Below are 72,089 nucleotides of genomic sequence, written 5' to 3'. Positions count from 1 at the left end.
CTACCTTCACGATAAATTGGTGCCATTTTTTGACTGTAGAGTGGACTAGAGCTAGACTCTGCTACCTTCAGCATGAATTGTTGCCGTTCTTCGCTTGTAGAGTTGACTAGAACTTCCTCTGCTTCTTTCACGATGAAGTTTTGCAATACTTCGCCAGAATCTAGTTGACTATAACTTAACTCTGCTTTTTTCACGATGAATTGTGACCTTTCTTTGGCTGTAAAGTGGACTAGAACTGAACTCTGGTACTTTTCCAACGAATTGGTGCCCTTTTTGCCCGTAGAGTGGAATAGAACCGAAGCCTGCTACCTTCACGATGAATTGTTGCCCTTTTTTGACTATAGAGTGGACTAGAACTAAGCTCTGCTTCTTTCACAATTAAATGTTGCAATTCTTGGCCAGCATCCAGGTGACTAGAAATAATTACGCTTTTTCCACGATGAATTGTGGCTCTTCTTTGGCTGTAAAGTTGACTCTAACTGAACTCTGGTACTTTCCCGACGAATTGTTGCTCTTTTTGCGTGTATAATGGACTAGAACGGAAGTCTGCTACCTTGACGATGCATTGTTGCCCTTTTTTGACTGTAGAGTGGACTAGAACTAAACTCTGCTCCCTTGAGCGTGAATTGTTGCCGTTCTTCGCTTGTAGAGATGACTAGAACTTCCTCTGCTTCTTTCACGATATAGTTTTGCAATTCTTCGCCAAAATCTAGTTGACTAGAACGACCTTCGCTTTTTTCACGGTGAATTGTGGCCCTTCTTTGGCCGTAAATTAGACTAGAACTGAACTCTGTTACTTTCACGATGAATTGTTGCCCTTTTTTGACTGTAGAGTGGACTAGAACTTAACTCTGTTTCTTTCACAATGAAATATTGCTATTCTTGGCCAGCATCCAGTTGACTAGAACTAGCTGCGCTTTTTTTACGGTGAATTGTGGCCCTTGTTTGGCTGTAAAGTGGACTAGAACTGAACTCTGCGGTGATTTGTGGCTCTTCTTTGGCTGTAATGTGGACTAGAACTGAACTCTGGTACTTTCACGATGAATTGTTGCCCTTTTTTGACAGTAGAGTGGACTAGAACTCAAGTCTGCTACCTTCACGTTGAATTGTTGCCCTTTTTGACTGTAGAGTAAACTAGAACTAAACTCTGCTTCCTTCACCATGAATTGTTGCGCTTCTTTCTCCGTAGAGTTGACAAGAACTTCCTCTGCTTCTCTCCCAATGAAATGTTGCAATTCTTGGCCAACATCCAGTTCACTAGAACTAGCTGCTTTATTTAACGATGAATTGTGGCCCTTCTTTTGCTGTAAAGTGGAGTAGAACTGAGCTCTGATAATTTCATGATGAATTGTTGCCCTTACTTGCCTGTAGTGTGGACGAGAACTGAAGTCTGCTTACTTGACGATGCATTGTTGCCATTTTTTGACTGTAGAATGGACTAGAACTAAATTCTGCTCCCTTGACCTTGAAATGTTGCCGTTCTTCGCTTGTACAGATGACTACAACTTCCTCTGCTTCTTTCACGATGAAGTTTTGCAATTCTTTGCCAGCATCTAATTGACAAGAACTACCTGCGCTTTTTTCACGGTGAATTGTGGCCCTTCTTTGGCTGTAAAGTAGACTAGAGCTGAACTCTGTTACTTTCACGATGGATTGTTGCCCTTTTTTGACTGTAGAGTGGACTAGAACTTAACTCTGTTTCTTTCACAATGAAATATTGCTATTCTTGGCCAGCATCCAGTTGACTAGAACAAGCTGCGCTTTTTTCACGGTGAATTGTGGCCCTTGTTTGGCTGTTTAGTGGACTAGAACTGAACTCTGGTACTTTCACGATGAATTGTTGCCCTTTTTTTACTGTAGAGTGGACTAGAACTCAAGTCTGCTACCTTCACGTTGAATTGTTGCCCTTCTTTCTCTGTAGAGTTGACAAGAACTTCCTCTGCTTGTTTCCCAATGAAATGTTGCAATTCTTGGCCAGGTTCTAGTTCACTAAAACTAGCTGCGTTTTTAACGATGAATTGTGGCCCTTTTTTTGCTGTAAAGTGGAGTAGAACTGAACTCTGGTACTTTCACGATGAATTGTTGCCCTTATGTGCCTGTAGTGTGGACGAGAACTGAAGTCTGCTACTTTCACGATAAATTGTTGCCCTTTTTTGACTGTAGAGCGGACTAGAACTAGACTCTGCTACCTTCACCATGAATTGTTGCCGTTCTTCGCTTGTAGAGTTGACTAGAACTTCCTCGGCTTCTTTCACGATGAGGTTTTGCAATTATTCGCCAGAATCTAGATGACTATAACTAAATTCTGCTTTTTTCACGATGAATTGTGGCCCTTCTTTGGCTGTAAAGTGGACTAGAACTGAACTCTTGTACTTTCCCGACGAATTGTTGCTCTTTTTGCCTGTATAATGGACTAGAACGGAAGTCTCCTACCTTCACGTTGAATTGTTGCCCTTTTTTGACTGTAGAGTGGACTAGAACTCAACTGTGCTTCTTTCACGATTAAGTTGTGCGATCCTTCGCCAGCATCTAGTTGACTAGAACTACCTGCACTTTTTTCACGGTGAATTGTGGCTCTTCTTTGGCTGTAATGTAGGCTAGAACTGAACTCTGGTACTTTCACGATGAATTGTTGCCCTTTCTTGACTGTAGAGTGGACTAGAACACAAGTCTGCTACCTTCAGGTTGAATTGTTGCCCTTCTTTCTCTGTAGAGTTGACATGAACTTCCTCTGCTGGTTTCCCAATGAAATGTTGCAATTCTTGGCCAGGTTCTAGTTCACTAAAACTAGCTGCGTTTTTAACGATGAATTGTGGCCCTTCTTTTGCTGTAAAGTGGAGTAGAACTGAGCTCTGGTACTTTCATGATGAATTGTTGGACTTATGTGCCTGTAGTGTGGACGAGAACTGAAGTCTGCTACTTTCACGTTGAATTGTTGCTCTTTTGGCTGTAGAGTAAACTAGAACTAAACTCTGTTTCCTTCACCATGAATTGTTGCGCTTCTTTCTCCGTAGAGTTGACAAGAACTTCCTCTGCTTCTCTCCCAATGAAATGTTGCAATTCTTGGCCAACATCCATCCAGTTCACTAGAACTAGCTGCTTTATTTAACGATGAATTGTGGCCCTCTTTTGCTGTAAAGTGGAGTAGAACTGAGCTCTGATACTTTCATGATGAATTGTTGCCCTTATTTGCCTGTAGTGTGGACGAGAACTGAAGTCTGCTTACTTGACGATGCATTGTTGCCATTTTTTGACTGTAGAATTGACTAGAACTAAATTCTGCTCCCTCGACCGTGAATTGTTGCCGTTCTTCGCTTGTAGAGATGAATTAGAACTTCCTCTGTTTCTTTCACAATGAAATATTGCTATTCTTGGCCACCATCTAGTTGACTAGAACTAGCTGCGCTTTTTTACGGTGAATTGTGGCCCTTGTATGGCTGTAAAGTGGACTAGAACTGAACTCTGTTACTTTCACGATAATTGTTGCTCTTTTTTGCCTGTTGAGTGGACGAGAACTCAAGTCTGCTACCTTCACGATAAATTGTTGCCCTTTTTTGACTGTAGAGTGGACTAGAACTAGATTCTGCTACCTTCAGCATGTATTGTTGCCGTTCTTCGCTTGTAGAGTTGTCTAGAACTTCCTCTGCTTCTTTCACGATGAAGTTTTGCAATTCTTCGCCAGCATCTAGTTGACTAGAACTACATGCTCTTTTTTCACGGCGAATTGTGGCCCTTCTTTGGCTGTAAAGTAGACTAGAACTGAACTCTGATACTTTCACGATGAATTGTTGCCCTTTTTTGACTGTAGAGTGGACTAGAACTTTACTCTGTTTATTTCACAATGAAATATTGCTATTCTTGGCCAGCATCTAGTTGACCTAAACTAGCTGCGCTTTTTTTACGGTTAATTGGGGCCCTTGTTTGGCTGTTAAGTGGACTAGAACTGAACTCTATTACTTTCACGATGAATTGTTGCTCTTTTTTGCCTTTTGAGTGGAATAGAACTCAAGTCTGCTACCTTCACGATAAATTGTTGCCCTTTTTTGAATATAGAGTGGACTAGAACTAAGCTCTGCTTCTTTCCCAATTAAATGTTGCAATTTTTGGCCAGCATCCAGATGACTAGAAATAACTGCGCTTTTTCCACGATGAATTGTGGCTCTTCTTTGGCTGTAAAGTGGACTATAACTGAACTCTGTTACTTTCACGATGAATTGTTGCCCATTTGTGACTAAAGAGTGGACTAGAACTTAACTCTGTTTCTTTCACAATGAAATATTGCTATTCTTGGCCAGCATCCAGTTGACTAGAACAAGCTGCGCTTTTTTCACGGTGAATTGTGGCCCTTGTTTGGCTGTTTAGTGGACTAGAACTTAACTCTGTTACTTTCACGATAATTGTTGCTCGTTTTTGCCTGTTGCGTGAACTAGAACTCAAGTCTGCTACTTTCACGATAAATTGTTGCCCTTTTTTGACTGTAGCGTGGCCTAGAACTACACTCTGCTACCTTCAGCATGAATCGTTGCCGTTCTTCGCTTGTACAGTTGACAACAACTTCCTCTGCTTCGTTCACGATGAAGTTTTGCAATTCTTCGCCAACATCTAGTTGACTAGAACTGCCTGCACTTCTTTCACGGTGAATTGTGGCTCTTCTTTGGCTGTAATGTAGGCTAGAACTGAACTCTGGTACTTTCACGATGAATTGTTGCCCTTTCTTGACTGTAGAGTGGACTAGAACACAAGTCTGCTACCTTCAGGTTGAATTGTTGCCCTTCTTTCTCTGTAGAGTTGACATGAACTTCCTCTGCTGGTTTCCCAATGAAATGTTGCAATTCTTGGCCAGGTTCTAGTTCACTAAAACTAGCTGCGTTTTTAACGATGAATTGTGGCCCTTCTTTTGCTGTAAAGTGGAGTAGAACTGAGCTCTGGTACTTTCATGATGAATTGTTGGACTTATGTGCCTGTAGTGTGGACGAGAACTGAAGTCTGCTACTTTCACGTTGAATTGTTGCTCTTTTGGCTGTAGAGTAAACTAGAACTAAACTCTGTTTCCTTCACCATGAATTGTTGCGCTTCTTTCTCCGTAGAGTTGACAAGAACTTCCTCTGCTTCTCTCCCAATGAAATGTTGCAATTCTTGGCCAACATCCATCCAGTTCACTAGAACTAGCTGCTTTATTTAACGATGAATTGTGGCCCTCTTTTGCTGTAAAGTGGAGTAGAACTGAGCTCTGATACTTTCATGATGAATTGTTGCCCTTATTTGCCTGTAGTGTGGACGAGAACTGAAGTCTGCTTACTTGACGATGCATTGTTGCCATTTTTTGACTGTAGAATTGACTAGAACTAAATTCTGCTCCCTCGACCGTGAATTGTTGCCGTTCTTCGCTTGTAGAGATGAATTAGAACTTCCTCTGTTTCTTTCACAATGAAATATTGCTATTCTTGGCCACCATCTAGTTGACTAGAACTAGCTGCGCTTTTTTACGGTGAATTGTGGCCCTTGTATGGCTGTAAAGTGGACTAGAACTGAACTCTGTTACTTTCACGATAATTGTTGCTCTTTTTTGCCTGTTGAGTGGACGAGAACTCAAGTCTGCTACCTTCACGATAAATTGTTGCCCTTTTTTGACTGTAGAGTGGACTAGAACTAGATTCTGCTACCTTCAGCATGTATTGTTGCCGTTCTTCGCTTGTAGAGTTGTCTAGAACTTCCTCTGCTTCTTTCACGATGAAGTTTTGCAATTCTTCGCCAGCATCTAGTTGACTAGAACTACATGCTCTTTTTTCACGGCGAATTGTGGCCCTTCTTTGGCTGTAAAGTAGACTAGAACTGAACTCTGATACTTTCACGATGAATTGTTGCCCTTTTTTGACTGTAGAGTGGACTAGAACTTTACTCTGTTTATTTCACAATGAAATATTGCTATTCTTGGCCAGCATCTAGTTGACCTAAACTAGCTGCGCTTTTTTTACGGTTAATTGGGGCCCTTGTTTGGCTGTTAAGTGGACTAGAACTGAACTCTATTACTTTCACGATGAATTGTTGCTCTTTTTTGCCTTTTGAGTGGAATAGAACTCAAGTCTGCTACCTTCACGATAAATTGTTGCCCTTTTTTGAATATAGAGTGGACTAGAACTAAGCTCTGCTTCTTTCCCAATTAAATGTTGCAATTTTTGGCCAGCATCCAGATGACTAGAAATAACTGCGCTTTTTCCACGATGAATTGTGGCTCTTCTTTGGCTGTAAAGTGGACTATAACTGAACTCTGATACTTTCACGATGAATTGTTGCCCTTTTTTGACTGTAGAGTGGACTAGAACTTTACTCTGTTTATTTCACAATGAAATATTGCTATTCTTGGCCAGCATCTAGTTGACCTAAACTAGCTGCGCTTTTTTTACGGTTAATTGTGGCCCTTGTTTGGCTGTTTAGTGGACTAGAACTTAACTCTGTTACTTTCACGATAATTGTTGCTCGTTTTTGCCTGTTGCGTGAACTAGAACTCAAGTCTGCTACTTTCACGATAAATTGTTGCCCTTTTTTGACTGTAGCGTGGCCTAGAACTACACTCTGCTACCTTCAGCATGAATCGTTGCCGTTCTTCGCTTGTACAGTTGACAACAACTTCCTCTGCTTCGTTCACGATGAAGTTTTGCAATTCTTCGCCAACATCTAGTTGACTAGAACTGCCTGCACTTCTTTCACGGTGAATTGTGGCTCTTCTTTGGCTGTAAAGTGGACTATAACGGAACTCTGGTAATTTCCCGACGAATTGTTGCTCTTTTTGCCTGTCTAATGGAGTAGAACTGAAGTCTCCTACCTTCACGATGAATTGTTGCCCTTTTGTGACTGTAGAATGGACTAGAACTAAATTCTGCACCCTTGACCGTGAATTGTTGCCGTTCTTCGCTTGTACAGATGACTACAACTTCCTCTGCTTCTTTCACGATGAAGTTTTGCAATTCTTCGTAAGAATCTAGCTGACTAGAACTACCTGCGCTTTTTTCACGTTGAATTGTGGCGCTTCTTTGGCTGTAAAGTGGACTATAACTGAAGTCTGGTACTTTCCCGACGAATTGTTGCTCTTTTTGCCTGTATAATGGACTAGAACTGAAGTCTCCTACCTTCAGGATGAATTATTGCCCTTTTTTAACTGTAGAATGGACTAGAACTACATTCTGCTCCCTTGACCGTGAATTGTTGCCGTTCTTCGCTTGTACAGATGACTACAACTTCCTCTGCTTCTTTCACGATGAAGTTTTGCAATTCTTCGCCAGAATCTAGTTGACTAGAACTACCTGCGCTTTTTTCACGGTGAATTGTGGCCCTTCTTTTGCTGTAAAGTAGACTAGAACTGAACTCTGTTACTTTCACGATGGATTGTTGCCCTTTTTTGACTGTAGAGTGGACTAGAACTTAACTCTGTTTCTTTCACAATGAAATATTGCTATTCTTGGCCAGCATCCAGTTGACTAGAACAAGCTGCGCTTTTTTCACGGTGAATTGTGGCCCTTGTTTGGCTGTTTAGTGGACTAGAACTGAACTCTGTTACTTTCACGATAATTGTTGCTCGTTTTTGCCTGTTGCGTGAACTAGAACTCAAGTCTGCTACTTTCACGATAAATTGTTGCCCTTTTTTGACTGTAGCGTGGCCTAGAACTACACTCTGCTACCTTCAGCATGAATCGTTGCCGTTCTTCGCTTGTACAGTTGACAACAACTTCCTCTGCTTCTTTCACGATGAAGTTTTGCAATTCTTCGCCAACATCTAGTTGACTAGAACTGCCTGCACTTCTTTCACGGTGAATTGTGGCTCTTCTTTGGCTGTAAAGTGGACTATAACGGAACTCTGGTAATTTCCCGACGAATTGTTGCTCTTTTTGCCTGTCTAATGGAGTAGAACTGAAGTCTCCTACCTTCACGATGAATTGTTGCCCTTTTGTGACTGTAGAATGGACTAGAACTAAATTCTGCTCCCTTGACCGTGAATTGTTGCCGTTCTTCGCTTGTACAGATGACTACAACTTCCTCTGCTTCTTTCACGATGAAGTTTTGCAATTCTTCGTAAGAATCTAGTTGACTAGAACTACCTGCGCTTTTTTCACGTTGAATTGTGGCGCTTCTTTGGCTATAAAGTGGACTATAACTGAAGTCTGGTACTTTCCCGACGAATTGTTGCTCTTTTTGCCTGTATAATGGACTAGAACTGAAGTCTCCTACCTTCAGGATGAATTGTTGCCCTTTTTTAACTGTAGAATGGACTAGAACTAAATTCTGCTCCCTTGACCGTGAATTGTTGCCGTTCTTCGCTTGTACAGATGACTACAACTTCCTCTGCTTCTTTCACGATGAAGTTTTGCAATTCTTCGCCAGAATCTAGTTGACTAGAACTACCTGCGCTTTTTTCACGGTGAATTGTGGCCCTTCTTTTGCTGTAAAGTAGACTAGAACTGAACTCTGTTACTTTCACGATGAATTGTTGCCCTTTTTTGACTGTAGAGTGGACAAGAACTTAACTCTGTTTCTTTCACAATGAAATATTGCTATTCTTGGCCAGCATCCAGTTGACATGAACAAGCTGCATTTTTTACGGTGAATTGTGGCCCTTCTTTGGCTGTAAAGTGGACTAGAACTATGGCAATTTTTTGACGAATTGGTGCCCTTTTTTGCCTATAGAGTGGTAGAATTAAGGTCTGCTTCTTTCACGATTAAATGTTGCAATTCTTGGCCAGTATCCAGGTGACTAGAAATATCGCTTTTTCCACGATGAATTGTGGCTCTTCTTTGGCTGTAAAGTGGACTATAACTGAACTCTTGTACTGTCCCGACGAATTGTTGCTCTTTTTGCCTGTATAATGGACTAAAACTGAAGTCCGCTACCTTCACGATGAATTGTTTCCCTTTTTTGACTGTGGAATGGACTAGAACTAGACTCTCCTACCTTCAGCTTGAATTGTTGCCGTTCTTCGCTTGTAGAGTTGACTAGAACTACCTACGTTTTTTTAACGATGAATTGTGGCGCTTCTTTTGCTGTAAAGTGGAGTAGAAGTGAACTGTGGTACTTTCACGATGAATTGGTGCCCTTTTTTGACTGTAGAGTGGACTAGAACTTAACTCTGCTTTTTTCACGATAAAATGTTGCAATTCTTGTCCAACATCCAGTTGACTAGCAATGGCTGCGCTATTTTCACGATGAATTGTTGCCCTTCTTTGGCTGCAAAGTGGACTAGAACTCAAGTGTGCTACCTTCACGTTGAATTGTGGCCCTTTTTTTACTGTACAGTGGACTAGAACTTAACTCTGCTTCTTTCACGTTGAAGTTGTGCAATTCTTCGCCAGCATCTCGTTGACTAGAACTACCTGCACTTTTTTCACGGTTAATTGTGGCTCTTCTTTGGCTGTAATGTAGACTAGAACTGAACTCTGGTACTTTCACGATGAATTGTTGCCCTTTTTTTACTGTAGAGTGGACTAGAACTCAAGTCTGCTACCTTCACGTTGAATTGTTGCCCTTCTTTCTCTGTAGAGTTGACATGAACTTCCTCTGCTTGTTTCCCAATGAAATGTTGCAATTCTTGGCCAGGTTCTAGTTCACTAAAACTAGCTGCGTTTTTTAACGATGAATTGTGGCCCTTCTTTTGCTGTAAAGTGGAGTAGAACTGAACTCTGGTACTTTCATGATGAATTGTTGGACTTATGTGCCTGTAGTGTGGACTAGAACTCAAGTCTGCTACCTTCACGATAAATTGTAGCCCTTTTTGACTGTAGAGTGGACTAGAACTAGATTCTGCTACCTTCAGCATGTATTGTTGCCGTTCTTCGCTTGTAGAGTTGTCTAGTACTTCCAGTTCTTCTTTCACGATGAAGTTTTGCAATTCTTCGCCAGCATCTAGTTGACTAGAACTACATGCACTTTTTTCACGGCGAATTGTGGGCCTTCTTGGGCTGTAAAGTTGACTAGAACTGAACTCTGATACTTTCACGATGAATTGTTGCCCTTTTTTGACTGTAGAGTTGACTAGAACTTATCTCTGCTACCTTCACGTTGAATTGTTGCCCTTTTTTGACTGTAGAGTGGACTAGAACTTTACTCTGTTTAATTCACAATGAAATATTGCTATTCTTGGCCACCATCTAGTTGACCTAAACTAGCTGCGTTTTTTTTACGGTGAATTGGGGCCCTTGTTTGGCTGTTAAGTGGACTAGAACTGAACTCTAATACTTTCACGATGAATTGTTGCTCTTTTTTGCCTGTTGAGTCGACTAGAACCCAAGTCTGCTACTTTCACGATAAATTGTTGCCCTTTTTTGAATATAGAGTGGACTAGAACTGAGCTCTGCTTCTTTCCCAATTAAATGTTGCAATTCTTGGCCAGCATCCAGATGACTAGAAATAACTGCGCTTTTTCCACGATGAATTGTGGCTCTTCTTTGGCTGTAAAGTGGACTATAACTGAACTCTGTTACTTTCACGATGAATTGTTGCCCATTTGTGACTAAAGAGTGGACTAGAACTTAACTCTGTTTCTTTCACAATGAAATATTGCTATTCTTGGCCAGCATTCAGTTGACTAGAACTAGCTGCGCCTTTTTTACGGTGAATTGTGGCCCTTGTTTGGCTGTAATGTGGACTATAACTGAATCTCAGTTACTCTCACCGTAATTCCCCGCAGGGGCGTCTGCGCAAGCAGGCGTTTGGTGAGTTGCGCCACCACGTACCCGAGCACACGAGGGTTGGACCCTCCCGCGTCTAACCGTGCGCGGCTTAGCCGTGTCCGGGGAAAAGGGGATCCTGGGGGTTGAGCCAACGCTGAGTGTTTGGACCTTTAAGGCCCCTCAGCAGAGGCAACACACCTCTTTGGCCTCCGCTTCACGTAGACGGCACCCCCGGACTGACCCACCCGGAGGAAATCGGTAGTTGCCTTTTCCTGTCTCTCTCTCCAATCTTCGTCTTTCTCTCTCGCCTTTTTATCTTTCCTGTCGTCTACTCTCTTCTATATTACTTCCGACCTTCTTGGCAGCGAGGGTTAACCCTGTGTGAGGAGCCAACCTAGGTTACTTCATATTCGGTTATAGTGGTGACGTACAGTTGGCGTCCGCAGGACTTGTTTTCTATAAGACCTGTGGCGTCCCCTTGTTGGGCTCCATGGTGGGCGGCTGGCGTTACTGCCGAAAACTGCAAATTTGGATGGATAGATCCTTTCCCAAACTCCCTGATCGCCCTCAGAAACGAGGGCGCACCGATGAAGTATTTAAATTTTTTGGCCGTAACACCGAGAACTTCCCCCGCTATCAAGTAATTCACTGTGAGAAACCAGGAAAGACAACGAGAATGATCTCGCCTTTCCTCGTTTCCAAATGTCTAACTCAGACAATTGGCCCAGGCTATCAGGCATCCAGACTAGCAAGTGGGGACCTTCTTTTGAACTTCACGACAAAAAGCAACATGAAAAACTATCTAACCTAGTGTCTCTTGGGGACATACCCGTTTCAGTGACCCCACACCGCACCATGAACACCATCCGCGGTGTAGTTTCCGATGTTGATCTCATGGAGCTTACCGAGATTGAACTTCTGGAAGAATGGAAAGAACAGAATGTAATCAACGTAAAACGGATCAGAATGAGGCGTGATGGTAAAGAAATTGACACTAAGCATCTAATACTCACATTCGGTTCCAGTGTGCTGCCAGAAACCATCGAGGCAGGTTACATTAAAATCAGAGTAAGGCCGTACATCCCCAACCCTCTCCGTTGCTTCAAATGCCAAAGATTTGGCCACAGTTCACAGAACTGCCGAGGCCGTCAGACTTGTGCGAAATGCAGTGCGAACGAACACCTCTCTGAATCATGTGAAAACTCTCTCCACTGTGTAAACTGTGATGGGGAGCACGCCGCATACTCGCGGTCGTGCCCTACCTGGAAAAGAGAAAAAGAAATTGTATCAATCAAAGTAAAGGAGAACATATCATTCAAGGAGGCACGTAGGCGGGTATCATACCTGCCCAAAAACACCTTTGCCGATGTGACGCGTCAGGGGGCAGCGACACAACGGTTTCCGGCGGCTGTCCGGCTCACACGCAGTGAGCCGCCAGCGACGCCATCCGCCCCCTCGGCGGCTGCAGCTCAGGCTGCTCCGCCATCTCAGAACACGGGGCATCGACCTCAGGGCTGGTGGCCTCCAAGGTCTCGTCCCTCGAGACGAGGCCTTCACGTCAAACTAACCGCTCGCAAGAGCGCGTGTCCAGCGCCTCGCAAGATGCGATGGACACAACAACCGGCCAGACGGCGCCACCAGCGCCTAAGGAGCGGCGAGAATCTCTCGACCGCTCCAGAAAAGAAAAATCTCGTATCACGGCGCCTGCAAAGGGCCCCGTGAGCTAATCCTCACCTCTTAAACACACAGCACAAACACATCTGTCATTATCGAGACACAAATACTTCAGTGGAATGTCAGAGGACTTCTTCACAACCTCGACGACATTACAGAACTCCTACACAAACATAATCCTAAGTTGCTGTGTGTTCAAGAGACACATCTGAAACCTACAAACACAAACTTCCTTCGTCAATACACCATCTTCCGAAAAGACCGTAACGAGGCTAACGCCTCCGGCGGTGTAGCAATAGTTGCCGACAAGTCCGTAGCTTGTCGACACGTCGCCCTTCGGACGCCCCTTGAGGCAGTGTCTGTTCGGGCTATCCTATTTAACAAATTGGTCACGGTATGTTCTATTTACATACCCCCAAATCATCACCTCGAGAAAACAGACTTTTATAATCTTATCGATCAACTTCCCGAGCCCTACATACTCGTGGGAGATTTTAACGCCCACAATACATTGTGGGGAGACTCACGATGCGACGCGAGAGGCCGTTTCGTAGAAAACTTTTTAGTAAACTCCGGTGCATGCCTCTTTAATAAGAAGGAGCCAACATATTATAATCCTCACCACAATTCCTATTCATCGATAGACTTGGCGATTGGATCTGCTTCCCTATTTCCTGACTTAGAATGGAATGTAATCAAAAACCCATTCGGAAGTGACCACTTTCCATTAACTCTAAGCCTAGTAACGCAAGGTGACTCCCCTCCACATGTACCTAGATGGAAACTAGCCTCTGCTGATTGGAAACGTTTTAAGGAATCGACTTTTATATCCCGTGATTTTATCAGCGAATTTAGTATAGATGACGCGACAGCGTATTTTACCGATTTTATCATCGAGGCAGCAAAGAAGTTCATTCCACAATCAAGCGGTCGCTCATCCCGAAGACGAGTTCCATGGTGGAATGATGAGTGCAAGGAGGCGCGTAAAAAACAAAATAAAGCGTGGGGCATACTTCGCCGATTCCCAACTGCAGAAAATTTGATGGAATTTAAAAACATAAAATCACAAGGAAGGCGAACGCGACGGCAAGCTAAAAGGGCAAGCTGGGAGAAGTTCCTGTCCGGCATCAATTCACACACACAGGAGGCAAAAGTATGGAGCGGACTAAGGAGGCTTAAGGGACAACAAGTTCATCCGTTGCCCGTGGTGGATAAAGAAGGAAACACGTTGGAAGACCAGGCCAACGCACTTGGTCAACACTTCGAGCATGTGTCTAGCTCCACCCACTACTCAGCGAGCTTCCTGAAGTGCAAAACAATAGAAGAATGTAAACCACTAAACCGAAAATGCAGCCCAAATAACCCTTATAATCGTCCTTTTGGCGTTGCCGAACTTAAAGCTGCCTTGTCAGCATGTCAGAGCTCTGCACCGGGTCCGGATCTAATCATGTACGATATGATTAAGCACTTGCACCCCGACACGCAAATCACACTACTCACACTTTTTAATACTATCTGGGCCGCTGGGTATCTGCCAGCTAAATGGAAAGAAGCTATTGTCATCCCAATTTTAAAGCACGGTAATGATACATCATTGGTGACCAGCTACCGGCCTATAGCACTTACGAGCTGCCTTTGCAAACTTTTTGAGAAAATGATCAATCGCCGTCTTGTACATTTCTTAGAGTCTAACAAAATGCTTGACCCATTTCAATGTGGCTTTAGGGAAGGCCGATCTACAACCGACCACCTCGTTCGCATCGAAGCAAACATCCGTGATGCTTTTGTACACAATCAGTATTTCTTGTCTATATTTCTCGATATGGCAAAGGCGTACGATACGACATGGCGGTACGGTATCTTACGAGACCTGTCGCATATGGGCATTCGAGGTAATATGCTTAGCACTATAGAAAGCTACCTGTCTAACCGTACTTTTCGAGTCAGAATTGGCAACGTATTGTCCCGCCCATTTACACAAGAAACTGGTGTACCTCAAGGAGGGGTGCTCAGTTGCACGCTGTTCATTGTTAAGATGACCTCGCTCCGTGCATCACTACCTCCAGCAATCATCTATTCTGTCTATGTAGACGATGTGCAATTAGGCTTTAAATCCTGTAACCTCGCAGTTTGTGAACGACAGATACAGCAAGGCCTAAACAAAGTGTCTAAATGGGCAGACGAAAACGGATTTAACCTTAACCCCCAGAAAAGTTCCTGTGTCCTTTTCACAAGAAAGCGAGGACTAGTCCCCGATCCCAGTATCGAAGTGTCTGGGCAACGAATACCTGTGAACAAGGAGCACAAGTTTTTAGGTATTGTACCTGATGCAAAATTGACCTTCATTCCGCACATCAAATATCTGAAGGCAAAATGCCTAAAAACAATGAACTTAATGAAAATTCTCTCTCATACAACATGGGGAAGTGATAGGAAGTGCCTAATTAACCTCTATAAGAGCCTTGTTCGATCACGTTTGGATTATGGTGCCATGGTATACCACTCAGCCGCGCCAAGCGCGCTAAAAATACTGGATCCCGTCCACCATCTGGGTATCCGATTAGCCACAGGCGCCTTCAGAACAAGCCCTATTGAGAGTCTTTACGTAGAATCAAATGAGTGGTCCCTTCACCTACAAAGAACATACACCAGTTTCACATATTTCTTCAAAGTACAGTCTAACCCTCGACATCCTTGCTACAAACATCTTAACGATATGGCATCTGCTGCACTATTCCATAATCGACCCTCAGTGAGAGAGCCTTTCTCAATGCGGGTCAGAAAACTTTTCGATGAAATGAATGTCCCAATCCTCGAAAATTGCCTGATGGCTCCAGTAGAGCTGTTGCCGCCGTGGCAATGGCAAATCGTTGAATGCGACACATCATTTGTAGATGTAACAAAACACGCCCCAGAGGCGCACATACATATGCACTTTCGAGAGCTTCAGTCGAAGTACACCTGCCCAGAGTTTTACACGGATGCGTCGAAATCACAAGGCGGCGTCTCTTACGCGGCTGTTGGCCCATCGTTTTCTGAATCTGACGTTTTACATCCTGAAACCAGTATCTTCACGGCAGAGGCCTATGCCTTACTGTCGGCTACTAAACACATCAAGAAAGCCAAGCTCCCAAAGGCCATTATATTCACAGATTCCTTAAGTGTCGTGAAATCTTTGAAATCGCTACGAAAACACAAAAATCCTGTTATAAATAACCTCTATTCATTACTCTGCAATATGTATGCTTCTAATCAGCAGGTTGTAATATGTTGGGTGCCTGGGCACAGGTGTATAGAGGGTAACGAGCTTGCCGACAAAATGGCAACTTCCATAGCAACAAAACCTAGCAATTTTTCCATACCCGTTCCTGCCACAGACTTAAAGCCATTTCTACGCAAAAAACTCAGAAACTATTGGCAACACTTATGGGATGAACAAACACTGAACAAACTCCATGTAATTAAGCCCCTTTTGGGCTTAATTACATGGAGCCCATCATTATCAAAGTCACGACACACTGAAGTTCTCTTTTGCCGCCTTAGAATAGGACATACATATGGTACACATTCATATATTTTAACTGGTGCTGAACCTCCCCTCTGTGGCAGATGTGGGGAAAGGCTGACCGTACTCCACGTCTTACTGGAGTGTCGGGAAGCCGAAACAGAGAGAAGGAAACATTTCCCTGTAGCATACCACTATCATATCCCTCTTCATCCTACGATGTTTATTGGTGAAGAACCTCTTTTTAACGCCAAAGCAGTTCTCCGTTTCTTGAACGATGTTGTACTACACGTTATTAGCCCAATAAGTTCATAGCGCATCCTCTCTCCAGAGGATGCTGCTGTGATAGTTTATTTTTATAGCACGTGCCTTCAGGCCCTTGTGTTTCAAGGGCTTTGTTTAGGCAATTGTGCTTCTGGCCAATTCTTGCATCTGTTATATTTTGTAAATCGTATCATTCTCCCTCAATGCATTCTTCATTTTCATAGCACACCTCATTAGCCATTGCCATGATCTTAATACATGTATGTTTTACGCACTTTACAGCGACTATTTTAGGCCTCTTTACAGCCACGCCTCATCTATTTCTCAGAATTCATCGCTCCACTGCAAACTCACAAACACTGGCATGGCGCTCTTTGGCCATACTTGGCCCTTGCGCCATTAAACACCATACATCATCATCATCAACTCTCACCGTAATTGTTGCTCTTTTTTGCCTGTTGAGTGGAATAGAACTCAAGTCTGCTACCTTCACGATAAATTGTTGCCATTTTTTGACTGTAGAGTGGACTAGAGCTAGACTCTGCTACCTTCAGCATGAATTGTTGCCGTTCTTCGCTTGTAGAGTTGACTAGAACTTCCTCTGCTTCTTTCACGATGAAGTTTTGCAATACTTCGCCAGAATCTAGTTGACTATAACTTAACTCTGCTTTTTTCACGATGAATTGTGGCCTTTCTTTGGCTGTAAAGTGGACTAGAACTGAACTCTGGTACTTTTCCAACGAACTGGTGCCCTTTTTGCCCGTAGAGTGGAATAGAACCGAAGCCTGCTACCTTCACGATGAATTGTTGCCCTTTTTTGACTATAGAGTGGACTAGAACTAAGCTCTGCTTCTTTCACAATTAAATGTTGCAATTCTTGGCCAGCATCCAGGTGACTAGAAATAATTACGCTTTTTCCACGATGAATTGTGGCTCTTCTTTGGCTGTAAAGTTGACTCTAACTGAACTCTGGTACTTTCCCGACGAATTGTTGCTCTTTTTGCCTGTATAATGGACTAGAACGGAAGTCTGCTACCTTGACGATGCATTGTTGCCCTTTTTTGACTGTAGAGTGGACTAGAACTAAACTCTGCTCCCTTGAGCGTGAATTGTTGCCGTTCTTCGCTTGTAGAGATGACTAGAACTTCCTCTGCTTCTTTCACGATATAGTTTTGCAATTCTTCGCCAAAATCTAGTTGACTAGAACGACCTTCGCTTTTTTCACGGTTAATTGTGGCCCTTCTTTGGCCGTAAATTAGACTAGAACTGAACTCTGTTACTTTCACGATGAATTGTTGCCCTTTTTTGACTGTAGAGTGGACTAGAACTTAACTCTGTTTCTTTCACAATGAAATATTGCTATTCTTGGCCAGCATCCAGTTGACTAGAACTAGCTGCGCTTTTTTTACGGTGAATTGTGGCCCTTGTTTGGCTGTAAAGTGGACTAGAACTTAACTCTGCGGTGATTTGTGGCACTTCTTTGGCTGTAATGTGGACTAGAACTGAACTCTGGTACTTTCACGATGAATTGTTGCCCTTTTTTGACAGTAGAGTGGACTAGAACTCAAGTCTGCTACCTTCACGTTGAATTGTTGCCCTTTTTGACTGTAGAGTAAACTAGAACTAAACTCTGCTTCCTTCACCATGAATTGTAGCGCTTCTTTCTCCGTAGAGTTGACAAGAACTTCCTCTGCTTCTCTCCCAATGAAATGTTGCAATTCTTGGCCAACATCCAGTTCACTAGAACTAGCTGCTTTATTTAACGATGAATTGTGGCCCTTCTTTTGCTGTAAAGTGGAGTAGAACTGAGCTCTGATAATTTCATGATGAATTGCTGCCCTTACTTGCCTGTAGTGTGGACGAGAACTGAAGTCTGCTTACTTGACGATGCATTGTTGCCATTTTTGACTGTAGAATGGACTAGAACTAAATTCTGCTCCCTTGACCTTGAAATGTTGCCGTTCTTCGCTTGTACAGATGACTACAACTTCCTCTGCTTCTTTCACGATGAAGTTTTGCAATTCTTTGCCAGCATCTAATTGACTAGAACTACCTGCGCTTTTTTCACGGTGAATTGTGGCCCTTCTTTGGCTGTAAAGTAGACTAGAGCTGAACTCTGTTACTTTCACGATGGATTGTTGCCCTTTTTTGACTGTAGAGTGGACTAGAACTTAACTCTGTTTCTTTCACAATGAAATATTGCTATTCTTGGCCAGCATCCAGTTGACTAGAACAAGCTGCGCTTTTTTCACGGTGAATTGTGGCCCTTGTTTGGCTGTTTAGTGGACTAGAACTGAACTCTGGTACTTTCACGATGAATTGTTGCCCTTTTTTTACTGTAGAGTGGACTAGAACTCAAGTCTGCTACCTTCACGTTGAATTGTTGCCCTTCTTTCTCTGTAGAGTTGACATGAACTTCCTCTGCTTGTTTCCCAATGAAATGTTGCAATTCTTGGCCAGGTTCTAGTTCACTAAAACTAGCTGCGTTTTTAACGATGAATTGTGGCCCTTCTTTTGCTGTAAAGTGGAGTAGAACTGAACTCTGGTACTTTCACGATGAATTGTTGCCCTTATGTGCCTGTAGTGTGGACGAGAACTGAAGTCTGCTACTTTCACGATAAATTGTTGCCCTTTTTTGACTGTAGAGCGGACTAGAACTAGACTCTGCTACCTTCACCATGAATTGTTGCCGTTCTTCGCTTGTAGAGTTGACTAGAACTTCCTCGGCTTCTTTCACGATGAGGTTTTGCAATTATTCGCCAGAATCTAGATGACTATAACTAAATTCTGCTTTTTTCACGATGAATTGTGGCCCTTCTTTGGCTGTAAAGTGGACTAGAACTGAACTCTTGTACTTTCCCGACGAATTGTTGCTCTTTTTGCCTGTATAATGGACTAGAACGGAAGTCTGCTACCTTCACGTTGAATTGTTGCCCTTTTTTGACTGTAGAGTGGACTAGAACTCAACTGTGCTTCTTTCACGATTAAGTTGTGCGATCCTTCGCCAGCATCTAGTTGACTAGAAATACCTGCACTTTTTTCACGGTGAATTGTGGCTCTTCTTTGGCTGTAATGTAGGCTAGAACTGAACTCTGGTACTTTCACGATGAATTGTTGCCCTTTCTTGACTGTAGAGTGGACTAGAACTCAAGTCTGCTACCTTCAGGTTGAATTGTTGCCCTTCTTTCTCTGTAGAGTTGACATGAACTTCCTCTGCTGGTTTCCCAATGAAATGTTGCAATTCTTGGCCAGGTTCTAGTTCACTAAAACTAGCTGCGTTTTTTAACGATGAATTGTTACCCTTCTTTTGCTGTAAAGTGGAGTAGAACTGAGCTCTGGTACTTTCATGATGAATTGTTGGACTTATGTGCCTGTAGTGTGGACGAGAACTGAAGTCTGCTACTTTCACGTTGAATTGTTGCTCTTTTGGCTGTAGAGTAAACTAGAACTAAACTCTGTTTCCTTCACCATGAATTGTTGCGCTTCTTTCTCCGTAGAGTTGACAAGAACTTCCTCTGCTTCTCTCCCAATGAAATGTTGCAATTCTTGGCCAACATCCATCCAGTTCACTAGAACTAGCTGCTTTATTTAACGATGAATTGTGGCCCTCTTTTGCTGTAAAGTGGAGTAGAACTGAGCTCTGATACTTTCATGATGAATTGTTGCCCTTATTTGCCTGTAGTGTGGACGAGAACTGAAGTCTGCTTACTTGACGATGCATTGTTGCCATTTTTTGACTGTAGAATGGACTAGAACTAAATTCTGCTCCCTCGACCGTGAATTGTTGCCGTTCTTCGCTTGTAGAGATGAATTAGAACTTCCTCTGTTTCTTTCACAATGAAATATTGCCATTCTTGGCCACCATCTAGTTGACTAGAACTAGCTGCGCTTTTTTACGGTGAATTGTGGCCCTTGTATGGCTGTAAAGTGGACTAGAACTGAACTCTGTTACTTTCACGATAATTGTTGCTCTTTTTTGCCTGTTGAGTGGACGAGAACTCAAGTCTGCTACCTTCACGATAAATTGTTGCCCTTTTTTGACTGTAGAGTGGACTAGAACTAGATTCTGCTACCTTCAGCATGTATTGTTGCCGTTCTTCGCTTGATGAGTTGTCTAGAACTTCCTCTGCTTCTTTCACGATGAAGTTTTGCAATTCTTCGCTAGCATCTAGTTGACTAGAACTACATGCTCTTTTTTCACGGCGAATTGTGGCCCTTCTTTGGCTGTAAAGTAGACTAGAACTGAACTCTGATACTTTCACGATGAATTGTTGCCCTTTTTTGACTGTAGAGTGGACTAGAACTTATCTCTGCTACTTTCACGTTGAATTGTTGCCCTTTTTTGACTGTAGAGTGGACTAGAACTTTACTCTGTTTATTTCACAATGAAATATTGCTATTCTTGGCCAGCATCTAGTTGACCTAAACTAGCTGCGCTTTTTTTACGGTTAATTGGGGCCCTTGTTTGGCTGTTAAGTGGACTAGAACTGAACTCTATTACTTTCACGATGAATTGTTGCTCTTTTTTGCCTTTTGAGTGGAATAGAACTCAAGTCTGCTACCTTCACGATAAATTGTTGCCCTTTTTTGAATATAGAGTGGACTAGAACTAAGCTCTGCTTCTTTCCCAATTAAATGTTGCAATTTTTGGCCAGCATCCAGATGACTAAAAATAACTGCGCTTTTTCCACGATGAATTGTGGCTCTTCTTTGGCTGTAAAGTGGACTATAACTGAACTCTGTTACTTTCACGATGAATTGTTGCCCATTTGTGACTAAAGAGTGGACTAGAACTTAACTCTGTTTCTTTCACAATGAAATATTGCTATTCTTCGCCAGCATTCAGTTGACTAGAACTAGCTGCGCTTTTTTTACGGTGAATTGTGGCCCTTGTTTGGCTGTAAAGTGGACTATAACTGAACTCAGTTACTCTCACGGTAATTGTTGCTCTTTTTTGCCTGTTGAGTGGACTAGAACTCAAGTCTGCTACCTTCACGATAAATTGTTGCCATTTTTTGACTGTAGAGTGGACTAGAACTAGACTCTGCTACCTTCAGCATGAATTGTTGCCGTTCTTCGCTTTTAGAGTTGACTAGAACTTCCTCTGCTTCTTTCACGATGAAGTTTTGCAATACTTCGCCAGAATCTAGTTGACTATAACTTAACTCTGCTTTTTTCACGATGAATTGTGGCCTTTCTTTGGCTGTAAAGTTGACTAGAACTGAACTCTGGTACTTTTCCAACGAATTGGTGCCCTTTTTGCCTGTAGAGTGGAATAGAACCGAAGCCTGCTACCTTCACGATGAAATTTGCCCTTTTTTGACTATGGAGTGGACTAGAACTAAGCTCTGCTTCTTTCACAAATAAATGTTGCAATTCTTGGCCAGCGTCCAGGTGACTAGAAATAACTACGCTTTTTCCACGATGAATTGTGGCTCTTCTTTTGCTGTAAAGTAGACTCTAGCTAAACTCTGGTACTTTCCCGACGAATTGTTGCTCTTTTTGCCTGTATAATGTACTAGAACGGAAGTCTGCTACCTTGACGATGCATTGTTGCCCTTTTTTGACTGTAGAGTAGACTAGAACTAAACTCTGCTCCCTTGAGCGTGAATTGTTACCGTTCTTCGCTTGTAGAGATGACTACAACTTCCTCTGCTTTTTTCACAATGAAGTTTTGCAAATCTTCGCCAGAATCTGGTTGACTAGAACTACCTGCGCTTTTTTCACGGTGAATTGTGGCCCTTCTTTGGCTGTAAAGTAGACTAGAACTGAACTGAGTTACTTTCACGATGAATTGTTGCCCTTTTTTGACTGTAGAGTGGACTTGAACTTAACTCTGTTTTTTCACAATGAAATATTGCTATTCTTGGCCAGCATCCAGTTGACTAGAACTAGCTGCGCTTTTTTACGGTGAATTGTGGCCCTTGTTTGGCTGTAAAGTGGACTAGAACTGAACTCTGTTACTTTCACGATAATTGTTGCTCTTTATTGCCTGTTGAGTGGACTAGAACTCAAGTCTGCCAGCTTCACGATAAATTGTTGCCCTTTTTTGACTGTAGAGTGGACTAGAACTAGACTCTGCTACCTTCAGCATGAATTGTTGCCGTTCTTCGCTTCTAGAGTTGACTACAACTTCCTCTGCTTCTTTCACGATGAAGTTTTGCAATCCTTCGGCAGCATCTAGTTGACTAGAACTACATACAATTTTTTCACCGTGAATTGTGGCCCTTCTTTGGCTGTAAAGTGTACTAGAACTGAACTCTGGTAGTTTCACAATGAATTGTTGCCCTTTTTTGCCTGTAGAGTGAACAAGAACTCCAGTCTGCTACATTCACGTTGAATTGTTGCCCTTTTTTGACTGTAGAGTGGACTAGAACTTAACACTGCTTCTTTCACGATGAAGTTGTGGAATTCTTCGCCAGCATGTAGTTGACTAGCACTACCTGCACTTTTATCACGGTCAATTGTGGCTCTTCTTTGCCTGTAATGTAGACTAGAACTGAACTCTGGTACTTTTACGATGAATTGTTGCCCTTTTTTGACTGTAGAGTGGGCTAGAACTCAAGTCTGCTACCTTCACGTTGAATTGTTGCCCTTTTTTGACTGTAGAGTAAACTAGAACAAGACTGTGCTACCTTCACCATGAATTGTTGCCGTTCTTCGATTGTAGAGTTGACTAGAACTTCCTCTGCTTCTTTCACGATGAAGTTTTGCAATTCTTCGCCAGCATCTAGTTGACTAGAACTATCTGCGCTTCTTTCGCGGTGAATTGTGGCCCTTGTTTGGGTGTAAAGTGGACTAGAACTGAACTCTGGTACTTTCACAATGAATTGTTGCCCTTTTTTGCCTGTAAAGTGGACTAGAACTCAAGTCTGCTACCTTCACGTTGAATTGTTGCTCTTTTTTTACTGTAGAGTGGACTACAACTTAACTCTGCTTCTTTCACGATGAAGTTTTGCAATTTTTTCGCCAGCATCTAGTTGACTAGAACTACCTGCACTTTTTTCACGGTGATTTGTGGCTCTTGTTTGGCTGTAATGTAGACTGGAACTGAACTCTGGTACTTTCACGATGAATTGTTGCCCTTTTTTGACTGTAGAGTGGACAAGAACTTAACTCTGTTTCTTTGACATTGAAATATTGCTATTCTTGGCCAGCATCCACTTGACTAGGACTAGCTGTGTTTTTTTACGGTGAATTGTGTGCCTTGTTTGGCTGTAAAGTGGACTAGAACTGAACTCTGGTATTTTCACGACGAACTCTTGCCCTTTTTTGCCTGTAGAGTGGACTAGAACTGAAGCCTGCTACCTTCACGATGAATTGTTGCCCTTTTTTGACTGTAGATTGGACTAGAACTTCCTCTGCTTCATTCGCGATACAGTTTTGCAATTCTTCGCGAGCATCTAGTGGACTAGAACTACCTGCAAGTTTTTAGCGAATTGTGGCTCTTCTTTGGCTGTAAAGTAGACTAGAACTGAACTCTGTACTTTCACGATGAATTGTTGCCCTTTTTTGCCTATAGAGATGACTTGAACTGAAGTCTGCTACCTTCACGATGAATCGTTGCCCTTTTTTGACTGTAGAGTTGACTAGAAGTTCCTCTGCTTCTTTTACGATGAAGTTTTGCAATTCTTCGCCAGCATCTAGTGGACTAGAACTACCTGCGCGTTTTTCACGAATTGTGGCCCTTATTTGGCTGTGAAGTAGACTAGAACTGAACTCTGGTACTTGCACGATGAATTGTTGCCCTTTTTTGACTGTAGAGCGGACTAGAACTTAACTCTGCTTCTTTCACGATAAAATGTTGCAATTCTTCGACAGAATCTAGTTGACTAGAACTACCTGCGCTTTTTTATTTATTTATTCGTTACCTCACAGGCTCCCGAAGGAGTATTGCGTGAGGGTAGAGTACAGGAAATTAGCAAAAACGAAAAAGGAGTACAAAGAAATTATACATTGCTACGGTGAATTGTGACCCTTCTTTGGTTGTAAAGTAGACTAAAACTGAACTCTGGCATTTCACGATGAATTGTTGCCCTTTTTTGACTGTAGAGTGGACTAGAACTTAACTCTGTTTCTTTGACATTGAAATATTGCTATTCTTGGCCAGCATCCAGTTGACTAGGACTAGCTGTGTTTTTTTACGGTGAATTGTGTGCCTTGTTTGGCTGTAAAGTGGACTAGAACTGAACTCTGTTACTTTCACGATGAATTGTTGCTCTTTTGTGTCTGTAAAATGAACTAGAACTGAAGTCTGCTACCTTCACGGTGAATTGTTGCCCTTTTTTGACTGTAGAGTCGACTAGAACTAAACTCTGCTTCTTTCACGATGAAATGTTGCAATATTTTTAAAATTAACTATGGGGTTTTACGTGCCAAAACCAGTTCTGATTATGAGGCACGCCGTAGTGGGGGACTCCGGAAATTTGTACCACCTGTGGTTCTTTAACGTGCACCTAATCTAAGTACGCGGGTGTTTTCGCATTTCGCCCCCATAGAAATGTGGCCGCCGTGGCCGGGATTCGATCCCGCGACCTCTTGCTCAGCAGCCCAACACCATAGCCACTGAGCAACCACGGCGGGTGTTGCAATATTTGGCCAGCATCCAGTTGACTAGAAATAGCTGCGCTTTTTGAATGATGACTGGTGGCACTTCTTTGGCTGTAATGTGGACAAGAACTTAACTCTGGTATTTTCACGATGAATTGTTGCTCTTTTTTGCCTGTAGAATGGATTAGAACTGAAGTCTGCTACCTTCACGATGAGTTGTTGCCCTTTTTTGACTGTAGAGTGGACTAGAACTAAACTCTGCTTCTTTCACAATGAAATGTTGCAATTCTTGGCCAGCATCCAGTTGACTAAAAATAGCTGCGCTTTTTCCACGATGAATTGTGGCCCTTCTTTTGCTGTAAAGTGGACTAGAACTGAACTCTGGTATTTTCACGACGAATTCTTGCCCTTTTTTGCCTGTAGAGTGGACTAGAACTGAAGCCTGCTACCTTCACGATGAATTGTTGCCCTTTTTTGACTGTAGATTGGACGAGAACTTCCTCTGCTTCTTTCGCGATAAAGTTTTGCAATTCTTCACCAGCATCTAGTGGACTAGAACTACCTGCGCGTTTTTCGCGAATTGTGGTCCTTCTTTGGCTGTAAAGTAGACTAGAACTGAACTCTGATACTTTCACGATGAATTGTAGCCCTTTTTTGACTGGAGAATGGACTATAACTTATCTCTGCTACCTTCACATGAATTGTTGCCCTTTTTTGACTGTAGAGTGGACTATAACCTAACTCTGTTTCTTTCACAATGAAATATTGCTATTCTTGGCCAGCATCCAGTTGACTAGAACTAGCTGCGTTTTTTAACGATGAATTGTGGCCCTTCTTTTGCTGTAAAGGGGAGTAGAACTGAGCTCTGATACTTTCATGATGAATTGTTGCCCTTATTTGCCTTTAGTGTGGACGAGAACTAAAGTTTGCAAGCTTGACGATGCATTGTTGCCCGTTTTTGACTGTGGAGTGAACTAGAACTAAACTCTGCTCCCTTGACCATGAATTGTTGCCGTTCTTCACTTGTAGAGTTGACTAGAACTTCCTCTGCTTCTTTCACGATGAAGTTTTGCAATTCTTCGCCAGAATCTAGTTGACTAGAACTACCTGCGCTTTTTTAACGGGGAATTGTGGCCCTTCTTTGGTTGTAAAGTAGACTAAAACTGAACTCTGGCATTTCACGATGAATTGTTGCCCTTTTTTGACTGTAGAGTGGACTAGAACTTAACTCTTTCTTTGACATTGAAATATTGCTATTCTTGGCCAGCATCCAGTTGACTAGGACTAGCTGTGTTTTTTTACGGTGAATTGGTTGCCTTGTTTGGCTGTAAAGTGGACTAGAACTGAACTCTGTTACTTTCACGAGTAATTGTTGCACTTTTGTGCCTGTAGAATGAACTACAACTGAAGTCTGCTACCTTCTCGGTGAATTGTTGCCCTTTTTTGACTGTAGAATTGACTATAACTAAACTCTGCTTCTTTCACGATGAAATGTTGCAATATTTTTTTAATTAACTATGGGGTTTTACGTGCCAAAACCAGTTTTGATTATGAGGAACGCCGTAGTGGGGGACTCCGGAAATTTGGATAACCTGTGGTTCTTTAACGTGCACCTAAATCTAAGTACACGGGTGTTTTCGCATTTCGCCCCCATCGAAATGCGGCCGCCGTGGCCGGGATTCGATCCCGCGACCTCGTGCTCTGCAGCCCAACACCATATCCACTGAGCAACCATGGCGGGTGTTGCAATATTACGCCAGCATCCAGTTGACCAGAAATAGCTGCGCTTTTTGAACGATGACTGGTGGCACTTCTTTGGCTGTAATGTGGACAAGAACTTAACTCTGGTATTTTCAGGATGAATTGTTACTCTTCTTTGCCTGTAGAATGGATTAGAACTGAAGTCTGCTACCTTCACGATGAGTTGTTGCCCTTTTTTGACTGTAGAGTGGACTAGAACTAAACTCTGCTTCTTTCACGATGAAATGTTGCAATTCTTAGCCAGCATCTAGTTGACTAGAACTACCTGCGCTATTTTCACGATGAATTGTGGCCCTTCTTTGGCTGTAAAGTGGACTAGAACTGAACTCTGGTATTTTCACGACGAATTCTTGCCCTTTTTTGCCTGTAGATTGGAGTAGAACTTCCTGTGCTTCTTTCACGATGAAGTTTTGCAATTCTTCGCCAGCATCTAGTGGACTAGAACTACCTGAGCGTTTTTCACGAATTGTGGCCTTTCTTTGGCTGTAAAGTAGACTAGAACTGAACTCTGGTACTTTCAAGATGAATTGTGGACCTTTTTTGACTGTAGAGCGGACTAGAACTTAACTCTGCTTCTTTCACGATAAAATCTTGCAATTCTTGGCCAGCATCCTGTTGACTAGCAATGGCTGCGCTATTTTCACGATGAATTGTGGCCCTTCTTTGGCTGTAAAGTAGACTAGAACTGAACTCTGGTACTTTCATGATGAATTGTTGCCCTTATTTGCCTGTAGTGTGGATGAGAACTGAAGTATGCTACCTTGACGATGCATTGTTGCCCTTTTTTGACTGTAGAGTGGACTACAACTAAACTCTGCTTCCTTGACCGTGAATTGTTGCGGTTCTTCGCTTGTAGAGTTGACAAGAACTTCCTCTGTTTCTTTCACGATGAAGTTTTGCAATTCTTGGCCAGCATCAAGTTGACTAGAACTAGCTGCGCTTTTTGCACGATGAATTGGGGCTCTTCTTTGGCTGTAAAGTGGACTATAACAGAACTCTGGTACTTTCCCGACGAATCGTTGCTCTTTTTGCCTGTATAATGAACTAGAACAGAAGTCTGCTGCCTTCACGATGAATTGTTGCCCTTTTTTTACTGTAGAATGGACTAGAACTAGACTCTGCTACCTTCAGCATGAATTGCTGCCGTTCTTCGCTTGTAGAGTTGTCTAGAACTTCCTCTGCTTCTTTCACGATGAAGTTTTGCAATTCTTCGCCAGCATCTAGTTGACTACAACTACATGCACATGTTTCACGGCGAATTGTGGCACTTCTTTGAGTGTAGAGTGGACTAGAGCTTAACTCTGTTTCTTTCACAATGAAATATTGCTATTCTTGGCCAGCATCCTGTTGACTAGAAGTATCTGCGTTTTTTAACGATGAATGGTGGCCCTCCTTTTGCTGTAAAGTGGAGTAGAACTAAACTCTTGTATTTTCACGATGAATTGTTGCTCTTTTTTGCCTGTAGAATGGACTAGAACTGAAGTCTGCCAACTTCACGATGAGTAGTTGCCCTTTCTTAACTGTAGAGTGGACTAGAACTAAACTCTGCTTCTTTCACGATGAAATGTTGCAATTCTTGGCCAGCATCCTGTTGACTAGAGCTTCCTGCGCTTTTTCCACGATGAATTGTGGCCCTTCTTTGGCTGTAAAGTGGACTAGAACTGAACTCTGGTATTTTCACGACAAATTGTTGCCCTTTTTTGCCTGTAGAGTGGACTAGAACTGAAGCCTGCTTCATTCACCATGAATTGTTGCCCTTCTTTGCCTGCAGAGTTGACTAGGACTTCCTCTGCTTCTTTCGCAATGAAATGTTGCTGTTCTTGGCCAGCATCCAGTTGACTAGATGTATCTGCGTTGTTTAACGATGTATTGTGGCGCTCCTTTAGCTGTAAAGTGGAGTAGAACTGAACTCTGGTATTTTCACGACAAATTGTGGCCCTTTTTTGCCTGTAGAGTGGACTAGAACTGAAGTCTGCTACCTTCACGATGAGTTGTTGCCCTTTTTTGACTGTAGAGTGGACTAGAACTAAACTCTGCTTCTTTCACGATGAAATGTTGCAATTCTTGGCCAGCATCCAGTTGACTAAAAATAGCTGCGCTTTTTCCACGATGAATTGTGGCCCTTCTTTGGCTGTAAAGTGGACTAGAACTGAACTCTGGTACTTTCACCCCGCAGGGGCGTCTGCGCAAGCAGGCGTTTGGTGTGTTGCGACACCACGGACCCGAGCACACGAGGGTTGGACCCTCCCACGTTTAACCGTGCGTGGCTTAGCCGTATCCGGGGAAAAGGGGATCCTGGGGGTTGAGCCGATGCCGGGTGTTTGGACCTTTACGGCCCCTCGGCGGAGGCAACACACCTCTTTGGCCTTCGCTTCACGTAGACGGCACCCCCGGACTGACCCACCCGGGGGAAATCGGTAGTTGCCCTTTCCTGTCTCTCTCTCCCTCCAACCTTCACCTTTCTCTCTCCCTTTCAATCTTTCCTGTCCTCTCTTCATTTCCTATCACTTCCGACTTCGCGGGCAGCAAGGGTTAACCTTGTGCATTATATCCTGCCTTGGGTATATGTATTTGGTTATAGCGGTGGCGTACAGTTGGCGTTTGCAGGACCTGTTCCTTACAGATTCTGCAGCGTCCCCTTGTTGGGCTCCATGGTGGGTGGCTGGCGCCACCGCCGAAACACATTCCACATATATGGATAACTCCTTTCCTGCACCTGCTGATCGCCGGCCGAAACGGGGGCGCACCGAAGTATTTCAATTTTTTGGTCACAAGACAGAGATTTTTCCACGATTTCACGTGATCCATAGTGAGAAGCCAGAGAAGAACGCAAGAGCTGCATCACCTTTTCTCGTTGCGAAATGCTTGACTGAAACCATAGGACCAGGCTACAAGGCTACAAAGTTGGCAAGTGGAGATCTCCTGCTGGAACTCCGCGACAAAAAACAACATGACAAGTTACATACCCTAGTGTCTTTTGGCGAAATACCAATTACAGTAACCCCGCACCGCACGATGAACACCACTCGTGGTGTCGTCTCAGATGATGATCTCATGGACCTAACCGAAGCTGAACTTCTAGAAGGCTGGAAAGATGAAAACGTGATCAATGTAAAACGAATTAAGATGAGGCGAGATGGCAAAGAGATCCAAACGAAACACATTATTCTCACATTCGGTACAAGTGTTCTGCCCGAGACCATAGAGACAGGATACATAAAGATCAGAGTGAGGCCCTACATTCCGAACCCTCTCCGTTGCTTTAAGTGTCAAAGATTTGGCCACAGTTCGCAGAACTGCCGTGGCCGTCTCACCTGTGCGAAATGTGCCCACGAACATGCATCCGAATCCTGTGAAAACAAACTGCAATGTGTCAACTGCGATGGCGAGCATGCCGCCTACTCGCGGTCGTGCCCGGCGTGGAAGAAAGAGAAGGAAATAGTCACAGTAAAAGTCAAACAAAACATTTCGTTTAAAGAGGCACGAAGGCAGGTGTCCTACCTGTCAAAAACCAGCTTTGCCGATGTGACGCGCCAGGGGGCAGCGCCGCAGCGGCTTCCGGCTGCTGTCCGGCCCGCGCGTAGTGAGCCGGCGGTGAAGCCATCTGCCCCCTCGGCGGCTGCAGCTAGCCCTGCTCCGCCATCCCAGAAGGGGCCATCGACCTCCGGGCTGGTGGCCTCCAAGGTCTCGCCCCTCGAGACGAGGCCTTCACCGCGAACAAACCGCTCCCAAGAGCGGGTGTCCAGCGTGCCGCATGAGCCGATGGACACATCTTCAGGCCAGACGGCGCAGCCAGCGCCTAAGGAGCGGCGAGAATCTCTCGACTGCTCCAAAAAAGAAAAAGCCCGCATCACAGGGCCCGACAAGGGCTCTGTAGGTTAAGTTAGTGTTTTTACACGAGACACACAGCACAAACATTATCTACAACATGACCACACAGATACTACAGTGGAACGTCAGAGGACTACTTCGTAACCTCGACGACATCACAGAACTCATGCATAAATTTAATCCGAAGGTGCTGTGTGTCCAAGAAACATACCTAAAACCTACACAGTCCAACTTTCTAAAACAATATGCCATTTTCCGTAAAGATCGTGACAACGCTTCTGCCTTGTCCGGAGGTGTAGCCATAGTTGTAAATAAGTCTGTTGCTTGCCAACAGTTTGCCCTTCACACGCCTCTCGAGGCTGTATCTGTGCGAGCAATCTTATTCAACAAGCTTATAACGATTTGCTCCATCTACATACCACCCAACCATCACCTCACTAAAACGGAATTTTACGGCCTCATCGACCAGCTCCCAGAGCCATACATTATCACTGGTGATTTTAATGCTCATCATACCCTTTGGGGAGACTCGCGATGCGACGCGAGAGGTCGACTCATTGAAAACTTCCTTGTTAACTCCGGTGCGTGCCTCTACAATAAGAAGGAACCAACATATTACAATATCCATCATAGTTCATATTCATCAATAGACTTGTCAATTGGCTCTGCCTCACTTTTCCCTGACTTAGAATGGCATGTAATTAAAAACCCATTCGGAAGTGATCATTTCCCAGTAACCCTAAACTTAGTAACCGAACATGACTCGCTTCCCCATGTCCCTCGCTGGAAACTGGCCTCAGCTGACTGGGAATGCTTTAGGGAATCCACGTACTTATCACGAGATTTTATAAAGAATTTTACTATAGATCATGCCGTATCATATTTTACTGCTTTTATCATTGACGCCGCTGAGAAGTTCATTCCTCAAACAAGTGGCACTTCATTCAAACGACGGGTCCCCTGGTGGAATAACGATTGTAGACAGGCACGAAGGAGACAAAATAAAGCTTGGGGCAAACTACGTGAATGTCCTACGGCTGAAAACCTAATAGAATTTAAACATGTTAAATCACAGGGAAGAAGGACGCGAAGACAGGCTAAGAGAGCAAGTTGGGAGAGGTTTCTCTCAGGTATCAATTCGTATACTCAAGAGGCAAAAGTATGGGACCGGCTAATGAGGCTAAAGGGAAAAGAAACTCATCCGTTGCCGCTAGTGAATGACGAAGCGAACAGCTTGGAAGACCAAGCTGACGCTCTTGGAGAACACTTCGAGCGCGTGTCTAGTTCAAATAATTATTCCGAGGCATTCCTAAAATACAAACAAATCGCAGAACGCAAGGCTATTGACCACAAATGCAGACAGAACGAACCCTATAACATGCCTTTTAACATCGCCGAATTGAGAGCCTCCCTGACTGCATGTCGGAGCTCTGCACCAGGACCCGACAGGATCATGTACGACATGATTAAACACATTCACAGTGACACTCAAATAACGCTTCTCGCACTTTTCAATGTTATATGGGCTACCGGATACCTACCTACTACATGGAAAGAATCCCTTGTCGTTCCGATTTTGAAACAAGGTAAAGACCCCACATTAGTAACAAGTTACCGCCCAATAGCCCTCACAAGCTGTATCTGCAAACTCTTTGAAAAAATGATAAACCGTCGCCTTTTACACTTCCTTGAGTCAAACAAAATTCTTGATCCATATCAGTGCGGCTTCAGAGAAGGACGGTCTACAACCGACCATCTCGTGCGCATCGAAGCAAACATTCGTGATGCCTTCATACACAAACAATACTTCTTGTCCGTGTTTCTCGATATGGAAAAGGCGTACGATACGACCTGGCGTTACGGAATCCTGCGCGATCTGTCGGCAATGGGCATCCGTGGTAATATGTTAACCATTATTGAAAGCTACCTACACAACCGCACATTCCGGGTTAAAATAGGTAATGCACTGTCGCGTCCATTTATACAAGAAACTGGTGTGCCCCAGGGAGGCGTGCTCAGTTGCACACTCTTTATCGTGAAGATGAACACACTTCGTGCCTCATTACCACCGGCTATTTTTTATTGTGTCTATGTGGACGATATACAAATGGGCTTCAAGTCCTGTAACCTGGCCGTGTGCGAAAGACAGGTACAGCAGGGGTTGAACAAAGTGTCTAAGTGGGCAGACGAAAACGGGTTCAAAGTTAACCCCCACAAAAGTTCTTGTGTTCTTTTCACAAGAAAGAGAGGCCTGATCCCAGATCCTTGTGTAGAACTGTGTGGACAGCAAATACCTGTGAACAAAGACCACAAGTTTTTAGGCATCATACTTGACTCTAAGCTAACTTTCATTCCGCACATCAAATATCTCAAAACGAAATGCCTAAAAACAATGAACCTAATGAAGATTATATCTCACACAACATGGGGCAGCGACAGGAAGTGTCTATTGAACCTTTATAAGAGTCTGATTCGTTCACGACTAGATTATGGGGCTGTAGTATATCACTCTGCCGCCCCAAGCGCACTAAAGATGCTAGATCCCGTTCACCATCTAGGTATCCGCCTGGCCACCGGTGCTTTCAGAACAAGCCCTATTGAAAGCTTATATGTAGAATCGAATGAATGGTCACTCCATCTGCAGAGATCATACACCAGTTTCACATATTTCCTCAAAGTACACTCTAATAACGAACATCCGTGTTTTAAGACCATTAACGATTTGACGTGTGCTACACTTTTTCGTAATCGACCCTCTGTGAGACAGCCTTTTTCACTGCGTGTGAGGGAGCTTAGCGTTGTAATGGATGTCCCACTCCTCGAACATCGCATAATGCCTCCAGCTAAACTGCCACCTCCTTGGGAGTGGCAGCCGATACAGTGCGATATATCTTTTGTAAAAGTTACAAAGTACGCAGCAGACCTCGAAATTCAAATGCATTTCCGTGAACTCCAATCCAAGTATTCGTGTACAGAATTCTACACCGACGCATCAAAGTCGCACGCTGGCGTATCTTACGCGGCAATTGGCCCCTCTTTCTCTGAATCGGACGTATTGAACCCTTATACAAGTATCTTTACCGCAGAAGCCTATGCAATGCTGTCTGCGGTTAAACACATTAAGAAATTAAAACAACAGACTGCAATAATATTCACGGACTCCTTAAGTGTCGTAAAGGCACTAATGTCTATAAGAATACACAAAAATCCTGTTTTTATCGAGCTTTACACATACCTGTGCAATATTTATTCATCTGGTAGACATGTGACAATATGCTGGGTTCCTGGCCATAGAGGCATTGAGGGTAATGAACTGGCAGACAAAGTGGCCACATCAATTACATCTCAGCCTATTAATCTTACCGCTGCTATTCCTGCCACAGATCTCAAGCCTTTTTTGCGAACGAAACTGCGAAACCACTGGCAACGCTTGTGGGACGCCGAAACAAATAATAAGCTCCACTTTATTAAACCACAGTTAGGTTTCTGGCCCTGTGCTACAAAAACACGACGAACTGATGTCCTATTCTGTCGTCTCAGAATAGGACACACATATGGCACTCACAATTTTCTGTTGACTGGTAACGAGCCTCCAACATGTGGTCGATGTGGTGAGAGGCTGACCGTCCTTCATGTCCTCCTGGAGTGTCGGGAAGCCGAAACCGAGAGAAGAAAACATTTTCCTCTTGCATACAGCTATTGTGTCCCGCTCCATCCCTCCATGTTTCTCGGCAAAGAACCACTTTTTACAACTAAAGCAGTTCTCGCATTCTTGAACGATGTTGTCCTACATGTCATAAGCCCAATAAATTCGTAGCGCATCCTCTCTCCAGAGGATGCCGCTGTGACAGTAGTTCAGTATAGCACCTGCCTCCAGGCCCTTGTGGTCCAAGGGCTCTGTTTAGGCAGCAGTGCTTTTGTCAACTACTACATGTGAAATCACTTGAATATCTTATCACCCTTTTTCAATGCATTCTTCATTTGCATAGTAAACGTCATTATTGTCATAACCTTATTACATGTAGATTTTACGCTCTTTACAGCGACTATTTTAGGCCCCTTTACAGCCACCCTCATCCACGCCTCATAATTCACTGTTCATGTACCAATGACACGCCATCATCATCGCCTTGGCGCTCTTTGGCCAGATCTGGCCCTTGCGCCAATAAACCCCACTAATCATCATCATCATCTGGTACTTTCATGATGAATTGTTGCCCTTATTTACCTGTAGTGTGGACGGGAACTGAAGTCTGCTACCTTGACGATGCATTGTTGCCCTTTTTTTGACTGTAGAGTGGACTACAACTAAACTCTGCTTCCTTGACCGTGAATTGCTGCCGTTCTTCGCTTGTAGAGTTGACAAGATCTTCCTCTGCTTCTTTCACGATGAAGTTTTGCAATTCTTGTCCAGCATCCAGTTGACTAGAACTAGCTGCGCTTTTTCCACGATGAATTGTGGCTCTTCTTTGGATGTAAAGTGGACTATAACAGAACTCTGGTACTTTCCCGACGAATCGTTGCTCTTTTTGCCTGTATAATGAACTAGAACAGAAGTCTGCTGCCTTCACGATGAATTGTTGCCCTTTTTTTACTGTAGAATGGACTAGAACTAGACTCTGCTACCTTCAGCATGAATTGCTGCCGTTCTTCGCTTGTAGAGTTGTCTAGAACTTCCTCTGCTTCTTTCACGATGAAGTTTTGCAATTCTTCGCCAGCATCTAGTTGACTACAACTACATGCACATTTTTCACGGCGAATTGTGGCACTTCTTTGACTGTAGAGTGGACTAGAGCTTAACTCTGTTTCTTTCACAATGAAATATTGCTATTCTTGGCCAGCATCATGTTGACTAGAAGTATCTGCGTTTTTTAACGATGAATGGTGGCCCTCCTTTTGCTGTAAAGTGGAGTAGAACTAAACTCTTGTATTTTCACGATGAATTGTTGCTCTTTTTTGCCTGTAGAATTGACTAGAACTGAAGTCTGCCAAGTTCACGATGAGTAGTTGCCCTTTCTTAACTGTAGAGTGGACTAGAACTAAACTCTGCTTCTTTCACGATGAAATGTTGCAATTCTTGGCCAGCATCCTGTTGACTAGAGCTTCCTGCGCTTTTTCCACGATGAATTGTGGCCCTTCTTTGGCTGTAAAGTGGACTAGAACTGAACTCTGGTATTTTCACGACAAATTGTTGCCATTTTTTGCCTGTAGAGTGGACTAGAACTGAAGCCTGCTTCATTCACCATGAATTGTTGCCCTTCTTTGCCTGCAGAGTTGACTAGGACTTCCTCTGCTTCTTTCGCAATGAAATGTTGCTGTTCTTGGCCAGCATCCAGTTGACTAGATGTATCTGCGTTGTTTAACGATGTATTGTGGCGCTCCTTTAGCTGTAAAGTGGAGTAGAACTGAACTCTGGTATTTTCACGACAAATTGTGGCCCTTTTTTGCCTGTAGAGTGGACTAGAACTGAAGTCTGCTACCTTCACGATGAGTTGGTGCCCTTTTTTGACTGTAGAGTGGACTAGAACTAAACTCTGCTTCTTTCACGATGAAATGTTGCAATTCTTGGCCAGCATCCAGTTGACTAAAAATAGCTGCGCTTTTTCCACGATGAATTGTGGCCCTTCTTTGGCTGTAAAGTGGACTAGAACTGAACTCTGGTACTTTCATGATGAATTGTTGCCCTTATTTACCTGTAGTGTGGACGGGAACTGAAGTCTGCTACCTTGACGATGCATTGTTGCCCTTTTTTTGACTGTAGAGTGGACTACAACTAAACTCTGCTTCCTTGACCGTGAATTGTTGCCGTTCTTCGCTTGTAGAGTTGACAAGATCTTCCTCTGCTTCTTTCACGATGAAGTTTTGCAATTCTTGTCCAGCATCCAGTTGACTAGAACTAGCTGCGCTTTTTCCACGATGAATTGTGGCTCTTCTTTGGATGTAAAGTGGACTATAACAGAACTCTGGTACTTTCCCGCCAAATTGTTGCTCTTTTTACCTGTATAATGGCCTAAAACTGAAGTCTGCTACCTTCACGATGAATTGTTGCCCTTTTTTTACTGTAGAATGGACTAGAACTTGACTCCGCTACCTTCAGCATGAATTGTTGCCGTTCTTCGCTTGTAGAGTTGTCTAGAACTTCCTCTGCTTCTTTCACGATGAAGTTTTGCTATTCTTGGCCAGCATCCAGTTGACTAGAACTAGCTGCGCTTTTTTCACGGTGAATTGTGGCCCTTCTTTGGCTGTAAAGTAGACTAGAGCTGAACTCTGTTACTTTCACGATAAATTGTTGCCCTTTTTTGACTGTAGAGTGAACTATAACTTAACTCTGTTTCTTTCACAATGAAATGTTGCTATTCTTCGCCAGAATCTAGTTGACTAGAACTAACTGCGCTTTTTTCACGGTGAATTGTGGCTCTTCTTTGGCTGTAAAGTGGACTATAACTGAACTCTGGTACTTTTTTGACGAATTGTTGCTCTTTTTGCCTGCATAATGGACTAGGACTGAAGTCTCCTACCTTCACGGTGAATTGTCGCCCTTTTTTGACTGTAGAATGGACTAGAACTAAGTACTGCTCCCTTGACCGTGAATTGTTGCCGTTCTTCGCTTGTACAGATGAATACAACTTCCTCTGCTTCTTTCACGATGAAGTTTTGCTATTCTTGGCCAGCATCCAGTTGACTAGAACTAGCTGCGCTTTTTTCACGGTGAAATGTGGCCCTTCTTTGGCTGTAAAGTAGACTAGACCTGAACTCTGTTACTTTCACGATGAATTGTTGCCCTTTTTTGACTGTAGAGTGGACTAGACTTTAACTCTGTTTCTTTCACAATGAAATATTGCTATTCTTGGCCAGCATCCAGTTGACTAGAACTAGCTGCACTTTTTTTACGGTGAATTGTGGCCCTTGTTTGGCTGTAAAGTGGACTAGAACTGAACTTAGTTACTTTCACGATAATTGTTGCTCTTTTTTTGCCTGTTGAGTGGACTAGAACTCAAGTCTGCTACCTTCACGTTAAATTGTTGCCCTTTTTTGACTAGAGGACTAGTGGACTAGTGGACTAGAAGTAGACTCTGCTACCTTCACCATGAAATGTTGCCGTTCTTCGCTTGTAGAGTTGACTGGAACTTCCTCTGCTTTATCACGATGAAGTTTTGCAATTCTTCGCCAGAATCTAGTTGACTAGAACTACCTGCGCTTTTTTCACGGTGAATTGTGGCTCTTCTTTGACTGTAAAGTGGACTATAACTGAACTCTGGTACTTTACCGACAAATTGTTGCCCTTTTTTGACTGCAGAGTGGACTAGAACTTAACTCTGTTTTTTCACAATGAAATATTGTTATTCTTGGCCAGCATCCAGTTGACTAGAACTAGCTGCGCTTTTTTCACGGTGAATTGTAGCCCTTGTTTGGCTGTTAAGTGGACTAGATCTGAACTCTGTTACTTTCACGATAATTGTTGCTATTTTTTTGCCTGTTGAGTGGACTAGAACTCAAGTCTGCTACCTTCACGATAAATTGTTGCCCTTTTTTGACTGTAGAGTGGACTAGAACTAGACTCTGCTACCTTCAGCATGAATTGTTGCCGTTCTTCGCTTGTACAGTTGACAACTTCCTCTGCTTCTTTCACGATGAAGTTTTGCAATTCTTCGCCAGCATCTAGTTGACTAGAACTACCTGCACTTTTTTCACGGTGAATTGTGGCTCTTCCTTGGCTGTAAAGGAGACTATAACTGAACTCTGGTACTTTCCCGACGAATTGTTGCTCTTTTTGAATATATAATGGACTAGAACTGAAGTCTCCTACCTTCACGGTGAATTGTTGCCCCTTTTTAACTGTAGAATGGACTAGAACTAAATTCTGCACCCTTGACCGTGAATTGTTGCCGTTCTTCGCTTGTACAGATGACTAGAACTTCCTCTGCTTCTTTCACAATGAAGTTTTGCAATTCTTCGCCAGAATCTAGTTGACTAGAACTACCTGCGCTTTTTTCACGGTGAATTGTGGCCCTTCTTTGGCTGTAAAGTAGACTAGAACTGAACTCTGTTACTTTCACGATAATTGTTGCTCTTTTTTTGCCTGTTGAGTGGACTAGAACTCAAGTCTGTTTCTTTCACAATGAAATATTGCTATTCTTGGCCAGCATCCAGTTGACTAGAACTAGCTGCACTTTTTTACGGTGAATTGTGGCCCTTGTTTGGCTGTAAAGTGGACTAGAAGTGAACTCTGGTAGTTTTCCGACGAATTGTTGCCCTTTTTTGCCTGTAGTCTAGACGAGAACTGATGTCTGCTACCTTCACGATGCATTGTTGTCCTTTTTTTTGCTGTAGAGTGGACTAGAACAAAACTCTGCTTTTTTCACGATTATTTGTGGCCCTTCTTTGGCTGTAAAGTGGACTCAAACTGAACTTTGGTAATTTTCTGACGAATTGGTGCCCTTTTTTGACTATAGAGTGGTACAACTAAGGTCTGCTTCTTTCACGATTAAATATTGCAATTCTTGGCCAGCATCCAGGTGATTAGAAATATCGATTTTTCCACGATGAATTGTGGCTCTTCTTTGGCTGTAAAGTGGACTATAACTGAACTCTGGTACTTTCGCGACAAATTGTTGCTCTTATTGCCTGCATAATGGACTAGAACTGAAATATCCTACTTTCACGGTGAATTTTCGCCCTTTTTTGACTGTAGAATGGACTAGAACTAAATTCTGCTCCCTTGACCGTGAATTGTTGCCGTTCTTCGCTTGTACAGATGACTAGAACTTCCTCTGCTTCTTTCACGATGAAGTTTTGCTATTCTTGGCCAGCATCCAGTTGACTAGAACTAGCTGCGCTTTTTTCACGGTGAATTGTGGCCCTTCTTTGGCGGTAAAGTAGACTAGAGCTGAACTCTGTTACTTTCACGATAAATTGTTGCCCTTTTTTGACTGTAGAGCGGACTAGAACTTAACTCTGTTTCTTTCACAATGAAATGTTGCTATTCTTCGCCAGAATGTAGTTGACTAGAACTAACTGCGCTTTTTTCACGGTGAATTGTGGCTCTTCTTTGGCTGTAAAGTGGACTATAACTGAACTCTGGTACTTTTTTGACGAATTGTTGCTCTTTTTTTGCCTGTTGACTGGACTAGAACTCAAGTCTGCTACCATCACGATAAATTGTTGCCCTTTTTTGACTGTAGAGTGGACTAGAACTAGACTCTCCTACCATCAGCATGAATTGTTGCCGTTCTTCGCTTGTACAGTTGACTACAACTTCCTCTGCTTCTTTCACGATGAAGTTTGGCAATTCTTCGCCAGCATCTAGTTGACTAGAACTACCTGCACTTTTTTCACGATGAATTGTGCCTCTTCTTTGGCTGTAAAGTGCACTATAACTGAACTCTGGAACTTTCCCGTTGAATTGTTGCTCTTTTTTGACTGTAGAATGGACTAGAACTAAGTTCTGCTCCCTTGACCGTGAATTGTTGCCGTTCTTCGCTTGTACAGATGACTACAACTTCCTCTGCTTCTTTAACGATGAAGTTTTGCAATTGTTCGCCAGAATCTAGTTGACTAGAACTATCTGCGCTTTTTTTCACGGTGAATTGTGGCTCTTCTTTGGCTGTAAAGCGGACTATAACTGAACTCTGGTACTTTACCGACAAATTGTTGCCCTTTTTTGACTGCAGAGTGGACTAGAACTTAACTCTGTTTGTTTCACAATGAAATATTGTTATTCTTGGCCAGCATCCAGTTGACTAGAACTAGCTGCGCTTTTTTCACGGTGAATTGTGGCCCTTGTTTGGCTGTTAAGTGGACTAGAACTGAACTCTGTTACTTTCACGATAATTGTTGCTCTTTTTTTGCCTGTTGAGTGGACTAGAATTCAACTCTGCTACCTTCACGATAAATTGTTGCCCTTTTTTGACTGTAGAGTGGACTAGAACTAGACTCTGCTACCTTCAGCATGAATTGTTGCCGTTCTTCGCTTGTACAGTTGACAAGAACTTCCTCTGCTTCTTTCCGAATGAAATGTTGCAATTCTTCGCCAGAATCTAGTTGACTAGAACTACCTGCGCTTTTTTCACGGTGAATTGTGGCTCTTGTTTGGCTGTAAAGTGGACTATAAATGAACTCTTTTACTTTACCGACAAATTGTTGCTCTTTTTGCCTGTATAATGGACTAGAACTGAAGTCTCCTACCTTCACGATGAATTGTTGCCCTTTTGTGACTGTAGAATGGACTAGAACTAAGTACTGCTCCCTTGACCGTGAATTGTTGCCGTTCTTCGCTTGTACAGATGACTACAACTTCCTCTGCTTTTTTCACGATGAAGTTTTGCTATTCTTGGCCAGCATCCAGTTGACTAGAACTAACTGCGCTTTTTTCACGGTGAATTGTGGCTCTTCTTTGGCTCTAAAATGGACTATAACTGAACTCTGGTACTTTACCGACAAATTGTTGCCCTTTTTTGACTGCAGAGTGGACTAGAACTTAACTCTGTTTCTTTCACAATGAAATATTGTTATTCTTGGCCAGCATCCAGTTGACTAGAACTAGCTGCGCTTTTTTCACGGTGAATTGTGGCCCTTGTTTGGCTGTTAAGTGGACTAGAACTGAACTCTGTTACTTTCACGATAATTGTTGCTCTTTTTTTGCCTGTTGAGTGGACTAGAAATCAAGTCTGCTACCTTCACGATAAATTGTTGCCCTTTTTTGACTGTAGAGTGGACTAGAACTAGACTCTGCTACCTTCAGCATGAATTGTTGCCGTTATTCGCTTGTACAGTTGACTACAACTTACTATGCTTCTTTCACGATGAAGTTTTGCAATTCTTCGCCAGCATCTCGTTGACTAGAACTACCTGCACTTTTTTCACGGTGAATTGTGGCTCTTCCTTGGCTGTAAAGATGACTATAAATGAACTCTGGTACTTTCCCGACGAATTGTTGCTCTTTTTGCACATATAATGGACTAGAACTGAAGTCTCCTACCTTCACGGTGAATTGTTGCCCTTTTTTAACTGTAGAATGGACTAGAACTAAATTCTGCACCCTTGACCGTGAATTGTTGCCGTTCTTTGCTTGTACAGATGACTAGAACTTCCTCTGCTTCTTTCACAATGAAGTTTTGCAATTCTTCGCCAGAATCTAGTTGACTAGAACTACCTGCGCTTTTTTCACGGTGAATTGTGGCCCTTCTTTGGCTGTAAAGTAGACTAGAACTGAACTCTGGTACTTTACCGACTAATTGTTGCCCTTTTTTGACTGCAGAGTGGACTAGAACTTAACTCTGTTTTTTCACAATGAAATATTGTTATTCTTGGCCAGCATCCAGTTGACTAGAACTAGCTGCGCTTTTTTCACGGTGAATTGTAGCCCTTGTTTGGCTGTTAAGTGGACTAGATCTGAACTCTGTTACTTTCACGATGCATTGTTGTCCTTTTTTTTGCTGTAGAGTGGACTAGAACAAAACTCTGCTTTTTTCACGATTAATTGTGGCCCTTCTTTGGCTGTAAAGTGGACTCGAACTGAACTTTGGTAATTTTCTGACGAATTGGTGCCCTTTTTTGACTATAGAGTGGTACAACTAAGGTCTGCTTCTTTCACGATTAAATGTTGCAATTCTTGGCCGGCATCCAGGTGATTAGAAATATCGCTTTTTCCACGATGAATTGTGGCTCTTCTTTGGCTGTAAAGTGGACTATAACTGAACTCTGGTACTTTCCCGACAAATTGTTGCTCTTTTTGCCTGCATAATGGACTAGAACTGAAATATCCTACTTTCACGGTGAATTTTCGCCCTTTTTTGACTGTAGAATGGACTAGAACTAAATTCTGCTCCCTTGACCGTGAATTGTTGCCGTTCTTCGCTTGTACAGATGACTAGAACTTCCTCTGCTTCTTTCACGATGAAGTTTTGCTATTCTTGGCCAGCATCCAGTTGACTAGAACTAGCTGGGCTTTTTTACGGTGAATTGTGGCCCTTCTTTGGCGGTAAAGTAGACAAGAGCTGAACTCGGTTACTTTCACGATGAATTGTTGCCCTTTTTTGACTGTAGAGTGGACTAGACCTTAACTCTGTTTCTTTCACAATGAAATATTGCTAGTCTTGGCCAGCATCCAGTTGACTAGAACTAGCTGCACTTTTTTTACGGTGAATTGTGGCTCTTCTTTGGATGTAAAGTGGACTATAACTGAACTCTGGTACTTTACCGACAAATTGTTGCCCTTTTTTGACTGCAGAGTGGACTAGAACTTAACTCTGTTTTTTCACAATGAAATATTGTTATTCTTGGCCAGCATCCAGTTGACTAGAACTAGCTGCACTTTTTTTACGGTGAATTGTGGCCCTTGTTTGGCTGTAAAGTGGACTAGAACTGAACTTAGTTACTTTCACGATAATTGTTGCTCTTTTTTTGCCTGTTGAGTGGACTAGAACTCAAGTCTGCTACCTTCACGTTAAATTGTTGCCCTTTTTTGACTAGAGGACTAGTGGACTAGTGGACTAGAAGTAGACTCTGCTACCTTCACCATGAAATGTTGCCGTTCTTCGCTTGTAGAGTTGACTGGAACTTCCTCTGCTTTATCACGATGAAGTTTTGCAATTCTTCGCCAGAATCTAGTTGACTAGAACTACCTGCGCTTTTTTCACGGTGAATTGTGGCTCTTCTTTGACTGTAAAGTGGACTATAACTGAACTCTGGTACTTTACCGACAAATTGTTGCCCTTTTTTGACTGCAGAGTGGACTAGAACTTAACTCTGTTTTTTCACAATGAAATATTGTTATTCTTGGCCAGCATCCAGTTGACTAGAACTAGCTGCGCTTTTTTCACGGTGAATTGTAGCCCTTGTTTGGCTGTTAAGTGGACTAGATCTGAACTCTGTTACTTTCACGATAATTGTTGCTATTTTTTTGCCTGTTGAGTGGACTAGAACTCAAGTCTGCTACCTTCACGATAAATTGTTGCCCTTTTTTGACTGTAGAGTGGACTAGAACTAGACTCTGCTACCTTCAGCATGAATTGTTGCCGTTCTTCGCTTGTACAGTTGACAACTTCCTCTGCTTCTTTCACGATGAAGTTTTGCAATTCTTCGCCAGCATCTAGTTGACTAGAACTACCTGCACTTTTTTCACGGTGAATTGTGGCTCTTCCTTGGCTGTAAAGGAGACTATAACTGAACTCTGGTACTTTCCCGACGAATTGTTGCTCTTTTTGAATATATAATGGACTAGAACTGAAGTCTCCTACCTTCACGGTGAATTGTTGCCCCTTTTTAACTGTAGAATGGACTAGAACTAAATTCTGCACCCTTGACCGTGAATTGTTGCCGTTCTTCGCTTGTACAGATGACTAGAACTTCCTCTGCTTCTTTCACAATGAAGTTTTGCAATTCTTCGCCAGAATCTAGTTGACTAGAACTACCTGCGCTTTTTTCACGGTGAATTGTGGCCCTTCTTTGGCTGTAAAGTAGACTAGAACTGAACTCTGTTACTTTCACGATAATTGTTGCTCTTTTTTTGCCTGTTGAGTGGACTAGAACTCAAGTCTGTTTCTTTCACAATGAAATATTGCTATTCTTGGCCAGCATCCAGTTGACTAGAACTAGCTGCACTTTTTTACGGTGAATTGTGGCCCTTGTTTGGCTGTAAAGTGGACTAGAAGTGAACTCTGGTAGTTTTCCGACGAATTGTTGCCCTTTTTTGCCTGTAGTCTAGACGAGAACTGATGTCTGCTACCTTCACGATGCATTGTTGTCCTTTTTTTTGCTGTAGAGTGGACTAGAACAAAACTCTGCTTTTTTCACGATTATTTGTGGCCCTTCTTTGGCTGTAAAGTGGACTCAAACTGAACTTTGGTAATTTTCTGACGAATTGGTGCCCTTTTTTGACTATAGAGTGGTACAACTAAGGTCTGCTTCTTTCACGATTAAATATTGCAATTCTTGGCCAGCATCCAGGTGATTAGAAATATCGATTTTTCCACGATGAATTGTGGCTCTTCTTTGGCTGTAAAGTGGACTATAACTGAACTCTGGTACTTTCGCGACAAATTGTTGCTCTTATTGCCTGCATAATGGACTAGAACTGAAATATCCTACTTTCACGGTGAATTTTCGCCCTTTTTTGACTGTAGAATGGACTAGAACTAAATTCTGCTCCCTTGACCGTGAATTGTTGCCGTTCTTCGCTTGTACAGATGACTAGAACTTCCTCTGCTTCTTTCACGATGAAGTTTTGCTATTCTTGGCCAGCATCCAGTTGACTAGAACTAGCTGCGCTTTTTTCACGGTGAATTGTGGCCCTTCTTTGGCGGTAAAGTAGACTAGAGCTGAACTCTGTTACTTTCACGATAAATTGTTGCCCTTTTTTGACTGTAGAGCGGACTAGAACTTAACTCTGTTTCTTTCACAATGAAATGTTGCTATTCTTCGCCAGAATGTAGTTGACTAGAACTAACTGCGCTTTTTTCACGGTGAATTGTGGCTCTTCTTTGGCTGTAAAGTGGACTATAACTGAACTCTGGTACTTTTTTGACGAATTGTTGCTCTTTTTTTGCCTGTTGACTGGACTAGAACTCAAGTCTGCTACCATCACGATAAATTGTTGCCCTTTTTTGACTGTAGAGTGGACTAGAACTAGACTCTCCTACCATCAGCATGAATTGTTGCCGTTCTTCGCTTGTACAGTTGACTACAACTTCCTCTGCTTCTTTCACGATGAAGTTTGGCAATTCTTCGCCAGCATCTAGTTGACTAGAACTACCTGCACTTTTTTCACGATGAATTGTGCCTCTTCTTTGGCTGTAAAGTGCACTATAACTGAACTCTGGAACTTTCCCGTTGAATTGTTGCTCTTTTTTGACTGTAGAATGGACTAGAACTAAGTTCTGCTCCCTTGACCGTGAATTGTTGCCGTTCTTCGCTTGTACAGATGACTACAACTTCCTCTGCTTCTTTAACGATGAAGTTTTGCAATTGTTCGCCAGAATCTAGTTGACTAGAACTATCTGCGCTTTTTTTCACGGTGAATTGTGGCTCTTCTTTGGCTGTAAAGCGGACTATAACTGAACTCTGGTACTTTACCGACAAATTGTTGCCCTTTTTTGACTGCAGAGTGGACTAGAACTTAACTCTGTTTGTTTCACAATGAAATATTGTTATTCTTGGCCAGCATCCAGTTGACTAGAACTAGCTGCGCTTTTTTCACGGTGAATTGTGGCCCTTGTTTGGCTGTTAAGTGGACTAGAACTGAACTCTGTTACTTTCACGATAATTGTTGCTCTTTTTTTGCCTGTTGAGTGGACTAGAATTCAACTCTGCTACCTTCACGATAAATTGTTGCCCTTTTTTGACTGTAGAGTGGACTAGAACTAGACTCTGCTACCTTCAGCATGAATTGTTGCCGTTCTTCGCTTGTACAGTTGACAAGAACTTCCTCTGCTTCTTTCCGAATGAAATGTTGCAATTCTTCGCCAGAATCTAGTTGACTAGAACTACCTGCGCTTTTTTCACGGTGAATTGTGGCTCTTGTTTGGCTGTAAAGTGGACTATAAATGAACTCTTTTACTTTACCGACAAATTGTTGCTCTTTTTGCCTGTATAATGGACTAGAACTGAAGTCTCCTACCTTCACGATGAATTGTTGCCCTTTTGTGACTGTAGAATGGACTAGAACTAAGTACTGCTCCCTTGACCGTGAATTGTTGCCGTTCTTCGCTTGTACAGATGACTACAACTTCCTCTGCTTTTTTCACGATGAAGTTTTGCTATTCTTGGCCAGCATCCAGTTGACTAGAACTAACTGCGCTTTTTTCACGGTGAATTGTGGCTCTTCTTTGGCTCTAAAATGGACTATAACTGAACTCTGGTACTTTACCGACAAATTGTTGCCCTTTTTTGACTGCAGAGTGGACTAGAACTTAACTCTGTTTCTTTCACAATGAAATATTGTTATTCTTGGCCAGCATCCAGTTGACTAGAACTAGCTGCGCTTTTTTCACGGTGAATTGTGGCCCTTGTTTGGCTGTTAAGTGGACTAGAACTGAACTCTGTTACTTTCACGATAATTGTTGCTCTTTTTTTGCCTGTTGAGTGGACTAGAAATCAAGTCTGCTACCTTCACGATAAATTGTTGCCCTTTTTTGACTGTAGAGTGGACTAGAACTAGACTCTGCTACCTTCAGCATGAATTGTTGCCGTTATTCGCTTGTACAGTTGACTACAACTTACTATGCTTCTTTCACGATGAAGTTTTGCAATTCTTCGCCAGCATCTCGTTGACTAGAACTACCTGCACTTTTTTCACGGTGAATTGTGGCTCTTCCTTGGCTGTAAAGATGACTATAAATGAACTCTGGTACTTTCCCGACGAATTGTTGCTCTTTTTGCACATATAATGGACTAGAACTGAAGTCTCCTACCTTCACGGTGAATTGTTGCCCTTTTTTAACTGTAGAATGGACTAGAACTAAATTCTGCACCCTTGACCGTGAATTGTTGCCGTTCTTTGCTTGTACAGATGACTAGAACTTCCTCTGCTTCTTTCACAATGAAGTTTTGCAATTCTTCGCCAGAATCTAGTTGACTAGAACTACCTGCGCTTTTTTCACGGTGAATTGTGGCCCTTCTTTGGCTGTAAAGTAGACTAGAACTGAACTCTGGTACTTTACCGACTAATTGTTGCCCTTTTTTGACTGCAGAGTGGACTAGAACTTAACTCTGTTTTTTCACAATGAAATATTGTTATTCTTGGCCAGCATCCAGTTGACTAGAACTAGCTGCGCTTTTTTCACGGTGAATTGTAGCCCTTGTTTGGCTGTTAAGTGGACTAGATCTGAACTCTGTTACTTTCACGATGCATTGTTGTCCTTTTTTTTTGCTGTAGAGTGGACTAGAACAAAACTCTGCTTTTTTCACGATTAATTGTGGCCCTTCTTTGGCTGTAAAGTGGACTCGAACTGAACTTTGGTAATTTTCTGACGAATTGGTGCCCTTTTTTGACTATAGAGTGGTACAACTAAGGTCTGCTTCTTTCACGATTAAATGTTGCAATTCTTGGCCGGCATCCAGGTGATTAGAAATATCGCTTTTTCCACGATGAATTGTGGCTCTTCTTTGGCTGTAAAGTGGACTATAACTGAACTCTGGTACTTTCCCGACAAATTGTTGCTCTTTTTGCCTGCATAATGGACTAGAACTGAAATATCCTACTTTCACGGTGAATTTTCGCCCTTTTTTGACTGTAGAATGGACTAGAACTAAATTCTGCTCCCTTGACCGTGAATTGTTGCCGTTCTTCGCTTGTACAGATGACTAGAACTTCCTCTGCTTCTTTCACGATGAAGTTTTGCTATTCTTGGCCAGCATCCAGTTGACTAGAACTAGCTGGGCTTTTTTACGGTGAATTGTGGCCCTTCTTTGGCGGTAAAGTAGACAAGAGCTGAACTCGGTTACTTTCACGATGAATTGTTGCCCTTTTTTGACTGTAGAGTGGACTAGACCTTAACTCTGTTTCTTTCACAATGAAATATTGCTAGTCTTGGCCAGCATCCAGTTGACTAGAACTAGCTGCACTTTTTTTACGGTGAATTGTGGCTCTTCTTTGGATGTAAAGTGGACTATAACTGAACTCTGGTACTTTACCGACAAATTGTTGCCCTTTTTTGACTGCAGAGTGGACTAGAACTTAACTCTGTTTTTTCACAATGAAATATTGTTATTCTTGGCCAGCATCCAGTTGACTAGAACTAGCTGCGCTTTTTTCACGGTGAATTGTAGCCCTTGTTTGGCTGTTAAGTGGACTAGATCTGAACTCTGTTACTTTCACGATGCATTGTTGTCCTTTTTTTTGCTGTAGAGTGGACTAGAACAAAACTCTGCTTTTTTCACGATTAATTGTGGCCCTTCTTTGGCTGTAAAGTGGACTCGAACTGAACTTTGGTAATTTTCTGACGAATTGGTGCCCTTTTTGACTATAGAGTGGTACAACTAAGGTCTGCTTCTTTCACGATTAAATGTTGCAATTCTTGGCCGGCATCCAGGTGATTAGAAATATCGCTTTTTCCACGATGAATTGTGGCTCTTCTTTGGCTGTAAAGTGGACTATAACTGAAGTCTGGTACTTTCCCGACAAATTGTTGCTCTTTTTGCCTGCATAATGGACTAGAACTGAAATATCCTACTTTCACGGTGAATTTTCGCCCTTTTTTGACTGTAGAATGGACTAGAACTAAATTCTGCTCCCTTGACCGTGAATTGTTGCCGTTCTTCGCTTGTACAGATGACTAGAACTTCCTCTGCTTCTTTCACGATGAAGTTTTGCTATTCTTGGCCAGCATCCAGTTGACTAGAACTAGCTGGGCTTTTTTTACGGTGAATTGTGGCCCTTCTTTGGCGGTAAAGTAGACAAGAGCTGAACTCTGTTACTTTCACGATAAATTGTTGCCCTTTTTTGACTGTAGAGTGGACAAGACCTTAACTCTGTTTCTTTCACAATGAAATATTGCTTTTCTTGGCCAGCATCCAGTTGACAAGAACTAGCTGCACTTTTTTACGGTGAATTGTGGCCCTTGTTTGGCTGTAAAGTGGACTATAACTGAACTGTGGTACTTTACCGACAAATTGTTGCTCTTTTTTTGCCTGTTGACTGGACTAGAACTCAAGTCTGCTACCATCACGATAAATTGTTGCCATTTTTTGACTGTAGAGTGAACTAGAACTAGACTCTCCTACCTTCAGCATGAATTGTTGCCGTTCTTCGCTTGTACACTTGACTACAACTTCCTCTGCTTCTTTCACGATGAAGTTTTGCAATTCTTCGCCAGCATCTAGTTGACTAGAACTACCTGCACTTTTTTCACGATGAATTGTGCCTCTTCTTTGGCTGTAAAGTGGACTATAACTGAACTCTGGTACTTTCCCGACGAATTGTTGCTCTTTTTGCATATATATAGGACTAGAACTGAAGTCTCCTACCTTCACGGTGACTTGTAGCCCTTTTTTGCCTGTAGAATGGACTAGAACTAAATTCTGCTCCCTTGACCGTGAATTGTTGCCGTTCTTCGCTTGTACAGATGACTACAACTTCCTCTGCTTCTTTCTCGATGAAGTTTTGCAATTCTTCGCCAGAATCGAGTTGACTAGAACTACCTGCGCTTTTTTCACGGTGAATTGTGGCCCTTCTTTGGCTGTAAAGTAGACTAGAACTGAACTCTGTTACTTTCACGATGAATTGTTGCCCTTTTTTGACTGTAGAGCGGACTAAACCTTAACTCTGTTTCTTTCACAATGAAATATTGCTATTCTTGGCCAGCATCCAGTTGACTAGAACTAGCTGCACTTTTTTTACGGTGAATTGTGGCCCTTGTTTGGCTGTAAAGTGGACTAGAACTGAACTCTGTTACTTTCACGATAATTGTTGCTCTTTTTAGCCTGTTGAGTGGACAAGAACTCAAATCTGCTACCTTCACGTTAAATTGTTGCCCTTTTTTGACTAGAGGACTAGTGGACTAGTGGACTAGAACTAGACTCTGCTACTTTCACCGTGAATTGTTGCCGTTCTTCGCTTGTACAGATGACTACAACTTCCTCTGCTTCTTTCTCGATGAAGTTTTGCAATTCTTCGCCAGAATCTAGTTGACTAGAACTACCTGCGCTTTTTTCACGGTGAATTGTGGCCCTTGTTTGGCTGTTAAGTGGACTAGAACTGAACTCTGTTACTTTCACGATGAATTGTTGCCCTTTTTCGACTGTAGAGTGGACTAGAACTTAACTCTGTTTCTTTCACAATGAAATATTGCTATTCTTGGCCAGCATCCAGTTGACTAGAACTAGCTGCGCTTCTTTTACGGTGAATTGTGGCCCTTGTTTGGCTGTCAAGTAGACTAGAACTGAACTCTGGTACTTTCACCATGAAATGTTGCCGTTCTTGGCGTGTAGATTTGACTAGAACTTCCTCTGCTTCTTTCACCATGAAATATTGCTATTCTTGGCCAGCATCCAGTTGACTAGAACTAGCTGCGCTTTTTTCACGGTGAATTGTGGCCCTTGTTTGGCTGTTAAGTGGACTAGAAGTGAACTCTGTTACTTTCACGATAATTGTTGCGGTTTTTTTGCCTGTTGAGTGGACTAGAACTCAAGTCTGCTACCTTCACGATAAATTGTTGCACTTTTTTGACTGTAGAGTGGACTAGAACTAGACTCTGCTACCTTCAGCATGAATTGTTGCCGTTCTTCGCTTGTACAGATGACTACAACTTCCTCTGCTTCTTTCAGGATGAAGTTTTGCTATTCTTGGCCAGCATCCAGTTGACTAGAACTAACTGCGCTTTTTTCACGGTGAATTGTGGCCCTTCTTTGGCTTTAAAGTAGACTAGAACTTAGCTCTGTTACTTTCACGATGAACTGTTGCACTTTTTTGACTGTAGAGTGGACTAGACCTTAACTCTGTTTCTTTCACAATGAAATATTGCTATTCTTGGCCAGCATCCACTTGACTAGAACTAGCTGCACTTTATTTACGGTGAATTGTGGCCCTTGTTTGGCTGTAAAGTGGACTCGAACTGAACTTTGGTAATTTTCTGACGAATTGGTGCCCTTTTTTGACTATAGAGTGGTACAACTAAGGTCTGCTTCTTTCACGATTAAATGTTGCAATTCTTGGCCGGCATCCAGGTGATTAGAAATATCGCTTTTTCCACGATGAATTGTGGCTCTTCTTTGGCTGTAAAGTGGACTATAACTGAAGTCTGGTACTTTCCCGACAAATTGTTGCTCTTTTTGCCTGCATAATGGACTAGAACTGAAATATCCTACTTTCACGGTGAATTTTCGCCCTTTTTTGACTGTAGAATGGACTAGAACTAAATTCTGCTCCCTTGACCGTGAATTGTTGCCGTTCTTCGCTTGTACAGATGACTAGAACTTCCTCTGCTTCTTTCACGATGAAGTTTTGCTATTCTTGGCCAGCATCCAGTTGACTAAAACTAGCTGGGCTTTTTTTACGGTGAATTGTGGCCCTTCTTTGGCGGTAAAGTAGACAAGAGCTGAACTCTGTTACTTTCACGATAAATTGTTGCCCTTTTTTGACTGTAGAGTGGACTAGAACTTAACTCTGTTTCTTTCACAATGAAATGTTGCTATTCTTCGCCAGAATCTAGTTGACTAGAACTAACTGCGCTTTTTTCACGGTGAATTGTGGCTCTTCTTTGGCTGTAAAGTGGACTATTACTGAACTCTGGTACTTTTTTGACGAATTGTTGCTCTTTTTGCCTGCATAATGGACTAGGACTGAAGTCTCCTACCTTCACGGTGAATTGTCGCCCTTTTTTGACTGTAGAATGGACTAGAACTAAGTACTGCTCCCTTGACCGTGAATTGTTGCCGTTCTTCGCTTGTACAGATGACTACAACTTCCTCTGCTTCTTTCACGATGAAGTTTTGCTATTCTTGGCCAGCATCCAGTTGACTAGAACTAGCTGCGCTTTTTTCACGGTGAATTGTGGCCCTTCTTTGGCTGTAATGTAGACTAGAACTGAACTCTGTTACTTTCACGATGAATTGTTGCCCTTTTTTGACTGTAGAGTGGACAAGACCTTAACTCTGTTTCTTTCACAATGAAATATTGCTTTTCTTGGCCAGCATCCAGTTGACAAGAACTAGCTGCACTTTTTTACGGTGAATTGTGGCCCTTGTTTGGCTGTAAAGTGGACTATAACTGAACTGTGGTACTTTACCGACAAATTGTTGCTCTTTTTTTGCCTGTTGACTGGACTAGAACTCAAGTCTGCTACCATCACGATAAATTGTTGCCATTTTTTGACTGTAGAGTGAACTAGAACTAGACTCTCCTACCTTCAGCATGAATTGTTGCCGTTCTTCGCTTGTACACTTGACTACAACTTCCTCTGCTTCTTTCACGATGAAGTTTTGCAATTCTTCGCCAGCATCTAGTTGACTAGAACTACCTGCACTTTTTTCACGATGAATTGTGCCTCTTCTTTGGCTGTAAAGTGGACTATAACTGAACTCTGGTACTTTCCCGACGAATTGTTGCTCGTTTTGCCTGTATAATGGACTAGAACTGAAGTCTCCTACCTTCACGGTGACTTGTAGCCCTTTTTTGCCTGTAGAATGGACTAGAACTAAATTCTGCTCCCTTGACCGTGAATTGTTGCCGTTCTTCGCTTGTACAGATGACTACAACTTCCTCTGCTTCTTTCTCGATGAAGTTTTGCAATTCTTCGCCAGAATCGAGTTGACTAGAACTACCTGCGCTTTTTTCACGGTGAATTGTGGCCCTTCTTTGGCTGTAAAGTAGACTAGAACTGAACTCTGTTACTTTCACGATGAATTGTTGCCCTTTTTTGACTGTAGAGCGGACTAAACCTTAACTCTGTTTCTTTCACAATGAAATATTGCTATTCTTGGCCAGCATCCAGTTGACTAGAACTAGCTGCACTTTTTTTACGGTGAATTGTGGCCCTTGTTTGGCTGTAAAGTGGACTAGAACTGAACTCTGTTACTTTCACGATAATTGTTGCTCTTTTTAGCCTGTTGAGTGGACAAGAACTCAAATCTGCTACCTTCACGTTAAATTGTTGCCCTTTTTTGACTAGAGGACTAGTGGACTAGTGGACTAGAACTAGACTCTGCTACTTTCACCGTGAATTGTTGCCGTTCTTCGCTTGTACAGATGACTACAACTTCCTCTGCTTCTTTCTCGATGAAGTTTTGCAATTCTTCGCCAGAATCTAGTTGACTAGAACTACCTGCGCTTTTTTCACGGTGAATTGTGGCCCTTGTTTGGCTGTTAAGTGGACTAGAACTGAACTCTGTTACTTTCACGATGAATTGTTGCCCTTTTTCGACTGTAGAGTGGACTAGAACTTAACTCTGTTTCTTTCACAATGAAATATTGCTATTCTTGGCCAGCATCCAGTTGACTAGAACTAGCTGCGCTTCTTTTACGGTGAATTGTGGCCCTTGTTTGGCTGTCAAGTAGACTAGAACTGAACTCTGGTACTTTCACCATGAAATGTTGCCGTTCTTGGCGTGTAGATTTGACTAGAACTTCCTCTGCTTCTTTCACCATGAAATATTGCTATTCTTGGCCAGCATCCAGTTGACTAGAACTAGCTGCGCTTTTTTCACGGTGAATTGTGGCCCTTGTTTGGCTGTTAAGTGGACTAGAAGTGAACTCTGTTACTTTCACGATAATTGTTGCGGTTTTTTTGCCTGTTGAGTGGACTAGAACTCAAGTCTGCTACCTTCACGATAAATTGTTGCACTTTTTTGACTGTAGAGTGGACTAGAACTAGACTCTGCTACCTTCAGCATGAATTGTTGCCGTTCTTCGCTTGTACAGATGACTACAACTTCCTCTGCTTCTTTCAGGATGAAGTTTTGCTATTCTTGGCCAGCATCCAGTTGACTAGAACTAACTGCGCTTTTTTCACGGTGAATTGTGGCCCTTCTTTGGCTTTAAAGTAGACTAGAACTTAGCTCTGTTACTTTCACGATGAACTGTTGCACTTTTTTGACTGTAGAGTGGACTAGACCTTAACTCTGTTTCTTTCACAATGAAATATTGCTATTCTTGGCCAGCATCCACTTGACTAGAACTAGCTGCACTTTATTTACGGTGAATTGTGGCCCTTGTTTGGCTGTAAAGTGGACTAGAACTGAACTTAGTCACTTTCACGATAATTGTTGCTCTTTTTTGCCTGTTGAGTGGACAAGAAGTCAAGTTTGCTACCTTCACGTTAAATTGTTGCCCTTTTTTGACTAGAGGACTAGTAGACTAGTGGACTAGTGGACTAGAACCAAATTCTGCTCCCTTGACCGTGAATTGTTGCCGTTCTTCGCTTGTACAGATGACTACAACTTCCTCTGCTTCTTTCACGATGAAGTTTTACAATTCTTCGCCAGAATCTAGTTGACTAGAACTACCTGCGCTTTTTTCAGGGTGAATTGTGGCCCTTCTTTGTCTGTAAAGAAGACTAGAACTGAACTCTGTTACTTTCACGATGAATTGTTGCCCTTTTTTGACTGTAGAGCGGACTAGACCTTAACTCTGTTTCTTTAACAATGAAATATTGCTATTCTTGGCCAGCATCCAGTTGACTAGAACTAGCTGCACTTTTTTTACAGTGAATTGTGGCCCTTGTTTGGCTGTAAAGTGGACTAGAACTGAACTCTGTTACTTTCACGATAATTGTTGCTCTTTTTTTGCCTGTTGAGTGGACTAGAACTCAAGCCTGCTACCATCACGATAAATTGTTGCCCTTTTTTGACTGTAGAGTGGACTAGAACTAAACTCTGCTAACTTCAGCATGAATTGTTGCCGTTCTTCGCATGTACAGTTGACTACAACTTCCTCTGCTTCTTTCACGATGAAGTTTGGCAATTCTTCGCCAGCATCTAGTTGATTAGAACTACCTGCACTTTTTTCACGATGAATTGTGCCTCTTCTTTGGCTGTAAAGTGAACTAAACTGAACACTGGTACTTTCCCGATGAATTGTTGCTCTTTTTGCATGTATAATGGACTAGAACTGAAGTCTCCTACCTTCACGATGAATTGTAGCCCTTTTTTGACTGTAGAATGGACTAGAACTAAATTCTGCTCCCTTGACCGTGAATAGTTGCCGTTCTTCGCTTGTACAGATGACTACAACTTCCTCTGCTTCTTTCTCGATGAAGTTTTGCAATTCTTCGCCAGAATCTAGTTGACTAGAACTACCTGCGCTTTTTTCACGGTGAATTGTGGCCCTTTTTTGGCTGTAAAGTAGACTAGAACTGAACTCTGTTACTTTCACGATGAATTGTTGCCCTTTTTGAACTGTAGAGTGGACTAGACCTTAACTCTGTTTCTTTCACAATGAAATATTGCTATTCTTGGCCAGCATCCAGTTGACTAGAACTAGCTGCACTTTTTTTACGGTGAATTGTGGCCCTTGTTTGGCTGTAAAGTGGACTAGAACTGAACTCTGTTACTTTCACGATAATTGTTGCTCTTTTTAGCCTGTTGAGTGGACAAGAACTCAAGTCTGCTACCTTCACGTTAAATTGTTGCCCTTTTTGACTAGAGGACTAGTGGACTAGTGGACTAGAACTAGACTCTGCTACTTTCACCATGAAATGTTGCCGTTCTTCACTTGTAGAGTTGACTGGAACTTTCTCTGCTTCTTTCACGATGAAGTTTTTCAATTCTTCGTCAGAATCTAGTTGACTAGAACTACCTGCACTTTTTTCACGGTGAATTGTGGCTCTTCCTTGGCTGTAAAGGAGACTATAACTGAACTCTGGTACTTTCCCGACGAATTGTTGCTCTTTTTGCATATATAATGGACTAGGACTGAAGTCTCCTACCTTCACGGTGAATTGTCGCCCTTTTTTGACTGTAGAATGGACTAGAACTAAGTACTGCTCCCTTGACCGTGAATTGTTGCCGTTCTTCGCTTGCACAGATGACTACAACTTCCTCTGCTTCTTTCACGATGAAGTTTTGCTATTCTTGGCCAGCATCCAGTGACTAGAACTAACTGCGCTTTTTTCACGGTGAATTGTGGCCCTTCTTTGGCTGTGAAGTAGACTAGACCTTAACTCTGTTTCTTTCACAATGAAATATTGCTATTCTTGGCCAGCATCCAGTTGACTAGAACTAGCTGCACTTTATTTACGGTGAATTGTGGCCCTTGTTTGGCTGTAAAGTGGACAAGAACTGAACTTAGTTACTTTCACGATAATTGTTGCTCTTTTTTGCCTGTTGAGTGGACAAGAACTCAAGTCTGCTACCTTCACGTTAAATTGTTGCCCTTTTTTGACTAGAGGACTAGTGGACTAGTGGACAAGAACTAGACTCTGCTACCTTCAGCATGAAATGTTGCCGTTCTTCGCTTGTAGAGTTGACTGGAACTTCCTCTGCTTCTTTCACGATGAAGTTTTGCAATTCTTCGCCAGAATCTAGTTGACTAGAACTACCTGCGCTTTTTTCACGGTGAATTGTGGCTCTTGTTTGGCTGTAAAGTGGACTATAACTGAACTCTGGTACTTTACCGACAAATTGTTGCTCTTTTTGCCAGTATAATGGACTAGAACTGAAGTCTCCTACCTTCACGATGAATTGTTGCTTTTTTATGACTGTAGAATGGACTAGAACCAAATTCTGCTCCCTTGACCGTGAATTGTTACCGTTCTTCGCTTGTACAGATGACTACAACTTCCTCTGCTTCTTTCACGATGAAGTTTTACAATTCTTCGCCAGAATCTAGTTGACTAGAACTACCTGCGCTTTTTTCAGGGTGAATTGTGGCCCTTCTTTGGCTGTAAAGTAGACTAGAACTTAACTCTGTTACTTTCACGATGAATTGTTGCCCTTTTTTGACTGTAGAGCGGACTAGACCTTAACTCTGTTTCTTTCACAATGAAATATTGCTATTCTTGGCCAGCATCCAGTTGACTAGAACTAGCTGCACTTTTTTACGGTGAATTGTGGCCCTTGTTTGGCTGTAAAGTGGACTAGAACTGAACTCTGTTACTTTCACGATAATTGTTACTCTTTTTAGCCTGTTGAGTGGACAAGAACTCAAGTCCGCTACCTTCACGTTAAATTGTTGCCCTTTTTTGACTAGAGGACTAGTGGACTAGTGGACTAGAACTAGACTCTGCTACTTTCACCATGAAATGTTGCCGTTCTTCACTTGTAGAGTTGACTGGAACTTTCTCTGCTTCTTTCACGATGAAGATTTGCAATTCTTCGCCAGAATCTAGTTGACTAGAACTACCTCCGCTTTTTTCAAGGTGAATTGTGGCTCTTCTTTGGCTGTAAAGTGGACTATAACTGAACTCTGGTACTTTACCGACAAATTGTTGCCCTTTTTTGACTGCAGAGTGGACTAGACCTTAACTCTGTTTCTTTCACAATGAAATATTGCTATTCTTGGCCAGCATCCAGTTGACTAGAACTAGCTGCACTTTTTTTACGGTGATTTGTGGATCTTGTTTGGCTGTAAAGTGGACTAGAACTGAACTCTGTTACTTTCACGATAATTGTTGCTCTTTTTAGCCTGTTGAGTGGACAAGAACTCAAGTCTGCTACCTTCACGTTAAATTGTTGCCCTTTTTTGACTAGAGGACTAGTGGACTAGTGGACTAGAACTAGACTCTGCTACTTTCACCATGAAATGTTGCCGTTCTTCACTTGTAGAGTTGACTGGAACTTTCTCTGCTTCTTTCACGATGAAGTTTTGCAATTCTTCGCCAGAATCTAGTTGACTAGAACTACCTCCGCTTTTTTCAAGGTGAATTGTGGCTCTTCTTTGGCTGTAAAGTGGACTATAACTCAACTCTGGTACTTTACCGAAAAATTGTTGCCCTTTTTTGACTGCAGAGTGGACTAGAACTTAACTCTGTTTCTTTCACAATGAAATATTGTTATTCTTGGCCAGCATCCAGTTGACTAGAACTAGCTGCGCTTTTTTCACGGTGAATTGTGGCCCTTGTTTGGATGTTAAGTGGACTAGAACTGAACTCTGTTACTTTCACGATAATTGTTGCTCGTTTTTTGCCTGTTGAGTGGACTAGAACTCAAGTCTGCTACCTTCAGGATGCATTGTTGCCCTTTTTTTGCTGTAGAGTGGACTAGAACTAAACTCTGCTCCCTTGACCGTGCATTGTTGCCGTTCTTCCCTTGTAGAGTTGACTAGAACTTCCTCTGCTTCTTTCACGATGAAGTTTTGCAATTCTTCGCCAGAATCTAGTTGACTAGAACTACCTGCGCTTTTTTCAGGGTGAATTGTGCCTCTTCTTTGGCTGTAAAGTGGACTATAACTGAACTCTGGTACTTTCCCGATGAATTGTTGCTCTTTTTGCATGTATAATGGACTAGAACTGAAGTCTCCTACCTTCACGATGAATTGTAGCCCTTTTTTGACTGTAGAATGGACTAGAACTAAATTCTGCTCCCTTGACCGTGAATTGTTGCCGTTCTTCGCTTGTACAGATGACTACAACTTCCTCTGCTTCTTTCTCGATCAAGTTTTGCAATTCTTCGCCTGAATCGAGTTGACTAGAACTACCTGCGCTTTTTTCACGGTGAATTGTGGCCCTTTTTTGGCTGTAAAGTAGACTAGAACTGAACTTTGTTACTTTCACGATGAATTGTTGCCCTTTTTTGACTGTAGAGTGGACTAGAACTTAACACTGTTTCTTTCACAATGAAATATTGCTATTCTTGGCCAGCATCCAGTTGACTAGAACTAGCTGCACTTTTTTACGGTGAATTGTGGCCCTTGTTTTGCTGTAAAATGGACTAGAACTGAACTCTGTTACTTTCACGATAATTGTTGCTCTTTTTAGCCTGTTGAGTGGACAAGAACTCAAGTCTGCGACCTTCACGTTAAATTGTTGCCCTTTTTTGACTAGAGGACTAGTGGACTAGTGGACTAGAACTAGTCTCTGCTACTTTCACCATGAAATGTTGCCGTTCTTCGCTTGTAGAGTTGACTGGAACTTTCTCTGCTTCTTTCACGATGAAGTTTTGCAATTCTTCGCCAGAATCTAGTTGACTAGAACTACCGGCGCTTTTTTCACGGTGAATTGTGGCCCTTGTTTGGCTGTTAAGTGGACAAGAACTGAACTCTGTTACTTTCACAATAATTGTTGCTCTTTTTTTGCCTGTTGAGTGGACTAGAACTCAAGTCTGCTACCATCACGATAAATTGTTGCCCTTTTTTGACTGTAGAGTGGACTAGAACTAGACTCTGCTACCTTCAGCATGAATTGTTGCCGTTCTTCGCTTGTACAGTTGACTACAACTTCCTCTGCTTCTTTCACGATGAAGTTTGGCAATTCTTCGCCAGCATCTAGTTGACTAGAACTACCTGCACTTTTTTCACAATGAATTGTGCCTCTTCTTTGGCTGTAAAGTGGACTATAACTGAACTCTGGTACTTTCCCGATGAATTGTTGCTCTTTTTGCATGTATAATGGACTAGAACTGAAGTCTCCTACCTTCACGATGAATTGTAGCCCTTTTTTGACTGTAGAATGGACTAGAACTAAATTCTGCTCCCTTGACCGTGAATTGTTGCCGTTCTTCGCTTGTAGAGATGACTACAACTTCCTCTGCTTCTTTCTCGATGAAGTTTTGCAATTCTTCGCAAGAATCGAGTTGACTAGAACTACCTGCGCTTTTTTCACGGTGAATTGTGGCTCTTCTTTGGCTGTAAAGTGGACTATAACTGAACTCTGGTACTTTACCGACAAATTGCTGCCCTTTTTTGACTGCAGAGTGGACTAGAACTTAACTCTGTTTCTTTCACAATGAAATATTGTTATTCTTGGCCAGCATCCAGTTGACTAGAACTAGCTGAGCTTTTTTCACGGTGAATTGTGGCCCTTGTTTGGCTGTTAAGTGGACTAGAAGTGAACTCTGTTACTTTCACGATAATTGTTGCTCTTTTTTTGCCTGTTGAGTGGACTATAACTCAAGTCTGCTACCTTCACGATAAATTGTTGCCCTTTTTTTACTGTAGAGTGGACTAGAACTAGACTCTGCTACCTTCAGCATGAATTGTTGCCGTTCTTCGCTTGTACAGTTGACTACAACTTACTCTGCTTCTTTCACGATGAAGTTTTGCAATTCTTCGCCAGCATCTAGTTGACTAGAACTACCTGCACTTTTTTCACGGTGAATTGTGGCTCTTCTTTGGCTGTAAAGTGGACTATAACAGAACTCTGGTACTTTCCCCACGAATTGTTGCTCTTTTTATTTATTATTTTATTTTATTTTATTTATGAATACTGCAACCCTAACATAGGGTTTTAGCAGGGTGGGTATACATTTGCTAAATGTACAAATTGGCAAAACAAATTAATATAAAACAAGTAAGGCGAGTACATGCTTTCAGACAAGACAACGGTTTGCAATAAACAGGCATAAGGGCATATAATGAAATCAGCGCTACATTCAAGCTGATCACGAGTGGAGAATCACTACAGTGATTGAAATAAACAGCAGGAGCACATGTAATAGAATTCAGACACTCACTACTGGAGCAGTGCAGCAAAAAGGTTCAAGGATGACTGTGAAACAACTTCGTTACTAAGATTATTCCATTCTGTAATTGTCCTAGGGAAAAACGAATACTTGAATGTGTTATTACGGGTGGAGAATGGGGTTATTGTAAAGGCATGCCTCTGCCTTGTGGCATATCCTGTGGAGAAATGAAGTATATGTGATAAGTCTAACTTAAAATAACCTTTAACTAACTGAAAGAAAAATTTCAATCTCAATACTTTATTTCTTTGTGTAGGTGTTGGGAGGTTGGCTTTTACTAATAAACATGTTATTGAAGAACGGCCAAAACTGTTATAAATAAATCTAACAGCTCTCTTTTGAATTTTTTCTATTTCGCTGATATTTTTTTTAGTGTGAGGGTACCAAATTATGGATGCATAATCTAAAGAAGGTTGAACAATTGCCTTAAATGCAATAAGGCGAACGGCGGGAGTGGAGAGCTTGAGAGCTCGTCTAAGATAAAATAGTTTGTAATTGCACGAGCTTATTACAGTGTTAATATGTCTCGTCCAGTTAAGGTCATTCGAAATCCAAAGACCAAGGTACTTATAGTGTTGTACCTCCTGCAAAAAAAACATTATTGGCTGAATATGCAAAATGAAGAGGGTTACGTTTGTGAGAAATTTTCATGAAAACAGTCTTTTTAAAACTAACTGACATCTGCCATTTATTGCACAAACGAATGACCTTTAGAAATGCTTCATTTAAATGAATCTGGTCTTTATGGTTTTCTACTTCTGAGTATAGGATGCAGTCATCCGCATATAATTTGACTTTTACAGGTATGTCATGTGATATATCATTTATAAACAACAAAAAGAGAAGGGGCCCCAGCACGGAGCCTTGGGGGACACCCGAGTCAACCGGTACTGTACGAGAACAATGATCATTGAAAAAGACGTACTGTTTTCGATTCGAAAGATAACTGGAAATCCAATTTAGAAGCTGGGTATTTTTAAGAATTAAATCCAATTTGAAGAGTAATTTATTGTGAGAGACCGTATCGAAAGCTTTAGCAAAATCCATAAAAATTGCATCTACCTGTTTTCCGGAATTTATAGATAGTGCGAAATCATGAACTGTAGTTACCAGCTGGGTACAAGTAGAAAATCCTTTCCTGAATCCATGTTGTGAACCTGACAAAATATTGTGCTTATCTAGGAATTCTGAAATATGCTTATGTATTATATGCTCAAGTAGTTTACAGGAAGTTGAAATTAATGAGATCGGCCGATAGTTAGCAACACAATGGGGTTTTCCACTCTTATGTAGGGGCTTCACTTTAGAAGTTACCCAGTCATCCGGAACTTGACCATCTTTGAGAGATTTAGACTGGAACTGTTTGCATGTATAATGGACTAGAACTGAAGTCTCCTACCTTCACGATGAATTGTAGCCCTTTTTTGACTGTTGAATGGACTAGAACTAAATTCTGCTCCCTTGACAGTGAATTGTTGCCGTTCTTCGCTTGTACAGATGACTACAACTTCCTCTGCTTCTTTCTCGATGAAGTTTTGCAATTCTTCGCCAGAATCGAGTTGACTAGAACTACCTGCGCTTTTTTCACGGTGAATTGTGGCCCTTCTTTGGCTGTAAAGTAGACTAGAACTGAACTCTGTTACTTTCACGATGAATTGTTGCCCTTTTTTGACTGTAGAGCGGATTAGACCTTAACTCTGTTTCTTTCACAATGAAATATTGCTATTCTTGGCCAGCATCCAGTTGACTAGAACTAGCTGCACTTTTTTTACGGTGAATGGTGGCCCTTGTTTGGCTGTAAAGTGGACTAGAACTGAACTTAGTTACTTTCACGATAATTGTTGCTCTTTTTAGCCTGTTGAGTGGACAAGAACTCAAGTCTGCTACCTTCACGTTAAATTGTTGCCCTTTTTTGACTAGAGGACTAGTGGACTAGTGGAATAGAACTAGACTCTGCTACTTTCACCATGAAATGTTGCCGTTCTTCGCTTGTAGAGTTGACTGGAACTTTCTCTGCTTCTTTCACGATGAAGTTTTGCAATTCTTCGCCAGAATTTAGTTGACTAGAACTACCTGCGCTTTTTTCACGGTGAATTGTGGCCCTTGTTTGGCTGTTAAGTAGACTAGAACTGAACTCTGTTACTTTCACGATGAATTGTTGCCGTTTTTTGACTGTAGAGTGGACTAGAACTTAACTCTGTTTCTTTCACAAAGAAATATTGCTATTCTTGGCCAGCATCCTGTTGACTAGAACTAGCTGCGCTTCTTTTACGGTGAATTGTGGCCCTTGTTTGGCTGTAAAGTGGACTAGAACTGAACTCTGGTACTTTCACCATGAAATGTTGCCGTTCTTCGCGTGTAAATTTGACTAGAACTTCCTCTGCGTCTTTCACAATAAAATATTGCTATTCTTGGCCAGCATCCAGTTGACTAGAACTAGCTGCGCTTTTTTACGGTGAATTGTAGCCTTTGTTTGGCTGTAAAGTGGACTATAACTGAACACTGTTGCTTTCAGGATAATTGTTGCCCATTTTTGCCTGTTGAGTGGACTAGAACTCAAGTGTGCTACCTTCACGACAAATTGTTGCCCTTTTTTGACTGTAGAGTAAACTAGAACTAAACTCTGCTTCCTTCACCGTGAATATTTGCGCTTCTTTCTCTGTAGAGTTGACAAGAACTTCCTCTGCTTCTCTCCCAATGAAATGTTGCAATTCTTGGCCAGCGTCCAGTTCACTAGAACTAGCTGCTTTTTTTAACGATGAATTGTGGCCCTTCTTTTGCTGTGAAATTGAGTAGAACTGAACTCTGGTACTTTCATGATGAATTGTTGCCCTTATTTGCCTGTAGTGTGGACGAGAACTGAAGTCTCCTTCCTTGACGATGCATTGTTGCCCTTTTGACTGAAGAATGGACTAGAACTAAATTCTGCTCCCTTGACCGTGAATTGTTGCCGTTCTTCGCTTGTACAGGTGACTACAACTTCCTCTGCTTCTTTCACGATGAAGTTTTACAATTCTTCGCCAGAATCTAGTTGACTAGAACTACCTGCGCTTTTTTCAGGGTGAATTGTGGCCCTTCTTTGGCTGTAAAGTAGACTAGAATTGAACTCTGTTACTTTCACGATGAATTGTTGCCCTTTTTTGACTGTAGAGTGGACTAGACCTTAACTCTGTTTCTTTCACAATGAAATATTGCTATTCTTGGCCAGCATCCAGTTGACTAGAACTAGCTGCACTTTTTTACGGTGAATTGTGGCCCTTGTTTGGCTGTAAAGTGGACTAGAACTGAACTCTGTTACTTTCACGATAATTGTTGCTCTTTTTTGCCTGTTGAGTAGACTATAACTCAAGTCTGCTACCTTCACGATAAATTGTTGCCCTTTTTTGACTGTAGAGTTGACCAGAACTAGACTCTGCTACCTTCAGCATGAATTGTTGCCGTCCTTCGCTTGTAGAGTTGACTAGAACATCCTCTGCTTCTTTCACGATGAAGTTTTGCAATTCTTTGCCAGTATCTAGTTGACTAGAACTACCTGCACTCTTTTCACGGTGAATTGTGGCTGTTCTTTGACTGTAAAGTGGGCTATAACTGAAGTCTGGTACTTTCCCTACGAATTGTTACTCGTTTTGCCTGTATAATGGACTAGAACTGAAGTCTCCTACCTTCACGATGAATTGTTGCCCTTTTTTGACTGTAGAATGGACTAGAAGTAAATTCTGGTCCCTTGACCGTGAATTGTTGCCGTTCTTCGCTTGTACAGATGACTACAACTTCCTCTGCTTCTTTCACGGTGAAGTTTTGCAATTATTCGCCAGAATCTAGTTGATTAGAACTACCTGCACTTTTTTCACGGCGAATTGTGGCCCTTCTTTGGCTGTAAAGTAGACTAGAACTGAACTCTGGTACTTTCATGATGAATTGTTGCCCTTATTTGCCAGTAGTGTGGACGAGAACTGAAGTCTGCTACCTTGACGATGCATTGTTAGCCTTTTTTGACTGTAGAGTGGACTAGAACTAAACTCTGCTCCCTTGACCGTGAACTGTTGCCGTTTTTCGGTTGTAGAGATGACTAGAACTTCCTCTGTTCTTTCACGATGAAGTTTTGCAATTCTTCGCCAGAATCTAGTTGACGAGAACTACCTGCGCTTTTTTCACGGTGAATTGTGGCCCTTCTTTTGGCTTTAAAGTAGACTAGAACTGAACTCTGTTACTTTCACGATGAATTGTTGCCCTTTTTTGACTGTAGAGTGGACTAGAACTCAAGTCTGCTACCTTCACGTTGAATTGTTGCCCTTTTTGACACTAGAGTAAACTAGAACTAAACTCTGCTTCCTTCACCATGAATTGCTGCCTTTCTTTCTGTGTAGAGTTGACAAGAACTTCCTCTGCTTCTTTCACGATTAAGTTTTGCAATTCTTCGCCAGACTCTAGTTGATTAGAACTACCTGCGCTTTTTTCACGGTGAATTGTGGCCCTTGTTTGGCTGTAAAGTGGACTAGAACTGAACTCTGGTACTTTCACGATGAATTGTTGCCCTTTTTTGACTGTAGAGTGGACTAGAACTCAAGTCTGCTACCTTCACGTTGAATTGTTGCGCTTTTTGACTGTAGAGTGAACTAGAACTAAACTCTGCTTCCTCCACCGTGAATTGTTGCGCTTCTTTCTCTGTAGAGTTGACAAGAACTTCCTCTGCTTCTCTCCCAATGAAATGTTGCAAATCTTGGCCAGCATCCAGTTCACTAGAACTAGCTGCTTTTTTTAACGATGAATTGTGGTCCTTCTTTTGCTGTAAAGTTGAGTAGAACTGAACTCTGGTACTTTCATGATGAATTGTTGCCCTTATTTGCCTGTAGTGTGGACGAGAACTGAAGTCTCCTACCTTCGCGCTGAATTGTTGCCCTTTTTTGACTATAGAATGGACTAGAACTAAATTCTGCTCTCTTGACCGTGAATTGTTGCCGTTCTTCGCTGGTACAGATGACTACAACTTCGTCTGCTTCTTTTACGATGAAGTTTTGCAATTCTTGGCCAGCATCCAGTTGACTAGAACTAGCTGCGCTTTTTTCATGGTGAATTGTGGCCCTTATTTGACTGTAAAGTAGACTAGAACTGAACTCTGGTACATTCACGATGAAATGTTGCCCTTTTTTGACTGTAGAGTGGACTAGAACTCAAGTCTGCTACCTTCACGTTGAATTGTTGCCCTTTTTGACTGTAGAGTAAACTTGAACTAAACTCTGCTTCCTGCACCATGAATTGTTGCGCTTCATTCTCTGTAGAGTTGACAAGAACTTCCTCTGCTTCTTTCCGAATGAAATGTTGCAATTCTTGGCCAGCATCCAGTTCACTAGAACTAGCTGCGTTTTTTTAACGATAAATTGTGGCCCTTCTTTTGCTGTAAAGTGGAGTAGAACTGAATTCTGGTGCTTTCATGATGAATTGTTGCCCTTATTTGCCTGTAGTGTGGACGAGAACTGAAGTCGGCTACCTTGACGATGCATTGTTGCCCTTTTTTGACTGTAGAGTGGACTAGAACTAAACTCTGCTCACTTGATCGTGAATTGTTGCCGTTTTTCGGTTGTAGAGATGACTAGAACTTCCTCTGCTTCTTACAAGATGAAGTTTTGCAATTCTTCGCCAGAATCTAGTTGACTAGAACTACCTGCGCTTTTTTCAGGGTGAATTGTGGCCCTTCTTTGGCTGTAAAGTAGACTAGAACTGAACTCTGTTACTTTCACGATGAATTGTAGCCCTTTTTTGACTGTAGAGTGGACTAGAACTTAACTCTGTTTCTTTCACAATGAAATATTGCTATTCGTGGCCAGCATCCAGTTGACTAGAACTAGCTGTGCGTCTTTTACGGTGAATTGTGGCCCATGTTTGGCTGTAAAGTGGACTAGAACTGAACTCTGTTACTTTCACGATAATTGTTGCTCTTTTTAGCCTGTTGAGTGGACAAGAACTCAAGTCTGCGACCTTCACGTTAAATTGTTGCCCTTTTTTGACTAGAGGACTAGTGGACTAGAACTAGACTCTGCTACTTTCACCATGAAATGTTGCCGTTCTTCGCTTGTAGAGTTGACTGGAACTTTCTCTGCTTCTTTCACGATGAAGTTTTGCAATTCTTCGCCAGAATCTAGTTGACTAGAACTACCGGCGCTTTTTTCACGGTGAATTGTGGCCCTTGTTTGGCTGTTAAGTGGACAAGAACTGAACTCTGTTACTTTCACAATAATTGTTGCTCTTTTTTTGCCTGTTGAGTGGACTAGAACTCAAGTCTGCTACCATCACGATAAATTGTTGCCCTTTTTTGACTGCAGAGTGGACTAGAACTAGACTCTGCTACCTTCAACATGAATTGTTGCCGTTCTTCGCTTGTACAGTTGACTACAACTTCCTCTGCTTCTTTCACGATGAAGTTTGGCAATTCTTCGCCAGCATCTAGTTAACTAGAACTACCTGCACTTTTTTCACGATGAATTGTGCCTCTTCTTTGGCTGTAAAGTGGACTATAACTGAACTCTGGTACTTTCCCGATGAATTGTTGCTCTTTTTGCATGTATAATGGACTAGAACTGAAGTCTCCTACCTTAACGATGAATTGTAGCCCTTTTTTGACTGTAGAATGGACTATAACTAAATTCTGCTCCCTTGACCGTGAATTGTTGCCGTTCTTCGCTTGTACAGATGACTACAACTTCCTCTGCTTCTTTCTCGATGAAGTTTTGCAATTCTTCGCCAGAATCGAGTTGACTAGAACTACCTGCGCTTTTTTCACGGTGAATTGTGCCTCTTCTTTGGCTGTAAAGTGGACTATAACTGAACTCTGGTACTTTACCGACAAATTGCTGCCCTTTTTTGACTGCAGAGTGGACTAGAACATAACTCTGTTTCTTTCACAATGAAATATTGTTATTCTTGGCCAGCATCCAGTTGACTAGAACTACCTGCACTTTTTTCACGGTGAATTGTGGCTCTTCTTTGGCTGTAAAGTGGACTATAACAGAACTCTGGTACTTTCCCCACGAATTGTTGCTCTTTTTATTTATTATTTTATTTTATTTTATTTATGAATACTGCAACCCTAACATAGGGTTTTAGCAGGGTGGGTATACATTTGCTAAATGTACAAATTGGCAAAACAAATTAATATAAAACAAGTAAGGCGAGTACATGCTTTCAGACAAGACAACGGTTTGCAATAAACAGGCATAAGGGCATATAATAAAATCAGCGCTACATTCAAGCTGATCACGAGTGGAGAATCACTACAGTGATTGAAATAAACAGCAGGAGCTCATGTAATAGAATTCAGACACTCACTACTGGAGCAGTGCAGCAAAAAGGTTCAAGGATGACTGTGAAACAACTTCGTCACTAAGATTATTCCATTCTGTAATTGTCCTAGGGAAAAACGAATACTTGAATGTGTTATTACGGGTGGAGAATGGGGTTATTGTAAAGGCATGCCTCTGCTTTGTGGCATATCCTGTGGAGAAATGAAGTATATGTGATAAGTCTAACTTAAAATAACCTTTAACTAACTGAAAGAAAAATTTCAATCTCAATACTTTATTTCTTTGTGTAGGTGTTGGGAGGTTGGCTTTTACTAATAAACATGTTATTGAAGAACGGCCAAAACTGTTATAAATAAATCTAACAGCTCTCTTTTGAATTTTTTCCATTTCGCTGATATTTTTTTTAGTGTGAGGGTACCAAATTATGGATGCATAATCTAAAGAAGGTTGAACAATTGCCTTAAATGCAATAAGGCGAACGGCGGGAGTGGAGAGCTTGAGAGCTCGTCTAAGATAAAATAGTTTGTAATTGCACGAGCTTATTACAGTGTTAATATGTCTCGTCCAGTTAAGGTCATTCGAAATCCAAAGACCAAGGTACTTATAGTGTTGTACCTCCTGCAAAAAAACATTATTGGCTGAATATGCAAAATGAAGAGGGTTACGTTTGTGAGAAATTTTCATGAAAACAGTCTTTTTAAAATTAACTGACATCTGCCATTTATTGCACAAACGAATGACCTTTAGAAATGCTTCATTTAAATGAATCTGGTCTTTATGGTTTTCTACTTCTGAGTATAGGATGCAGTCATCCGCATATAATTTGACTTTTACAGGTATGTCATGTGATATATCATTTATAAACAACAAAAAGAGAAGGGGCCCCAGCACGGAGCCTTGGGGGACACCCGAGTCAACCGGTACTGTACGAGAACAATGATCATTGAAAAAGACGTACTGTTTTCGATTCGTAAGATAACTGGAAATCCAATTTAGAAGCTGGGTATTTTTAAGAATTAAATCCAATTTGAAGAGTAATTTATTGTGAGAGACCGTATCGAAAGCTTTAGCAAAATCCATAAAAATTGCATTTACCTGTTTTCCGGAATTTATAGATAGTGCGAAATCATGAACTGCAGTTACCAGCTGGGTACAAGTAGAAAATCCTTTCCTGAATCCATGTTGTGAACCTGACAAAATATTGTGCTTATCTAGGAATTCTGAAATATGCTTATGTATTATATGCTCAAGTAGTTTACAGGAAGTTGAAATTAATGAGATCGGCCGATAGTTAGCAACACAATGGGGATTTCCACTCTTATGTAGGGGCTTCACTTTAGAAGTTACCCAGTCATCCGGAACTTGACCATCTTTGAGAGATTTAGACTGGAACTGTTTGCATGTATAATGGACTAGAACTGAAGTCTCCTACCATCACGATGAATTGTAGCCCTTTTTTGACTGTTGAATGGACTAGAACTAAATTCTGCTCCCTTGACAGTGAATTGTTGCCGTTCTTCGCTTGTACAGATGACTACAACTTCCTCTGCTTCTTTCTCGATGAAGTTTTGCAATTCTTCGCCAGAATCGAGTTGACTAGAACTACCTGCGCTTTTTTCACGGTGAATTGTGGCCCTTCTTTGGCTGTAAAGTAGACTAGAACTGAACTCTGTTACTTTCACGATGAATTGTTGCCCTTTTTTGACTGTAGAGCGGATTAGACCTTAACTCTGTTTCTTTCACAATGAAATATTGCTATTCTTGGCCAGCATCCAGTTGACTAGAACTAGCTGCACTTTTTTTACGGTGAATGGTGGCCCTTGTTTGGCTGTAAAGTGGACTAGAACTGAACTTAGTTACTTTCACGATAATTGTTGCTCTTTTTAGCCTGTTGAGTGGACAAGAACTCAAGTCTGCTACCTTCACGTTAAATTGTTGCCCTTTTTTGACTAGAGGACTAGTGGACTAGTGGAATAGAACTAGACTCTGCTACTTTCACCATGAAATGTTGCCGTTCTTCGCTTGTAGAGTTGACTGGAACTTTCTCTGCTTCTTTCACGATGAAGTTTTGCAGTTCTTCGCCAGAATTTAGTTGACTAGAACTACCTGCGCTTTTTTCACGGTGAATTGTGGCCCTTGTTTGGCTGTTAAGTAGACTAGAACTGAACTCTGTTACTTTCACGATGAATTGTTGCCGTTTTTTGACTGTAGAGTGGACTAGAACTTAACTCTGTTTCTTTCACAATGAAATATTGCTATTCTTGGCCAGCATCCTGTTGACTAGAACTAGCTGCGCTTCTTTTACGGTGAATTGTGGCCCTTGTTTGGCTGTAAAGTGGACTAGAACTGAACTCTGGTACTTTCACCATGAAATGTTGCCGTTCTTCGCGTGTAAATTTGACTAGAACTTCCTCTGCGTCTTTCACAATAAAATATTGCTATTCTTGGCCAGCATCCAGTTGACTAGAACTAGCTGCGCTTTTTTTACGGTGAATTGTAGCCTTTGTTTGGCTGTAAAGTGGACTAGAACTGACCTCTGTTACTTTCAGGATAATTGTTGCTCATTTTTGCCTGTTGAGTGGACTAGAACTCAAGTGTGCTACCTTCACGACAAATTGTTGCCCTTTTTTGACCGTAGAGTAAAGTAGAACTAAACTCTGCTTCCTTCACCGTGAATATTTGCGCTTCTTTTTCTGTAGAGTTGACAAGAACTTCCTCTGCTTCTCTCCCAATGAAATGTTGCAATTCTTGGCCAGCGTCCAGTTCACTAGAACTAGCTGCTTTTTTTAACGATGAATTGTGGCCCTTCTTTTGCTGTAAAGTTGAGTAGAACTGAACTCTGGTACTTTCATGACGAATTGTTGCCCTTATTTGCCTGTAGTGTGGACGAGAACTGAAGTCTGCTTCCTTGACGATGCATTGTTGCCCTTTTTGACTGTAGAATGGACTAGAACTAAATTCTGCTCCCTTGACCGTGAATTGTTGCCGTTCTTCGCTTGTACAGGTGACTACAACTTCCTCTGCTTCTTTCACGATGAAGTTTTACAATTCTTCGACAGAATCTAGTTGATTAGAACTATCTGCGCTTTTTTCACGGTGAAATGTGGCCCTTCTTTGGCTGTAAAGTAGACTAGAACTGAACTCTGTTACTTTCAAGATGAATTGTTGCCCTTTATTGACTGTAGAGTGGACTAGAACCTAACTATGTTTCTTTCACAATGAAATATTGCTATTCTTGGCAAGCATCCAGTTGACTAGAACTAGCTGCGCTTTTTTCATGGTGAATTGTGGCCCTTGTTTGGCTGTAAAGTGGACTAGAACTGAACTCTGTTACTTCCACGATAATTGTTGCTCTTTTTTGCCTGTTGAGTAGACTATAACTCAAGTCTGCTACCTTCACGATAAATTGTTGCCCTTTTTTGACTGTAGAGTTGACCAGAACTAGACTCTGCTACCTTCAGCATGAATTGTTGCCGTCCTTCGCTTGTAGAGTTGACTAGAACATCCTCTGCTTCTTTCACGATGAAGTTTTGCAATTCTTTGCCAGCATCTAGTTGACTAGAACTACCTGCACTCTTTTCACGGTGAATTGTGGCTGTTCTTTGGCTGTAAAGTGGACTATAACTGAAGTCTGGTACTTTTCCTACGAATTGTTACTCGTTTTGCCTGTATAATGGACTAGAACTGAAGTCTCCTACCTTCACGATGAATTGTTGCCCTTTTTTGACTGTAGAATGGACTAGAAGTAAATTCTGGTCCCTTGACCGTGAATTGTTGCCGTTCTTCGCTGGTACAGATGACTACAACTTTCTCTGCTTCTTTCACGATGAACATTTGCAATTCTTCGTAAGAATCTAGTTGACTAGAACGTCCTGCGCTTTTTTCATGGTGAATTGTGGCTCTTCTTTGGCTGTAAAGTGGACTATAACTGAACTCTGGTACGTTCCCGACGAATTGTTGCTCTTTTTGCCTGTGTAATGGACTAGAACTGAAGTCTCCTACTTTCACGATGAATTGTTGCCCTTTTTTTGACTGTAGAATGGACTAGAAGTAAATTCTGGTCCCTTGACCGTGAATTGTTGCCATTCTTCGCTTGTACAGATGACTACAACTTCCTCTGCTTCTTTCACGGTGAAGTTTTGCAATTATTCGCCAGAATCTAGTTGATTAGAACTACCTGCACTTTTTTCACGGCGAATTGTGGCCCTTCTTTGGCTGTAAAGTAGACTAGAACTGAACTCTGGTACTTTCATGATGAATTGTTGCCCTTATTTGCCAGTAGTGTGGACGAGAACTGAAGTCTGCTACCTTGACGATGCATTGTTAGCCTTTTTTGACTCTAGAGTGGACTAGAACTAAACTCTCCTCCCTTGACCGTGAACTGTTGCCGTTTTTCGGTTGTAGAGATGACTAGAACTTCCTCTGTTCTTTCACGATGAAGTTTTGCAATTCTTCGCCAGAATCTAGTTGACGAGAACTACCTGCGCTTTTTTCACGGT

The sequence above is a fragment of the Dermacentor silvarum genome, chromosome 1 (genome assembly GCF_013339745.2).
Source record: "Dermacentor silvarum isolate Dsil-2018 chromosome 1, BIME_Dsil_1.4, whole genome shotgun sequence".
Taxonomy (NCBI): domain Eukaryota; kingdom Metazoa; phylum Arthropoda; class Arachnida; order Ixodida; family Ixodidae; genus Dermacentor; species Dermacentor silvarum.
This window is presented reverse-complemented; position numbering follows the sequence as displayed.